Genomic DNA, 72,089 nt, shown 5'->3' with positions numbered 1-72,089 from the left:
GTTATATAAATTATAAAAAATAATATTCTTTTTATTAAGTAAGCACATATGTCACATTTGCACAAAAGTGACAAATCATCACATAATTGGGGTCAGGGACTATTTTCAAAAAACAAAAATTTTTGCAGGGACCAAAAACTATAAAAAAATTTTGCAGGGACTAAAACTAAAACTAAAACTGGCCTATTTTTGCAGAGACCAAAAAAACTATAAAAAAAATTTGCAGGGACTAAAACCAAAACTGGCCTATTTTTGCAGGGACCAAAAACCATAAAAAAATTTTGCAGGGACTAAAACCAAAACTGACCTATTTTGCAGGGACCAATACCATATTTTAGCCTATAAAAAAATATTGAAAGGGAGATTGTCGCTGGCCTCCCTCCAGTCAAATGTTCACGGTCCCTCCATTCTTAAATTGTAGAGTAAAGTTCAAACGAACTAAATTCAAAACTAGTTCAAATATTACGTACCAAAACACAAACAACTATTTGTTAAAACCTGAAACAAACGTGAAAATATTAATACCGAAACCCTTTAGTCATTCAATATAAAAGAAATAACATAAAATAATAAAAAAATTAGTCACCATAAAATTGGTCTTTGTCTTTGTAAGTCTTTCTTAAATTAGTCCACTACTCTATTAATTAATATTTTAAATTACACTCTGTCTTTGTCAAACATTTCTCAATTAAGTCATTGTCTTTATGTTTTTGTCACATGATGAGGGACCTAATTGAAAAACTTTTGATAAAAACAGGGATTAGTTTGAAATATTAATAGAATTGGGGACTAATTTAAGAATAACTTACAAAACAAGACCAATTGAATGATTTACTCAATAAAACATTATATAAGAAATAATTTATCATCGAATATTTGCTGAATTGTGCAAAATGCAGATTATGCATCATAAGAAATAATTCGTAGAATTCATAAAAACTCGATGTTCAACATTGAATGCATTTGGTGGTACCTCAAGTTAATTATGTTACTTGGCATGAAAAATTGAATACATTTGGATTTGGTACCTCAGATGCAATTCCTCTTACATCAAGTGCATCTGGTACTTTAATAAGGCGTCATTTGTTGTCGTATATATATGGAACCTGTTTAAAAATTCGTCATTTGATCTATATCTCAAAGTAAACTAAAGTACTAATTAATAGGTTAAAGAAGGCAAAATTTGCTGCATGATAAAGCTTTTAAAATCTATCACTTCATAAATTTATAAACTCAAGTCTTTTTTATAGATCAATATGCTTAAATCTTTAAAAGTAGTGTACACAATGGTACTCTTGAAGTTTGGTTGAACATGTACCCATCATTCAATTATAAAAGTCATGTTATATTTTTGCATTAATTTATTTGAAAATGAAACTAAATTTTAAATGAGTTTTGTCTACAAGGTACGATTATCAAACCAAATTTCAAAGTACATAAGAATTTGTCTAAAACATCTTATTCCTATAAATCGGTTTGTTAGACATGATCTTTTTAGTTACTTAGGGTTTGGATTTGTGTTTGTACCTGATTTCTTGCGTCAAGTTAGATTTCCAAGCTTATGTCTATTCGTGCATTTGAAGTCTTTTGGACGCCATTCCAAACGGGCAATTAGTCTATATTGATCGTAAGTCTGGGCCTTTTCTATTATAAAGAATATGATTTGATCTAAGTTTGACGTAGACTTGGTATAATCCTTGCTGAACCATATAGCTAATTAGTCTTTGAAAATCTAGCACCAAAATACGTTTTTTGATAACAAAACGCACATTATTAAAGTTTGATTTGGAGATGAAATCCAGGAGATTAAGCTGTTTAAATTAGCAAGCAAAGACCACATTGTACACATTGAAAATAATTATCATATACAAGTTTTAAACAAGAATGGTAGATTTATTTTATTTTTTTTTTGAAAGAAGAATGGTAGATTTATATGAGGGATGTCTTTTTCTCAATGCACTAAAAATTTTTATTTTATTTTATTTTTTGATGTGGTATGAGATTCATTCCTTTCCCTGGGCCTACATGCAAACCAAATTAGATTTCAACTTTTCAAAGTTAATTCGTATATAAAACTAACATGTAAAAATATTATTTCACATAAAGAAGTAAAGAACCTTAAGAAATCGAATAAGAATTTTTTTTAACATTATCTTCTTTTGTCTTTTTTTTTGTCATTATGTTTTTATTTTAACAATATCAAATTATTCAATTATTAATTTGCACATGGCCCTTTGAATGTTTGTCGATGTGGGATACTGATCAGTAACCAGAAGAATTTATCATTGGATACCAAAATGAGGATGAAGCAATAAATAATATAGATTGCAACAAGTAGTTTTAAAAAAAATATAAATTGGAAGGGATGCTCCAAATGCAAGAATCCAGAAGCAGTTGAGTTGTCTAATATTTTTATAACATTATTAAACATTGAGTTTTCCTTTATTTTATTTAATTTCAAAAAATTAAACTATAATGTTAGGGCCAAAAGAGCAATAATGTCCAATACAATATTGTAAAATCGGTTGGTCCCCACGCCTACAATAGTTTATACTCTAATCCTACACATGTAATAAATAATTGTATTGCTAGTTTTCACCTACTTTTGTTCCTTACTAATTCTACTATAACTAGCTTAAGGCCACCGAGCTGATACAAGCTTAATCACTTGGTAAATCTTTAATACTTGAGGTTAGTTGCAATTTTGAAATTCTTAATTTCTCTAGTATCAAAAGCAATACTTTCTTGACAAAAAAAAAGCAATAATTTCAACTTGGTGGAAAAAGCTTTGTCAGTATTATGTATTTTTTTTTAATGTTAACCTTAAACCTTAAACACTCAAAAATTGACCTCTATTAATCTGGAGTTTGACTATCCTCTAAGAAGGAAAAGCCGTATAAAAAATATGTATGAGACACAGTTGGAATACACTATTTATTTTTTTCTTTAATAATAAATAATAATAATAATAATTACCACAACTAATTAACTAAACCAAATGAGGTAATAACTTAGAAATCTAAGTAATTAACAATGGCTGGGATTTTGTCAAATTTATAACTTATAAGCACTATACTTGAACTGGCTATATCGTATATATATGATCTTATTCATTCTTTAAGCATTTGAATTTATAATAACGTAGCATGGTCCTTCTATTACTTATTGCATGATAAATTAAAAACACGTAGGTTTATGCTTATAATAGGATAGGACGGTAAAGGCTCACCCTCTCCTCATCTAAACCATTGCATTAAAAGTCACAAGTAGCTAGTCTATGCTTATATATATGGACCAAGTTGATCGATGCGTAAACAACCATTTATAGAAGAAAATTCGACACATGCATGAGTTGGTGCACTCCATGTAATAGTAGTCCTCAAATTAACCTATAGTAGTAGTTGTGGTTAGTTGAGTAGAAATTAAAAAAGGCAAATATTGTTTACTTGTGATGACAATATTTGTTTACACATGACACGTAAGGTTGTTGGAAATAGACCGAAAGGGTTATGACTAGGAGGAAATCGAATATATATAAATTTTCAAAGTTCAAAATAATAATTGTAATCACGTGGACTACTAATGGTATATATACATCTTGAGTTCCAAAATCCTTAAAAAATAAAAATGCATCTTGAGTTAGTCCCATGTATTTAACTTGAAAAATAAAATGGAGCAAACTCTCAGATCTCATTCCAATACCGCCAGACCAACGTAAATAGAGTAGATAATTTGGAGATTACTGGATTACTTAAATAGTTATTGATAATTTAAATTGACTTATGATCCATTGTGGGTAAGTATCGCTCATAGTTATTGTTAATTTAAACCGACTAATTAATTTATGCACTCATGATCACATTATAAAATACTTATATATAGATCTCCAATCAAATATCATTATTTAAATTTTTGTGTAAGTATTTTAAAATAACATATTATCACACATGATAAAATCTGATCAAGCGTATGTATACTTTCTTTTTACACCATCCTTTGCATGTAAATTAAACTCAAATAGTGTTATTGTTAATAAAAAAAGTAAGTAAGCCCCAACAAATGAACAAACTCATAAGAAAAGAAAAAATTTAAAAGTTTCTAGAAAAGACAACACAATTCCTATAAGTGAACATGATAAAAGAGGAAAAATCATGAATGACGTCAACAGTTCTATTCAGAATTAACATGGGTAAATCCTACATTTTTTTTTTAAGGAATGTGTAAATCCTACTTTTTTTTTTACCAAATGTGTAAATCCTACTTAGATGCGTATGTATGTGTAATACATCAAATTATACTAGTGATGCATTAGTCCGATAGATTTATAGATTTTTTTTATTCTAAAAATGTAATTTCGTTATAAATATTGGGTATATATTGTACCTAAAAATAGGATATCTCATTTTGAAAGTGGATTTGGATGAAATAAGAATTTTATCCCAAGAAAAGAAAGAGATGGTTAAATGATTGTCTATTTGCTTTGTGAGATTATCAACTCATTCATTAATTATATGAGTGTGATTGTAAGGTGGGGTGTCCTTGTCACTCAAGTAATCCCCAAACCTATCGTGTTTAGTTAGGGGTTTTCCTTTTAAGATGTACACATTTTTTATTTGTTTTCTCAGATTTTTCTATAATTGTGGAATTAATTCCTTTCAATAGTGAGTGAAACAGTGATGACTCTTTAATAATTGACCTATTTGAATCTTGTTCATTCTTTTCTTTTTCAACAAATTAATCGATTCGCTTACATATATCATGTGCAAATTTCTTGTGTAGGGTCCTTGTACAATAATATATTATTGTTGTTCAGCACTAGATAGATATGAGTGAACTTGTATAAAAAAAAAAAAAAATTAAGCATGAGTGAAAGAAACAACTCTACGACTTTTCAAATGAAAAAAAAAAAAAGAATAAGAAAATAACAGAGCTCATAAATTAATACTATGTATGTAAGAGTAGTACTTGTTAGAGTGGCACGAATCATTGTCTGAGAATAGGATCGTATAGATTGTTTTGTCATCAGGATGATGATGTTACTCCATAAAGCTTGACATTGCTGGGCTGGCTTTGCTTAGTTTGTTGCTCGCAACAGTATACTTGATGCGATTGTGAAACTTTTAGTAACAAAAAGAAAGAAAAAAAATCAATTTTTTGTCAAGGAAAAATTAATAATGTTTTTTAAACCTCTTTTTTTTTTTTTAATCATAAACAAGTAATGAATAAGGGTGAAAATATAACAAAAAAGGGAGAAAAAATAAGTTTGTTGCTTAGGACGGAACCCTTAGGTCAAATTACAAACGGATATGATGAATAAAGAAAACATCAACATAGTTTTGTTATAAGATGTTGAAACAACCAACCCGCAAAAAGGATGAAAAAAACGGTGGGTGCTTGTAGGTAGTGAGAGATATCTCGCATGCCAGTCAACAATCTGGTTTGTCCGACTAAAATGTAAGTGATAAATTTGTTTCAATCCCTACTCTTAAGGCAATTAATGAGAGAAACAATAACACAAGGATGAGTCGGTTGACGGGTATGGATTCTCTCCTGTGAAGTTTTCACTGGAGTATGTCCAGTGTACATCCACACCATTAATTTATTTTTAATTATTAAAACTGCATTGATTACAAGGAAAATATGGGGTTGAGATCTCACAGGACAAAAACTGCACTGGAGAGGATCCTCTCCCTCGGTTGACACCCCTTATGATGAGATCAACATACACTGCTAAGGTTGATTCAACCGTAACATATCTATAACCTTTATCCCAAGCAAATTGCAAAGAATAAACTCCTTCTCGTCATAAGAACTTAGCTGTTGTCTAAATTTTGTGAGAATCCTCCTTGCCAAACGTTAGACTCATCCCCGAAAGGTACCACCACCACCGGCCCGATGCTCGATAAGAAGAATATTTATTTTACACAAAATATCTTGGAGATAATAATTTCTATTTAAGAGAATAACAATTCACGACAAATGTTCTTTTATACACAAATATGAATTCTCTACCTCCACGAGACCCTACAATTGTAGTCATGGACATTAATCATTAGCTAAGGAACCCAAATTGATTTCATACAAGTAGAATTTATTTTGATGTGTTTAGACATCCTTCAATAGAATTCATTTTGCATATAGAATTAGTTTATGCTTATAGATTTGAAGACGATTTGATGAATCACAGTGTCACTGTAATTTTGTTGAGTTCCAAAAATATATAGTTTTGACTCATCATAGTTGTCAAACTCATCATAAATTTAACTGCTCTTAAGTTTAATTTTATGTTAGAATTTGAAGTTTTTGTCCCTAGATTGATTTCTCACATGATTTTTTTTATTCAATCCACTTTTACATTGTATGTTAGCATAAATTAATTTACATCCTAACTTCTTTGTTTCAATCAATTTTACAAAATTAATCCATCAAAATCAATAGTTTTATCACCCTAGAACAAAAGCACAAACACTCAACATGACAATCAAACACAATTTTGAATATGTTTGATGATTACACAACATGAGTTGTCTTCATCTATAATGGTGGAACTTTCAATTGCTAGAACTTTCAACTATAAGCAGTCCATTTCCACACATCAATGTCCTTTATATACACAGCGAGATAGAGTATTTACTCTTCAACCACATGCTTCATAAAATTCAGACATTATTACTCTAGTGATGATAGTTTATTTTTGCATGAAATTAAAATAAAAAAAAACCTAATATATACTCCCTCCGTCCCGGAATAACTGACCCATTTTCTAAAAAAAAGTGTCCCAAAATAACTGACTCATTTCAATTTTCAATACAACTTTCATCATTCCCAATACAATATAACACTAAATAATACTACTTTTATCATTCTCAATACAATATATTTCACTTTCCCCTTTATTTATACACTTTTCTTAATCTGTGTGAAAAACCAAAGTAGGTCAATTAAATTGGGACGGAGGGAGTAGCTTTTCTTGTGACTTCTCATGAAGTTGTACCTGTAAGGCCACTGTGACCTAAGGCAGAGGTATTGATCACTCGTTCTTTTTAGGAGAAGGATGGTGCATTGCATCAACGGTCCCCACTATGGTCCAATATTTTGGGTCCCACACCATGACCCCTGACAAAGACAGAGGTATCACGGACGGTCCTATCACCTTGCATAGGGAAACCCTCCAATAGGCCCACATTAAAAATGGGCCCCACATTAATATATTATACTCCCTCCGGTCACTATTATAAGCAAAAGTTGATTTTTTAGGTTCATTCAATAAATGATGTATGTGATCTATATATGGACTACATACATTATTTATTGAATGAATCTAAAAAATGAACTTTTGCTTATAATAGTGACCGGAGGGAGTACATCTCATCAGTGTCCGTGTTGTCTGTGACTCTGATCTCACCTTTGATTTAATCTCGAGCATGCTAAAAAAAGGATATTTTCTCTCATCACTGTAATTATGGCTTAATCATTCTACACCTGATAAAAGAATCTAATAAAGGTAAACCACTTTTCTCTGTTACTCTTCTTTATCATCATCTTTTTCTTATTGTTTTTTTTTTTTGTTTCTTTAACCTTGACTTCCTATCAAGCTGCATGCACTACTATATTAGTCAAGCACAACACAACCCTCCCTATTAGTATTATCTTAATAATTGAATTTGCAGTAATTTTAACGACGGAAATGATAAAGTTCCCGAAAAAATTATAAAGAATTTATCCCGATAAATGTAGCTAGTTGATACAAAAAAAAAATTGACACCACTACCTCCTTTATTCCACCAAATCCGGACTGTTGACCAATACATGCTATAAACATATGCCATCTTGAATTTTCACGACATATTCATTCGGGATCTTTAGCACTGCTCTTTTAACGAAATGACGATAAACCACCATAATTTTGTAATTGTTACGTGTATTATTTCAACAAAAACACAGTGTCATAATGATATTGTCAACCTCATCTTGATTTTAATATGCACTAAATTTAGAAGATGGATTCCCGACTAAGTTACACAACATAATTAATTAGAGATTAAGCGATTCAAATTATATCTTCAGTAATTTAACTTCAAATGAACTCAACAATTGATTTGATATCGGACCATTCAAATTACATATTGAATAAATATAATAATATATCATTGATTTGAGATCGGGCGATCGAGATACACTTAAATGAGTGGTAAAGTTATATATAGAATAGGGAATCTACTTCCACTATATCTAATAGTCCACCAGTACTAGTACTACTATATTCTAGCTCTCGAGATTTTAATCAGAATATTTTATTTTATTCACTTCTACATATGAAAAGGTATAGTAGTACTTCAATAGCCTTTTCAAAAAAAATAAACCAGCTTTTTAAGTGAATTAATAATTGGAGTTTGTGCTAAAAAAACTATTGTTATTACATTCTACAAAGACACAACACATTCAAATATCTGGTTTCACTAGGCAAAAACAAAAAGGAAAAACAAAGGCACAAACACAAGACACACTATTCCACAACATTGTGCGTGTGACTTGTGTCTGGTTTTGTATGTCGTGTATGACTATGAAAGAGAGAGAATATCAATGTATGTGCGTGTGAAATGTGCTTATGGTGGGTCCATCTAAATATTATATGGCTCACCTTCTTTGAAGATACAAGTAAATAATAAAATGAGAAAGAGACTACTCCAAAGACCAAAACAGCAAGAGAGAGCCAAGACATAGAAAAAAAGAGAATAGTAATAATGTTATATTATGGTTATATAGCTATCTATGCTTTTGGTTTTATCTTCGTGTAGAAAATGAAAATCAAACAAACAAGAAAGCATACATCACAAGTTTGAACTTCTTGCATTAGTTTATATAGTTTTCTTTTTCAGGCTTTAAATATTTTTGGTTTCATTCAAGTTTGGTTTATGGATTTTTCTTGTCTTTTGGCTGAACGATACACTCAAAGCCAAGTAGCCAACAACTCTCTCTTTAAAGAATTTTTGGTACCATCCAAAAGAATTTATGTTCACTTTCTTGGCTTTTGCTAATCTTAAACCATTGTTTTCTTCCTTGTACTGACTGAAACTAATAAAAACCTTTGAAAGTTAGTGGTTTTGTTCTTCTTCTCTTTCACTTTCTTGGCATTACTATATAGTTTCTTATCACTTTTTTCCGATATGCAAATGATTCCTGGTGACCCTTTTTCACTATCCACTTCACTTGGTGGGTTTAGTACTCAAGAGCAAAACACAAACCCTAACCCTAAACCTAATGCTCCTTCTGTCCCCAAGAAGAAGAGAAATCTTCCAGGAACACCAGGTATATTCATTCATGATTACATAAGTTTTGTTTCTTCCTTTATTTTTTCTATGATTTTGAATTTGTAACTTTTTCAAATATTTCAAATTGGTAATGGAAATTAATTTGACTATACAGATCCAGATGCCGAGGTTATTGCTCTCTCACCAAAGACACTCATGGCAACAAACAGATTCATCTGTGAAATATGCAACAAAGGGTTCCAAAGAGATCAAAACCTTCAACTACATAGAAGAGGTCACAACCTTCCATGGAAGCTAAGACAGAGATCCAACAAAGATGTTATTAAGAAGAAAGTTTACATCTGTCCAGAGAAGACTTGTGTCCACCATGACCCTTCAAGAGCACTTGGTGATCTCACAGGTATAAAAAAGCACTTTAGTAGAAAGCACGGTGAAAAGAAGTGGAAATGTGAAAAATGTTCCAAAAAATATGCAGTCCAATCTGATTGGAAAGCTCATACAAAAACATGTGGTACAAGAGAATACAAATGTGACTGTGGCACCCTCTTCTCAAGGTATAATATTTAATATACTCTCCTTTTATTCACCAATCTTTTGTTTCTGTGATAAATCAATAAATGCTTCTTTAATTTATTCATATTCATATTTGTGACATGTACGAGGTTTTTTCAATCATGTATGTTGTGTTAGGTTTTGAATTTAATGCTTTCTTTAATGGATTATATTTTTATGTGTCTGGTTTTAAGTTTTAATTAAGTTTTAATGTCTGTTTTTTTGTTGATATATTTTGAACAGAAAGGATAGTTTCATTACACACAGAGCTTTTTGTGATGCATTGGCAGAAGAGAGTGCAAGAGTAACTTCAGTTACAACAACAAATCTAAATTTTAAGAATGAAGAAGGTAGTGCTATGATGAATCCACATTCACATTCACATTCACATTCACAACATGGTTTATCACATGGAATACTTCAAAATATTGGTGGAATTCCACATCCACAATTTGGTTCACATGGATATCATCAAGTAGATTTCAATGGAATTGGAAACAACAACTCTATGATTATGGAGCAACAAAGGCCAAGTTTATCACTTTGGTTAAACCAAGGGAATCATGAAATGGGACAAAGTTCTAATTCCCTTTTTGGTTCTTCTGGTTTATCTGAGATAGTTCAAATGGGAAATGCTACTACTAATAATAATAATGCCTTGATTTGTTCTTCTTCATCATCAATGTTTGGTGTACCTGCTTCAAATTCAACATCTGCTGCAAATCTTTCTCTATCAAAGCCTGCTTCTTCCGGTTCTGTTACTGTTTCTGCTACACCAATGTCAGCTACTGCTCTTCTGCAAAAAGCAGCTCAAATGGGTTCAACTAGAAGCAATACTAGTAATGATAATAATAACAACCCTTCCATTTTTAGTTCTAGTTTTGGTGTAATGACATCACCTTCTTCTTCTACTAGTTCAGCTATGTTGGGAAATAGTAGTGCAGGTGCAGCTGCTAATTATAGCTCAAATAGTAGTTTTGATCAATTTTTTATGCATGGACCACAAAGTGATCAACAAGGAAAATTGAATATTATGCACCATGGTGGTTCTGGTTCTGGTTCTGGTTCAAACTCTATGGATCAAGTACAACATAGTAATTTGACAAGAGATTTTCTTGGTGTGAGTGGTGGAGGAAGAACTGGTCCACATCAGTTTCTACCTCAAGAGATAGCAAAATTTGCTTCTTCCATTCAATTCACAGGTAATCAGTGAAGTTGTGTTCACATTGAAGTTGAGGGTTTATTGGGAAATTCATTGAAGTTTTTGGTGTTTGGTGAGAACTTGTTTAGTGTAGTAGGAGTACTTCTTGTGAGGGATTAACAAACGGTTCAGAAAGGTTTGTGTGGGGACAGGGGGGTCCACACTGCATGTATTTGAAGGAATAGTGAACACAACCCAAGTCATGCATGTTTGTCCTAGTAAAATGGTTAATGTTGTTTTATCTTCTGTCTTAACCTTGTCATTGTTTATAATTTGTCTTCTGTTTTTTGAGACAAGTGAAGGGATCCATAATGAAAAATAATTGAAGATACACCGAGAATTCATGGTAAAAGATTAAAAGTAAAACAATGAAAAGTGAAAACTACGTATTACGTAGTATAATTATGATTTGTATGAAAGAATCTTCAATGCAGTCATCTTCAATCGTATAGTTCATTCCTAATATGAATTGTCTTATCAAATTTGAAATACTCATGTTACTATAATTTTGTAATTCGAACTTAAATCCTTAAAATATGTCATTATATTATCTATCAAAACTCATGCTTGAATTCTTTATAGGAATTGTACAAATGCAATGACCACATGTTGTTGGATCAAAATCCAAATAGGTGCAATTGAATATGAAGCATAAGCTCTTGCACCTTTGGCTACCAAATTAATAATTTTTTTTTTTATAGTCTACTCTATCTCTAATAAGAAACCAAGACAATTTTATATATGAAAAATTATTTAAGTGGCTGATCTTACTCAACGAATACTTTTTATATACATTGTTTGGAAATAAATTATGTGACAATTATGCTGCCCCACAGATTGTTAAGTATTTAGAAAATATATTTTAAAATTATTGTGTGAATATGCAACTTGGACATTGAAATTGTAAGTATTTGTTAAAATAATCCCCTCAATTTCGTGAATGGGCTAATAGATCCCTAAAATTATAACTTGTCATTCAAAATGACCCCTCCGTTAATTCTGACCATTAAAAGTTATGACATGATTGGTTAAATGAACATGTTATATTGCACATGATCTTACATTAACAATTGTAAATGTAGGATCGATGCATGCAAATTGGTCTTTAATAAGTTATCATGTAGGATCAACGTGCAATGTAAAAGACTACTTAAGTATTCGGCAAATTGAACTATGAGAGATTTAAATCTCAAAGGTAAAGAGATCTTTAGTCTTTGATAAAATGACATTGATATCATGTAGTATCAATGTGTTGGAGGTACATGCATATTCATTTAACTTAATCACATCATAGTGTTTAATGATAGAAAGTTACAAATGACTCTCATACTATATTGGGATGGATGTATACATTCATTTATCGTGCCTCGTCATAGTCTCTAATGATAAAAATATACATATGAACCACTTTAGTTGACATTTTACAATTTCTCATATGTTTTAACTAATGGTCATGTTAACAAATGTCTTAGAACATTGGTTAAAGAAGTTAAAAGCAGACATTTTGCATGGTAAACAACAACACTATTTGATTTCTAAAAAGTTGAAAATACAATTTTTCAACATAAAATTTCTATTCGTATCTTTAAACAATGCATGCATTTTTTAGCATTTTCTTTTAACAAATTCCTAAAAATCAAGAATTAATTTGATGACACTAACAATTTTGATGACTAATTTGCATATTCACACATAAATTATTATTACCTATTTTTTTTGGAAGGATAATCCAATTTGATTCCTTTGGATAAGCTTTTATATTTATGGTTGTTTGTGACCAGTTATATAAGATGAGCAGCACAGTAGTAGTAATGTAGCAAGAATCTAGGTGACAGAGTAGGTTTTGTGGTACACCCTGATTCCCTAGTAGTAGTAACTATAACAAAGTGAAAAACTCCAGCTACCAAGGGGTTAAACAGTGAAAATAGTTCCCTTCCAGCCGTTAGATTTGTCAAGAGGTAACTATATGGTCAAAGTTGTTAATTTGACTCCCCAATTAAATGGATCGAATAGCGATTGATATTTCATTGCATGATGACAGACAGACAGCTTCATGGTTTTGCTGTAACAGTAACTGTAAAGTGTGTCCTTGAATGCTTCTAATTTAAATTGGGGAATTAGTCACTTTAGTCCCTGAATGGGGAACGATTCGTCAATTTAGTCCCTGAATGCAGATAATATGCAAAACAGTCCCTGCATGGTCAATTTCAGGGACTAAAGTGACTAACGAAGTCTACATTCAGGGACTAAATTGACTAACGGAGTCTGCATTCAGGGACTAAATTGACTAACAAAGTCTACATTCAGGGACTATTTTGCAATTTATCTGCATTCAGGGACTAAATTGACGAATCGTTCCCCATTCAGGGACTAAAGTGACTAATTCCCCAATTTAAATTAGGTTGGATCAATGTCCCAAAACGATGCAAATCCATTTAGTACTACTCCCTCAACTCAATTCCAAGTTGTAAATGTAACCAAAAAAAAAAAAAAATTCCAAGTTGTAAATCTCATGTGGAACATAATTTTAACTTGGAAGAGAGACATGAGCAACAAAGTAGGTCATTGGCGCCCTCCTCATACATAATGAAAAATTCTTGGGTGGACACAAAAATTTGAACGCTCTATTTTGTCACACACACAAAAAAGTGAACATGATATAATCATTTGAAAATTAATGATTATTTAATTGTTGTTTTTTTCTATTTTTTCCTTTTTATGTGCGTGTGATCAAATAGAGGGTCCAAATCTCTGTGTCCACCCAAGAGTTTATCATACATAATACTCTTTTTTGTCTTAATTATATACTCCATCCGTTTCAAAATGAGTGTCGTTTTAGGTGTTTACACACATATTAAGAAATACAATGATTAAAAGAAAAAGAATGGTTATTTTACCAAATTATCCTTATTAACTATTGGTTAGTTTTAAAAGTAATATTTTGGAAGTAGTGAGTATTAATTGGAGGGTACAATTGAAAAGAAAAAGTTATTATTGCATTGGAAACTGAAAGTGACATTCATTTTGAAACAAATTTTTTTGGCTAAAGCGACACTCATTTTGAAATGGAGGGAGTAAAACATTTCATTTGTACCAAAAAAAAATATATAAAACATTTCATTTTTTAGGTTTATTGAACTATTAATGTATTTGGTATAAAAATGTTTTTTTGATTATAATTGAGATTTGAGTAAGTATAAAATAAAAGTGAAAAGAAGATGGAAGAGAACGAGATTAAAACCTTACTTGTTAATTAACTTTATTTTTTCTATATTTGGACTAAGTAAAGGAGATAAAATTAATTAATTTTATGAATTAAAGTTATACTGTATACCTTTTAAAATAACATTATTTTTAAATAATTTTCTTTGTACAAACAATTAGTATTTAATATACTAATTGTCAAAATAGATGAATCCAGTGGAATTCAACTAGTCATATCTCCACGATTATCAACTTTGATGGCAACTCTCTTGGTAACCCCATTAGAGCATGATATGGTGGCTTACCGAGCTTTCCTTTGGTAAATGAACTTTAGGATTATCAGGCCACTTGGGTTGGTTTGGTTGGCCTGGTGGTACTGACTTGAGATCTGAGAGTGCTCCTCCTCAAGATCGCATGTTTGATTATCTCTAATGTCAATTTAGATGGACTAATTTAGTTTCTTCAATTTTTTTTTTTGTTGATATCCTTCTGGTTGAAGTGTTTACATTCTCAGGGAGCCAACCCTATAAATATGCTACATTGATTCAAGATATCAAATATCTCCTCAACCTTGACGGGAGCAAATATAAGTACTCCTTTTGGTAGAATTTATTTATTAAAATTTTATTAAATTTAATAGAGTTAATCAACATATTTAATAATTAGTACTTCCCTCCGTCTCACCTTAGGTGTCATCTTTTCTATTTTTTTTCCTCAAATTATTTTAAGTATGTTGGAACTTTTTATACCTTTTATATATATACCCACATAAAATGAAGTTTTACTATATACACTCCCTTCTTACAATTTTTTTTAGACCCCCTAGAAGTCTGAACCCTAGCCTGTCGCACCCCCGACCTATGCTAGAGCCGGTCTGTTCGAGGACACTAATTAGTACTCCCTCCGTTTTAAAATGAGTGTCGCTTTAGCCAATTGCACACAGATTAAAGAATGGAATAAAGTAGTCAAATGTCATAGCAATTTTACCAAATTATCCTAATCAACTATTGGTTTGTTTTTCATTAAAGAAAAAATAATACTTTGGAAGTAGTGTAACATAGTATCAATTGAAGGGTACAATTGAAAAGAAAAAGTTATTATTGCATTGAAAACCGAAAGTGACATTCATTTTGAAACAATTTTTTTTGACTAAAACGACACTCATTTTGAAACAGAGGGAGCAGTAGTATATACATTCCGATTATCAACGGAGGTTGTCAAAAGCCATTGGGTATCGTACTTGAGAATAGGTTCTGTACAAAGGGAGCAACAACAGAATTCTTGAGAATGCACAAAAAGGGAGCTCATAAACCTAAAGAAAAACTTTTTTGAGAATGCACAAAAAGAGAACTCGAAAGCCTAAATAAAAGGCAAAATCCTTTTCATTGCCTAATTCAATTTTATCTTTTTATTTTTGTCATAACCAGCTTTTTGAGGGGGTTAGCAATCTCTTTGAAGTTTGAACTTCTTAGTCCCTAGTTCCACAATAATAATTTTCCCTGTATTCCATTTTCTTTGTTTTACAATCTCTTTTTGCTAACATGTGCTTCAAAAAGTATAAGTTGTGTTGGCAAGGACGGACTTTTTAGACGTCAAGAAATTGAATAGCAGTACATCATTTTCAATACTCCTTCCGTCTCTAAATAATAGTCGTTTAAGGTTTATGCACGATTATTAAAGAAATGATTAATTGAGTTGATTTTGATTGTAAAATTAGTATCATTTACTAAAACACCCTTATTAATTGTAGTTAGTGGAGTAGTTAAGTTGGATGAAATTTAATAAATAAGAGTATAATAATGGAAAAAAACAATAAATGCTGCATTGGTATTCTAAAATGACAATTACTCCATCCGGTCCTATTTACAAGAGACAGTTTACTTTTTAGATACATTAAATAATTTATGTATTTGGTTTAGATTCTTGACTAGATACATATTCAATGTATCTAAAAAGTCAACTTTCTCTTGTAAATAGGACCGGAGGGAGTATTTTGAGAAAAAGAAAAATGGGTAAAGAGACAATTATTGTGAGACGGAGGGAGTATAATTTTACCTATGATTATAATTTTAAGGACAACTAAAATTAACCACTTACGCATTTATCATCTATAATATATATGTATGTTGAAATTAAGTTCATTTCATCCTTCAAAACCAATTTATGCAGATCTCTTTTTTATAAACTCTTATCAAGAATCATGTCTTTCCAATATACCATCTCCAGACAAATTCAACATGGAAACAGTGGGGTTAGTTGTCCTATTTGGTTATTATATTGTTAACCAATACCTACATATTTATACAATATGACTACATTTATGATATTATCGTCCCCATGTAGTCTATTCATATCACTAGAACAAACTATAAATCCAATTAAAATGATAATGAATGTCCGAAGAGCATCACTTAAAAACCTAAAAAAAAAAAATGTAATTTTGTAAAAAAATATGTTGTAATCATTACATTGATAAAAATAACGTGTATTTTCAAGATAAATTTTTCTTTTATAGAATTCTTGACCCGATTTATTAAAATTTCTAGATTAGTTCATGCTCTCATGCTCAATACTACTCCCTCCATTCCTTTTTATTTGATGTTTTAGCTGATTACACACATATTAAGGAATCATTAAAGAATGAAAATAGTTGTAGATTTGGACTACAATACCCTTATTTTATTTTTTGGCTGCCATGATTACTCCTTGCTTTTTTCTTCTCAAAATTCCAAATCTTCTTAAATGAACGGTGGGAGTATACAATTCTAATTTCAATACATTTATTACTTACACTTCCAAAAAATGAACGTGGGAGTATACAATTTTTTCATCCAAAAAATAATGGTGGGAGTTTACAATTGAAAAAGTATAAGGTGACACTTTTAAAAAGTGAACGGTTTGTTGTTTCCCACAATTAATTGTGACAAGGGTAAAATTGGACAAACAATACCAACAATTCTAAAACATCAAATATTTTGAAATAAAACTTAAGAGCTAAAACATCAAATAAAAAGGAATGGAGGGAGTATTAGATTTGGTTCATACATTGTATTTTCAAGATAAATTTTCTTTTATAGAGCTCTTGACCACACTTATTAAAATTTCTAGATTCGTCCATGCCCCCACGCTCAACACTATTAGGCTTGGTGCGTGGATAAATGGTGGGTGACCCGAATCGATAAGTCATGATACCATGTTAAAATTGAATGTAACATATTCCTACAAAATCGCTTGTAAGGCAAGGAGTAGATACTCATTATAAACTATTATCAAGAGTCGTATCTTTATATTTAAATCATGTTGTGTCTCCCTATAGTTTCGGCGTAAAAACCTCCACAACATACGACCCTAATACCGGCAAAAGTGACTAACTTGGCTATCTATAGCCTCTAACTGTTCCCATTAAGTGTCCATAATTGGTTAAGAGGTGTGTTATTTGAACAACCATTTGTATGACAACTTATGAGACAACCATAGATTTACAAAGAAAGTAAATATTGACACGAAAACTAAAACAATAGAGAGATAAAAAGTTAAAACATAATGTAAATATAAGAGAAAATGTTATCCCAAGAATTATCGTAAAATGATTATACAAATATCATTTCTCATTAGTAAATTACTAAAAATTCTCTCAACATTCATTTTCAAATCACACATATACATTGGTGGAATATGTTCTCTACAAAATTTTGTTGGATTATGAAAGTTTCAATCACTTGCCTCATACATGAATAAAAAACCAAAAATTATCAATCCTCAATATGATACTGATCATGCCAAGGTTTTCAGAGATCTCATGGAATCAAAAATTCTTTTACTCGTGCGTCCTTTTTTTAAAATAAATAAATAAAGGGAAATGTTAACTAGTGCCCCCAGGGCACTGGTTAAGGACCTTAAATAGTAATTTTTTTTATAAAAGTTTGTGTAATCAGTTCATTGGAAATTGAAAACTTTTAAATTTTAAAAGAATAATTACTTTATTTAGCATGCTTAAAGAGTGCCCCGTGGGCACTCGTTAACAAGACCCATAAATAAATTACCATTTGTTCGGATTCTATAATCCGAACTATATTGTAGGTAGTTTCGAATTATTAAATCCAAAATAGAGTAAAATCAAACAAATGTGTCGTGATTGATATCAAATGTATATGTTGACCATCGTACGATCCCCGCAAAAAAACTACCAAGCAATTTCAGGGATCGTATGAGCGCTCAACAATGACAATGATATCATAAAACACCCCTATCTAAAAAATTAGAAAGAAAATGAAAGAATGGATGATAAGTGAAGGAGGAATGAATATGTTGAAGCATGCAAGACTCTTTATAATTTGATATATCCTAGGCTATAACTACAGTCAAAAGAAATGTTTACAATGCGTAAACCGACAAAAAATGCATTAAACACACCACAAACTGTCCAAACCTTTTGTGTAATGCCACCATCCACAGTCTGGGACGGTTCAGATTATATGTGGGGGGGGGGGGGGGGTGGGGGGGGGGGGGGGGTGTTCATCGTGAATAAAACAGGAAAAATGTAAACGACATAATTCAAGAGCGTAAAACAACAAAAATAAGAGAAGTGATAATGAAAGGGGAGGTATTCCAAGTGTTTGTTTTTGAGTTAGATCTTGTTGCCTTGCCAACTGACAGTAATACTTATCCATATTAATGATATTATAAAATTAATTCAGTGTATTCCTAAATCTATATCCAATGATGTTAATATAGAAGTATTATGAAACTGTGTTCAATTAATAGATTTTGTTGAATTAATAAATTTTATTGTCAATTTTAAATTATGCCATTCTAATAATTTGAATCAAATATGCACAAAGCTGGGCAAAATACGATTCATATTTTATAATTCGAAAAACGTCAAATCGTTTCAGATTATAAAATCCGAATGAGTAAAGGAGACCCACATGCCCGATTCTCCTTCCCCGCACAATTTCTGGGACGGGCCTCGTCCTCAGGGACTACACCTTTCAAAAGGAGAAACATAGAAAACAAATAGAATAAAAAAAAAGGCCATCATTAATGCAAACAAGGCAATAGCCTTGGTTAGAGCAAAGCCCAAGATTGCATATCCGAATAACTGTTTTATCAAAACGAAGGGAACACGGGAAAGAAGAAGGGTGAGAAAAGAAAGCAAAATACGATTCATATTTTATAATTCGAAAAACGTCAAATCGTTTCAGATTATAAAATCCGAATGAGTAAAGGAGACCCACATGTCCGATTCTCCTTCCCCGCACAATTTCTGGGACGGGCCTCGTCCTCAGGGACTACACCTTTCAAAAGGAGAAACATAGAAAACAAATAGAATAAAAAAAAAGGCCATCATTAATGCAAACAAGGCAATAGCCTTGGTTAGAGCAAAGCCCAATATTGCATATCCGAATAACTGTTTTATCAAAACGAAGGGAACACGGGAAAGAAGAAGGGTGAGAAAAGAAATTGTCTTGATATTTTTTGTATCATATAATTGGTCTTCATTTCTAGACAAACATAGTGAAAAATTTAAGATTGTTTTTTCCCACCGTAAACCTTCTCGTGCACCCTATTTTAGATTATAAAATCCAAAAAACGGAGGACTTTTTTATAACTGTTTTATGTTTTTCGAATTATATAATCTAAAATCCATAGAGTGCATAAGAAATCAGTAAGTGGTAGAAAAAAAACTACATAACCATTTTATATTTAGTAAAAAAAATCATCCCCGTGAACTCAACTCAGTTGGTAGAGATATTGCATATTATATGCAGGGACAGGGGTTCGAACCCTGGACACTCCACTTCATTACATTTAAAATGTGTGAGCTTTAACCAATTGGCTACTTGATAAAGATAAAAATAAAAAAAAAAAATCTGAGAAAGAGACTAAAACTTTATGATTTAAAAATTGGAGAACCAATTTCATAAACATGTAGACTTTGTTGATGACTGTGTACCTTTCCTAAACTATTGTATGATGCTCACCTATCCTTACTCTATACGAGAATCATGATTTATGTTTATTCAATAGTTGTATTTTATAACTATTGGCGAACTAAAGATTTAGCTAAGGTATCTAATAAAAATAAAAAAAAATCTGAGAAAGAGACTAAAACTTTATGATTTAAAAATCGGAGAACCAATTTCATAAACATGTAGACTTTGTTGATGACTGTGTACCTTTCCTAAACTATTGTATGATGCTCACCTATCCTTACTCTATACGAGAATCATGATTTATGTTTATTCAATAGTTGTATTTTATAACTATTGGCGAACTAAAGATTTAGCTAAGGTATCTACTGAAAGTCATCAAACTGTGGGTTTCTTTACTGCTCCATAGAGCGTGAAGTACATTTTTTTTTGTGATTTTTAGCCATTAAACTAAAATAAATTACGTAGAATAAAGATAAAGACAAAAAGGGCAAGGGATGAAATTGGATAAATTGATTGAGTTTGATTGAGTGTGTGTCAAATGTATTGTAAAATATGGGTATTTATAAGCAAGACTATCCCTCCTGGCCTAACGACATGGCCTAGAGTGCTTAGCTCAATTGTTTGTACATGTATGCGCAAGTTTTCCCACGTTGAGGGGATGCATGGGAAATTTATGTAAACAAATGTAAAATAAAGATAAATGTAGAAATGTAAATGGATAAAATTGCATAAAAAGTTTAAGTTTGATTGATCGTGTGTATCAAATGAATTGCACATGTTGATTATTTATAGGCAAAACTATTTTTACTAGACAAAACGAATGACCTACAGTGTTTAGCATTGCTCGACCATTTGTGTGGCCAATGCTTAACTTACTTCGCCGCATGATCCGTTGACAAAGTACAATGTGTGCAACCTCCATTGAAATGTGTCATTACCCATCACCCCTTACAATTAGTGGTGTTATAAACATTGAGCATTAGTTGAGTACCTCATTGTCGAATTCCACCAAGCTTTGTCTAAGTCTGATATCTTCAAGACACATGTACTCTACATTAGACTCGAGAAAGAATTGACTAACCCTTGTTCGACTACAATAAAACCCCCTTTATCTTTCATTGGTTGAGAGGAAACTCATTTATTCTTAAGGCAAATTCTATGGTACACTCAAAAATTTGAGTGTATTGGTACACCAATTCATTAAATTAATAGTTAAATATGTTATTTTTTGAAGAGAAAAATTGTTTTCTTTCACCTATAATTATAATAATTAAATATTATTTATCAAAAACGTCGACGAAATACAATTTAATTTTACTGAATTTTTAGTACTCATAATGAGAACTAGTAACATACCCGTGCATCCGCACGGGTACTGGTTGGTCGTGGATGATTTTTTGTAGTTAGAACTTGACAATATGCATTTGTTAACATTTTAAATTTAGACCATTTAAAGGTTAATTATTATTAACTTTGAAAAGTATAGAAAATAGATTAAAAAAAGTTGTATTAAAAAACCAATTGTTTAAAAAATGAAAAAAAAAATGTATATAAAAGTTTAAACAATAATGTTATATTCTTTCAAAAAAAAAATGTTATATGTCCCTGTGAGGTTAGCTCAGTTGGTAAGGTCCAGGGTTCGAATCCCAGACACCACCAAAAAAACAATAATGATATCAACTTATATAAATTTTCTCCAAAAAACAATATCGACTTATTAGATTATGTTTGCCAAATTTAAAATAAGGGAGATAAGGAAATTTGTATAATAATTAATTATAAATTTTAAGAAGTGGCAACTTGTAATGTTCATAACAATTGTTTCTTTTGTCAAAAAAAAAACAATTATTTCTAAATTTTTATCACCGGAGACTTAGCTCGTGTATAATAATTATTTTAAAGTTTTTATCAATGTCAACATGTCCCGTGTATAATAATCCGGGGTTCGAATCCCGGACACCACCAAAAAAACAATAATGATATCAACTTATATAATTTTTCTCCAAAAAACAATATCGACTTATTAGATTTAGGAATATGTTTGCCAAATTTAAAATAAGGTAGATAAGGAAATTTGTATAATAATTAATTATAAATTTTAAGAAGTGGCAACTTGTAATGTTTATAACAATTATTTCTTTTGTCAAAAAAAAACAATTATTTCCATATTTTTATCACCGGAGACTTAGCTCGTGTATAATAATTATTTTAAATTTTTTATCAATGTCAACATGTCATGTGTATAATAATCCGGGGTTCGAATCCCGGACACCACCAAAAAAACAATAATGATATCAACTTATATAATTTTTCTCCAAAAAACAATATCGACTTATTAGATTTTGGAATATGTTTGCCAATTTTAAAATAAGGGAGATAAGGAAATTTGTATAATAATTAATTATAAATTTTAAGAAGTGGCAACCTGTAATGTTTATAACAATTATTTCCAAATTTTTATCACCGGAGACTTAGCTCATGTATAATAATTATTTTAAATTTTTTATCAATGTCAACATGTCCCATGTATAATAATCTAGGGTTCGAATCCCGGACACCACCAAAAAAACAATAATGATATCAACTTATATAATTTTTCTCCAAAAAACAATATCGACTTATTAGATTTTGGAATATGTTTGTCAAATTTAAAATAAGGGAGATAAGGATCGAATCCCGGACACCACCAAAAAAACAATAATGATATCAACTTATATAATTTTTCTCCAAAAAACAATATCGACTTATTAGATTTTGGAATATGTTTGCCAAATTTAAAATAAGGGAGATAAGGAAATTTGTATAATAATTAATTATAAATTTTAAGAAGTGGCAACTTGTAATGTTTATAACAATTATTTTTTTGTCAAAAAAAAAACAATTATTTCCAAATTTTTATCGCCGGAGACTTAGCTCGTGTATAATAATTATTTTCAACTTTTTATCAATGTCAACATGTCCCGTGTATAATTATCCGGGGTTCGAATCCCGGACACCACCAAAAAAACAATAATGATATCAACTTATATAATTTTTCTCCAAAAACCAATATCGACTTATTAGATTTTGGAATATGTTTGCCAAATTTAAAATAAGGGAGATAATGAAATTTGTATAATAATTAATTATAAATTTTAAGAAGTGGCAACTTGTAATGTTTATAACAATTATTTCTTTTGTCAAAAAAAAAAATTTATTTCCAAATTTTTATCACCGGAGACTTAGCTCGTGTATAATAATTATTTTAAATTTTTTGTCAATGTCAACATGTCCCGTGTATAATAATCCGGGGTTCAAATCCCGGACACCACCAAAAAAATAATAATGATATCAACTTATATAATTTTTCTCCAAAAAAATATCGACTTATTAGATTTGGAATATGTTTGCCAAATTTAAAATATGGGAGATAATGAAATTTGTATAATAATTAATTATAAATTTTAAGAAGTGGCAACTTTTTTTTTTTTTGAATAAAGAAAGTGGCAACTTGTAATGTTTATAACAATTATTTCCAAATTTTTATCACCGGAGACTTAGCTCGTGTGGTTTTTTTTTTTTGAGGGATTATACACACGTGTGGTTTCTTTTTTGACAATTTTTTGAATAAGTGGGGTGTCCGGGGTTCACACGTGTGGTTGTGAACTAAAAAAACACAATTGTAAAAAATAAAATTACTTAATTTATACACATGTTCGATAATTATTTGATATCTTTAAAGAATTAGGCAATATGATAGTCTAAATAGTTTAAACATTTTAGCATGAACAATATTTTTAAATGACAGCTTGTCATGTAGATCAAGATTAGTTTGGTCAATGACAACTTATCTTTTTTTTTTCCTTCTTAAAAATGTTTTTGGATCTATGTTTCTTCTTCATCATCTTCTTAATTTAAAGAACAATAATGTTATTTTTTTTGTACAATTTGTTAAATATATTATCAATATATTTAAAGAAGTAGGTTGAGACCTTAATATGTGTCTTTCTAAGTGTCTTTCTAGTGTTTCATTGAGACCTTATTCCTTGTCTAGTCCATACCCGAAGATTATCGATTTCCTGAGAAAATTTGAGTTTCTTGTGTTGCTAATAGTTTATTACCGTTCATTGCAGATACTATGGTTGACTCTGAACTTTATTTCAACAAAATTCTGATCGACCCTCTCGTTTTGTCTCTCATCTTGCTTAGACATTATGGTTTAAAATCACCATTCTTTTTTGGTGGTAATGACACGAATTTAAGTTCGGTTAATGCTATTGTAAGTTCTCCTCTTTCCTTTTCTCTCTTTTGTACCTACCATGTGTTTTTTGGTCTGAAGTTTAATTGAAATCTAAAACAAAGTTCCTTCGACACATTATACCACAAAAATATAATTATCACCACTCAATTTTTTGGTAAGAAATCACAACTCAGATTATACCAAAAAAATTAATTTTCACCACTTTATTTTTTGTCAGAAATTAAAACTCTTTTATTCATTTAATATATGGAAATGATAAAAAGAAAGTTTGGTCATCGCACATCAGATTTCTCAACTACTCTCACGGGATGTATGTCATAACATTTAACCACACATCAATAACAAATCAACTATTAATTTATTATTTATTCAGTACTAATTCAACACTGATTTGATTTCTCGTGTACCATATACCTAGTTTGTTGGTTTCTTTGAAATAAATAAGTTGATCTCTTAAGACCTTTTATTGCAAATTCAGTGGCCTTTATCATCCATGGTATGAGTAATTTCATGGGCGAAAATTCAAATGACATATAGAACTTTTAATAATATTTCAAAATACCCTCGACTTTTGTCAAAAGTTTATCAATTAAGTAACTCGTTGTGTGACAAAACACAAAGATAAAGATTTAATTGAGAAAATTTTGATAAAAATTATTTTTGAAATATTAATAAAATCCTGAGAATGACTTACAAAGACATAAATTAAATTGGAAATTTATTCTTTATTTAGAGGTCAATAAGTTAGATCCAAATATGGTTTTTGATAGAACACTATGACGTCATTTGATCTATGTAGCCGACCCCACTTAGTGGAATAAAATTTAGTTGTTGTTGTATTCATTATTTAATTGTCCCATTAAAAAATATTAATTAATTATAAATTTGTTTTAATGCTAGTTTAAAAATTTTGTTCCACACAACACGTGCCTACCACCCCACTTCAAATCTCTACACATTCTATTCACTTTCTCAAATCCTCACACGTCTCTCTCTAGTTTTTAATTTTTTTTATTTAATTTTATTTAATAAATTTTTTATTTTTAACATATCAGATCTTTTTCTTCTCCATTTCATTTCAATCGTCCCTCCCACTCTCTCTCCCCATCCGTATCTTTTTCTCCTCCACCATGAACCACCGTCAACGCAACTTCTGACCAGATCTACATCTTTCCGGCGACCTTTAGTAATTTTTTTTTACATATTATTCATCACCTCATTCTCCTCTATCTTTCTATCAAATTAGATTTTCAAAAGGAAATAGCTTGAGAATTTCTCATTTTTAAAAATGAGGTTTCCGGCCAACATTTGGATGCACCACCACCACAACTATACTAATCTCTCCATTCTTTATAAAACACCCTTTTTTATTTCACCGATTTTGCTGCCACCGTGAGCCTCCAATGTAAAAAATCAAACTGATACTTTACTTACTCTTAACATCCACAACAAAACCCACAAAAATTAAGGACGGAGCAACTGTTTTTGGAGACAACAGCAATAGCTTCATCAAACATGCAACAAATTCAGAAGATGAAATTTGATGCGATTTTCTTGTATCTTCAAGAGATGTAAGAATATTATTTTGTAGATTTATGAATCTGTTTTAGGATTTTATTTAGATCTATTACTACTGGTATTCTTTTGTTAATACTTTTACCGAATCTTTGATAAAGAACCTTTTATATTGCAAATTCCTTGAAATGAAAACTATTGTTTAAGAACTAAGTAGGTTTGTTTACATGATAGAAAAAACAGATTTTTTTTTAATTTCATGTGTAAACTGTATTTAATATTTTTTTTCTATCATTTAATTGATTTATGTGGATAGTAAAAACAGATTTTAACTTATTAATGAAAAAATAAATGATTCATTTTAAATTTTGTTATTTATTATTATGTTTATATTTTTTTTCTTTCAAATGAGTATGTATGTATACCCAGATTTCATTTGGTATTTTTTTTTTCAAATAAAAAATAATAATTTTAACAAATATTTTACAGAAAATAATAATTATAATTTTTACTTCATTTTGTTTCTATGTTTAAAATCACCATTGTTTGTACTGGTGATGACATAGATTTATATCTCTGATAATGTTATTGTAAGTTCAAAAGCCTTTCCTTCTTCATCTCTCTTTTGCAAACACATTGTGTTTTTTGGTCTGACATTGAATTGAAATTGCATACAAATCAACTATTTATTTCTATTTTTCTACCAAACCAAATTCATCTCCCTCATCAATGACAAATCAAATATTTATTTATCAACTCATTCCATTCCATGTTTCTATCAATTCAAATTCTCAAAAAAAAAAAAATAGTTAACTTGTAAATTTTGTTTTCAAGCCATTGTGGTCTATTTGTATGCACCACAACTAAACTCTTTTCTTATATATCTCTGTTTTTCATAACAATTATAATCACACAAAAAACATATCATATTGAAACTCTCATAATCAAACTATTTCCTCATCATTTACTTAGGAATGTCTTTCTTTGTAGTTTTCTGGAGGGACAACAACATCATTCGAGTTTCCTGGACAAATAACATTTGTTATGAGATATGCAAATATAATATCAACAAAAAGGTAAAGTAACCATTTTCCTCATCATTTATTTATTCTTGTAGTTTGTTCTCTTTTATGTTCAATTTAGTTTCTAAATTCTTTTCAAATATTTTTGTAGAATTTTGAAAATGAAGTTGAAGAAAAATAGAAGCTTATTTTACTTCTACCTAAGAAAAAAAATATGGTGGTATTATTTTTTTTGAAGTTGAAATACTTTCATTCTATACTAACAGAATCAGTACAGAGCAAGTGAAAAATTTGGTATGGTAGTTTGTTAAAGATGATATGAAAAAAATAGAAAAATAATGGAGAATGCATATGTGTAGATAAAGAATTGGTGTTATTGTCTTTTACTTACCTTTGTCCTTGTCGGTTCATCACCACATATATACTACATCTATTGAAGAAAAAACACATTGAAAAATTTAGATAAAAGATTATCGTTTATGTAGTATATGTGTGGTGATGAACCTAAGAAAAAAAACATGGTTGTTTGTTAAAGATGATATGAACAACATTAAAAAAAAAAAAAAAGAATGATGAATGCATGTGTAGATAAAAAATTGGTGTTATTTGTACTTTACTTATCCTTGTCCTTGTGTATTGAAGAAGAAAAAGAATTGAAAAAGTTACATAAAAGATGATTTGTAAGTAGTATGTGTGGGGTGACGAACCTAAGCAAAAGAAAAAAAACATGGTAGTTTGTTAAAGATGATATGAACAGAATCAAAACAATATAAAATCACACAAGAATATACTAATCAAACTCTTCTCGGTTTTCCTTTATCTTGTATTTAAGCATCCCTTTTTTTGCAGTTTGTTAAAGTGATAAGAACATCATTCAACTTTCCTGCAAAATTTAATATTTTTCAATCTTATTAGCAACATAAAAGACACTGATACATAATGTCCACAAAATCAAACTCTCATAATCAAACTATTTTCGAACTCTCTCCCGTTGTTTCCTCATCATTTATTTAGGCATGTCTTTTTTTGTAGTTTCTTGGAGGGACAACATCATTCGGGTTTCCTGCAAAAAAAAAACATTTGTTGCAGAAGAACTTCATTTGAAGATGAAATGTGCAAATAATGAATATGAAAATAAAGGTACGGTAACTCTCTTCCCCATCATTTATTTATGCTTGTTGTTTGTTAATCAATTGATCTGGATTTCTTTTTCCTTACAAATGAAATTATAATGTATTTTACCGAAGTATAGATGTTATTTTGTGTTGGAGTGTTTATAGTTGAAGAAAAATAAAAGCTTGTTTTACATGTAAGGAAGAATGAAAATATATATAAGATTATCCTTTATGAATAATATGTGTGCTGATGAACCTAAGCAAGAAAAAGTAAGAAATAACATGGTAGTAGTATGTTAAAGATGATATGAACTAAAAAAATAATAATGAAGAATGCATGTGTAGGTCAAAAAATCGGTTATTGTCTTTTACTTACCTGTTTCCTTCTTCTTGAGTTGGAGTGTTTACTTGCATCTTTTTTCCTTCTAGATTCTCTTCAAATCTTTTTGTACAATTTTGATATTGAAGTTGAAGAAAAACAAAAGCTTCTTTTACATGTAAGGAAGAAGGAAAATATGTATAAGATTGTCATTTATGTGTAATATGTGTGCTAATGAACCTAAGCAAGAAAATGTAAGAAATAACATGGTAGTATGTTAAAGATGATATGAACAAAATAAAAAATAATAATGAAGAATGCATATGTGTAGGCAAAAAAATTGATGTTATTGTCTTTTACTTACCCGTTTCCTTCTTCTTTGTTGTGCAGAGATGTATATCTTTCAAGCTATCTGCAAAAAAAAATTATTAGATATTGAAGTTTACAATTACAAAAGAGGGAGGAAAATGAAAGCAAAAAGGAAGGAGTCAAATGCAATTTGAAATGAAAGAGATGCAGAGAGAGAAAGAAACTGAAAAAGAGATAAATAGTGTGAAGAAAGATTGAAATTTGTGGGAAACTTATGTTTGAGCAAAATAAATTTGAATTTCAAATTTGAGAGCCAAAATAAATTTGACAGCCAAGGATTATTCCAATCTGTAAATATTGGTAACCGTGCAAACTTGTAACCACATATCCTCTCAAAGTGGATTTGTTTTGTAAAAGGCAAATATTTAGTTACTTCTCAAGGAAAAGGTGTTGTAAAAGGCAAACAAACTGAATTGCTGCAAACAGAAATGATTTGGTTGCAAAAAGCAAATTTAGGACAACATTTACCCTCAAATTGGACACGTGTCAAACATTAATTAAAGGTCAAAATTGAGTTTTCACCAGCATAGGAGATTCTTATATTAAGAGAGGATTTTGATTATTTTTTACAATAAAATGTAAAAAAAATTAGTATGATTTTCATAAACAATGAAATGATGTTTTTTCTTATGAAATGATATTTTCTAAAATACAAATATCAACAAATAGCTCTTTATTTCATAAAAATGATAGTTAATTTATAGATTTTTATAGTAAGAGTACCGGTACACCTTAATTTGCAGGTGTACCGTAGAAGTTCCCTATTCTTAAACCTCCTATACGTCGATTTTAACTAACATGATAAATAATTTTAGGTGTAAACAATAACAAATATGATAAGAAAAGAAGTGCTAAAAACACTCTTTTTTCAACACTCTCTCTTTTATTGCATAAAATCAATAAGAGTCCAACACTTTGAAAATAGGTCCCACATAAAGTGGTAGAACCCATATTAATTTTAACCAATAAAAGAGTGAATATTAGAGTCTATCTCTAACATTTCTCTATTGAAGTAACACTAACAACTTCAAATAGGAGTGGAGGCAAGGGGTTTGAGGGGGTTCAACTGAACCCCCTGAATTTAAAATTATGCAAATATACTTGATATGTTCTTATCAGAATGATTACATCTAGCAAGCAGCAACAATGATGATGAGAGTTTTTCTCAAAAAAACAAAAAATAAAAAAACAACGATGATGAGAGTTGGAGGTACTTGCATGCACTCATACGCTCAAGTTAGTAGGAGAGCAAAATGTGATAGGTTAAGGAATGAATAATGTGTACCTAGTGAGGCGAAGGACACCTCTTATAGGTGTGGACGCAGAGCCCTGATGGAATAATGATGGGGAAGCTGATACAATTGGCGCCCATCAATGGGTTAACGGTGCTGTTAGGACCTGTGGGATGGTTACATGGTCAAAGGATATGAAGGTCATCGTTGATGTGTTTTGAAGGAGATTAAGGTCCACAGGTTTGGACTTGGTGCGTTTGGTAAGTGTCAAACATTACCCTTCGAAAGAGTAGGTTTTGGCTATTACCTTTTCCACCTTACCAATTTCTCACATGCTCTATGTTTTTTACGAAAATGTCCATGAAATTTTTGGATTATATAATCCAAAATCTGATAGACATTTTTGTAAAACTAAAAATAGAGCTTTCGAGAAATGGATAGGATGAGAAAGGTAATAGCCAAAACCTACTCCTTCAATACTTACCATATCTATTTGAACCGCTATGCTAGGATTCTGGACTTCAACAGTTGCAACTTTAGATATTACATTTACATCTCTATTCTTGGACTTCTAAAAGACCGTTGAGATGATCGATACTTACTCAAATAAATGTTAATTTGAGAGATATTAGTTAAGTCACCCTCATATTTGTGTCTCGTAATGAATGTGTCTTACTGCGATGCTGTACTTTATTATATCATTAACCATATTCTGCTCTTCTTCAGTTAAACGTCCAACATGTGCATGATCAGTGACTCAACAATATGATGGTTGTGAATTCCACAAACAATTCTAACTATGAATCCTTGACCATCCTTTCGTGACCCAACCATTCTGGTATACAAAAAAAATCTGTTTCTGATGAGAGATTTCAGAAATCACACATGATAAGTTTCTGTTCCTAAACATACAATGACATACAAGAAAGTAATGTACTCAAATTTGCCTATACAATATGAACTTTATGCTACTCAGACACCTTAATGATGCCAGCATTCAAGAAAATATGAATATGTATTCTGTCAGCTCATTTGCCTAGGAGAGTTGCCCACATTACTCTCAGTATGTTGAGAATCAATTTGAACTTGATGAGTGGCTGTAGATGATTGATTGGGCAGAACCACATCCTCGGAACCACCATTCTGTTGATTCAACTGAGCAAGCCATCTTCTCCTCCATTTCAAGATCTCTATAAGAATACATGTTCCACACATTACAACTCCAAATCCAGCAAATGTAGCTAGTAGGATTGCCAAAACAGCTCCCATTTTAGTCTGTCATAGTGCCATTTCAAATAAACGTATTAATATATTAACACACTTCATATTATATTAGAAAGATTTTGATCAAGCAAGTTCTTTATCCACAATTATTCTACTTTTTTTTTCCTTAACCCTCTTTCCTAGAGGAAGGAGACCCTGGTAATTCGGAGTTTAGCTGGGAGGTAAGTAAAGTCTGTCTAATCAACGTTCAGCTCATCGACCAAGGATTTATTGCTCTTATAAAAAATACTCAATAACTATATAGTTTCCAGATAGAATTTCTTACCAATTTGAAGAAAAGATGTCCACAAAGAACCACCAAACCAAACTGTATGGTTCCATAAATCCAAACATGATTTCTCCTCACTAAGAATAATTTAAAGGAATTAATGTGAATTGTACAATACCATAAGAAAGTAATTCAACTTGTGGAATTAGAAAAGGCCTCACTCACCCATGGTTGTAGCTGTCATGCTTGCAAGAAGGCCAAGTATACAAGAAAACGGAAGGGACATGGCAATAGCACTAGATCCCATATCTGAAACCTGTCCATCAATAACAAGGAGAATTTCATATTGGCTATGGAAAATATTGTCTTAGAGTCTATTAAGCATCGACACAAACATAGACACGTCGATACGACACTCACTGAGACGTCAACGCACTGACAAGTGCTAGACACAAATGAGAAGTGTAGGTGATACATAGGTTAGAGTAGTAAAACTTACAAGAAGCTGCTCAAGAAAACAAAAGTAAGCCAGCATGTTGACAATGACAAGAATGGGGGCATCCTGCCAAACCCTGTAAAATTTTGCATTAGTTTGTTGTGCCTTGTTGGTAGAACCCTTATCGAAAAGTTCATCAATGAAACAAGATAGAAAATGAGGAAATAGGAAAATTGTTCATCGAAATTGTAAGTTTCTGTCAAAATAGCTTCTGATTTTTTAAAATTGGTAAATATATTCTTAAAATTGTAATATTTCATTCAAAATAGTCCTTATATTAACTTATACCATCAGGGACTGTGACGTGCAATGTTAACTGAAGATGCGACCCCTCCACATTGATTCAAATCAATATGCTCACAGCCTCACACGAGGGACTAATTTTCCTATGAAATTTAATTCTCTTATGGATTAGTTTGTCATTAATTAGTCCATGCATAATTGCATTTCATGGGGAAATTAATCCCTAGAGAGCGTGTGTAGATGTGTGATCAGCATTTAACGTGACATGTCACTCATAGCCTCTAACAATAGAATTTAACGAATGGATAATTTTGAATGGCAAATTTCAATTTCGAGGATGTATCTTTTTCTTAAAAACGAAGGATTTTGATTGCTGGTTTCGATTTCGAAGACCAATTTTTCTATTCACTCAATATAAAATACTGAACCATAAAATCTTCGTTGAAATACCAAACAAAAGAATGTAATTAAAGCACATCAATGAATTTCCCTAACCTGTATTGAGAAGTTTCATCTAAGTGACCTCTGCTCAATTGTAAATTAGCTTGGTGAAGTCTTAAAAGAGTGACAGGTAAGTTCTGAACTTCTTGCTTGCACACATCACATGTCCTATTCCCTTTAATGCCAAACCATTTAACTGCACATTCTTTGTGTGCTAGTGAAAGCTCACCTTTGCAGCTGCACTCCAATTTAAAATTATCAGCACCTTCTCCCAATTCAGCCATGCAAATTCTACATACAGCTTCTTCTTCAGGAATATCTTCCCCTCCATCCTCAGTTTCAACTGAACCATAGTTGTACAAGTTGGTTACTTAATCAAGAAGTCTAGACAAATAACTGAAATCTTCAAATTTGGAGATTAACAACTCAAATATGTGACAGTAATTTACAATAGTTTTGTCCATAATTCAAGTCATTATGATTTATGATTTAAGACTATAGTCAGTCTATAATATGTACCAAAAAGAAAAATATAGCCTATAATATTACCATTTTCACCAGTTGGAGATGCCGCAGATATTGTGGTGGTAATTTTCTCATTAAATTGTGGTATGGTTCGAAATATACGAAACATGCCACCTACAGGAGTATCATCATCGGTAAATGCAGGAACAGACCGGGAACGATGAATTGGCAATTGCAGTTCTTTCTCCTGTAAAATGAGGGATGTTTGAATTAAATACAAGTAAGAGTCCCACATTTTGGTTTTATACAATGATTTTAGAACTTGATCACTATATGCTGACAACGTAAAAAGTTTTACACGGACGTTCAACCATATCTCATCATATAGATATTACTATAACACGATTTGATAAAACGGTAAAATCTGATTAGACAATGTGTAAAATGGTTTATACTGTCGGTGCATATTTGTTAAACCGATGATTTTAACCATTAATGATAACTACAATGTAACATATTGCAAATGCTGCTATAATACTTACACTACCCATTGGTGGAAAACCTTTCCCTCCATGTACATACACTGGATTTGAACGAGGAACCGGTGATACAGGCAAGGAAGATGTTTTCCTTCCTCTCGATTTCATTCGAGACAATGTCCTCGAAAGAAAAGGCTTTTTCGACGGCAATGTGGACGAGCCTTCAAGTGCAAGGAAAGCAGCTTTTTCAATCTCAGAAGTTGTGTTCTTAAATTTAAAACTGAGTTTAGGAATAAAGGTTTTTTTAAGAGTGGATCTATTTTTAGAACTAGAGGGACTTGGAGAATCATTGCTTTCAATGAAATAACCAGGACTTGTACAAGGGGAACATATCACTCTTCTTGGAGATGGAGTTAGAGGTATGTTTATTCTCAAAAAATCTTCTTTTGTTTCTTCATGTGTTTTTATTGGTGTCTCTATACCAAGGTTTTGCCTTGTTCTTTGTTGTCCACTTGGGAGTTCCTCAGTTATTTCAGATGATGCCACACCCTATACACAAAAGAAATGTAGAACAAAAGTTAATCTTAAAATTAGAGAGGAAGAAAATTCACTACGATAGCTGCAAAGTAAATTGATCTTTATTTTAGTACACAAACATTTCAAGATAATTTCCGATAACAAAAGATAAAATAAAGTCCAACTGCTTTCATATAAGCTATAAACTGTTTTTCTAAGTTATCTTGGAGAGCTTATGAAAATAAGTTGAAAATAGTTTATCGACATATCATAAGGTGCATCTATGAGCTCTATCAAACAGTCTCACAAGTCCTTATGCCACTAAGTGTCTATTTGGTACAACGTTTGCGAGACGGAGTTTGATGGAAATTACGACAAAAAATCACGTTAGCGAAGAAGCTAGTATTTAGAGCTTCTGAAAATCACGACAAAACACGTCGCGAAACGTGCAAACGTGCTTTTTTGTGTTGCAAACGGAAAACAAAACATACTCTAAATAAGTTCAAATAAGTCATTCTAAACACTCCCTTAATCAATTGTACTTATTTTCAATGAAATTCTATATTGTTTGCGGTTTTCATCCTTTTTGCAGCAATTTTTATATGATGTACTTTTGACTGCAAAAAGAGATGTGCAAAGTAGTTGAGAATAAAGGTAATGTTAGTTTTTAATGCGACAGTAATAAAGTTTGTGCAACTTCACATAGGGGTGGTGTGTGAGGCAAACTCAGCCAAATCACCCATTATTTCAGCATTGACTAAAAAATTGTACTAGAAGCTTTCACAATCACAAATGGACCCCAATCATCTATAGTCACAAGCACTATATTGTTATACCCTAATTTTGGACCTAAAAATACCAACTCAATTCTTCTTTTCTTGCATTATAAGTCATTTGATATGTCTCTGATCAATTGCATCTTTCTCTGCATTTTATTTCAATGTTATTTGCAAAATTCACATAAAAGGGTATTTTAGTCATTTCCTGCATTCAATTCATTTTAATCTTTGAAAATTGTTTGAGTCTTTTAAATTGGTTTGTATAAGCCCTTGTTTCAATCTCATGTCAAAATTCATTTCAAAAATATCAGTTAAGTCATTTTTTTAGTCAGTATAGCCCCTAAGGGGCATTTTAGTCATTTCCTATGTCAAAAGTTCTTTCAGTCTTTTAAAGATTTGTTTGAGTCCTTTCAAGTAGTTTGAATAAGTCTCTGTTTCATTCTATGTCAAAACCCGTTTTAAAAATTGCATTTGAAGTCATTTTTGAGTCAGTTTTGCCCCTAGGGGCATTTTAGTCTTTTCAAGTGTCAAAACTCTGTTCAAATCTTAAAAATTGGCTCTGAGTCTTTTAATTTTGCTTATATAAGTCTTTGTTTCATTCCCTGTTAAAAATTCATTTTAAAATTTCATCTGAGTCATTTTTAGTCGTTTTAGTCCCTAGGGGCGTTTTGGTCATTTCACATAATATTTCTGATTCGTTTTAATCTGCTTTGTTGTTTTTAATCGTCTCATTTTACGTTAATTTTCAATTTACTTTTCCAATTCAATTTTTGTTTTAATTTTCATTTTAGTCCGCGCACTTTTGTTATTTACATTTTAATCCTTTTTAGTTTGTTAGAGTCCAAGTGCCACGTGTCCAAATGCTATTGGTCCTTAAGAGTTTGTTACAAGTCTAGTGCCACATGTCTCTATCCTATTGGTCCAAGGTCAATGACTTAGCCTATATAAGTCAAACCATGGTCAATTTTTCATTTTCAATCATTCTTTACAATTTACACAAAAAAAATCACAAAAAACTCTTTTCTCTTTTCCTCCTTCTTCTTCATTCACGTGACCATCACCACCACTCCTCCTCCACAACTAACTTTCTCCACCCTAACTAACCACCCTAACTACCTCTAATTAATTCTAACCACCACTTCCACCACCCTAACAACCTTCTCTCTCCACCACAACAACCTTCAACCATCATCATCTTCCTCCATAACCACCCAATCTTCATCATTCAAATTCCAAAACCACCACAAACCTTCATAACCAATCCCTTCATCATCGATCCATCATCTTCTTCTCCTTTTTCTTCAACAATTCTTCATCCAATCCTTTCAATAACTTCATTCCCTTATTCAATCTTCAAAATCGGTTCACTTCAATTCATCAACAACACACTACATTTTCAATCACAAAATCCAAGCCATTTCGATCATGAATCAAATTCATCGCCATTGAAGCACCATTAACCAAGCTAGCTGGACCGTACAAAGCAAGAGGGGATCGAATTCAGATCGTAAACAGAGGAGAGAGATAGAACTGAAGCTTCAAGTTGCGAACCGCAACGGTCTCCGGTAACGAACTCGAATCGTACGTAGCACCTTCAAGGCTGTTCGTGAAGCTGCTCGTGAGGCTGTACGCGACACTTTCGAGGCCTGTACGTGAATGCAAGAGGTAACACGGTTTCTCCTTCTCTTCATCCAATCTGCGCTGCTGCCATTGTTCTTGTGTGAATTTGAGTTCATAAAAGTGATTTTAATCTCTTCCATATTTCTTCTTTGATTGGATCTGCACTGTGTTCTTCATTATTGTGTGAATCCGAATACATGTTGGGAGAAAGTGAGTTTTTGGTGTAATCATTTTAGGAAGAACTTGTGAACAAATTGAACAAAGAAGAAGAAAGGGGTGTTTTTACGTGAAAGTTGAGGAAGAAAAGGGTATTGACCCACTGAACCGGTTCGACCCGCTGGGTTAACCCATAACCCGGGCCCATCTCACTTTTCTTGTGTTTTAAAGAAATCACTACAGTTTTGTTGTTCACACCCCCCTTGTGTCTGCTGCTTTTGTTAATTTTCGCTATTTGCACCCCTGTCCATTTGATCTTTTCATGAAAAATCCTAAAGATTTTTTCTATGTATTCTTGATTTTTCTTCTTAACATTTTGGTGACATTTTTTGTGCTAAAATTTGAGAAAGATATTTGAAGCATTTTTTTCTTATTTTTGTTAGAATTAGTAATTTTCTTGCACTTTTTAGCTTAAAAATCCTTTAAAAATTCCTAAAAAAAATTCCTATGTGTTCTTAATCATTTTCTTGATATTTTTGTGATATTGTCATATGTTGAATCTTGGTTAAAAAATGTGTGGTATTTTCTTGTCAATTGTTTGTTATTTTTGTTAAAAAGTTGTGAAATCTTATGTGTTTTTGTGTTTAAAAATTCTCTAAAAATTCTAAAAAATTTCATACACATTTCTTGATAATTTTGTGGTGTTCTTGTGATAATTTTGCATAATAAAAATTGAAAAAATAATGTGGTTAATTTTCTTACTATTTTGTGATATTTTGTGCTAAAAATTGATGAAAATTTGCTTGATTCCAATTCCAATCCTTGATAAATGTTTGTGGTTCATGATGGATGATTTTGTGAGGTTTTTACTACTGTTTGAATGTGTTTTTTACTGGACATGTGCATGTGATGATTGGTTGCTTGCTTGGCAAGTTTTTGTTTTGTGAATAAATGGTGCAAATAGGTCTAAATTCACATAAAAAATGCAAAGTTTACAATGACACTTGGATCCTCATTTTAAAACCTAGATTTTTATGCCTTGAAAGTATGTTGAATTGTGAGGATCCTAGGTCATACTCAAGCCTTGCATTGGTGATGAGATTTTAGGCCTATTTCACATCGTTTTTGCTTGTTTTTTATGTTAATTTTCATTACTTTTGTTATGATAGCTTTGACTTGCTTTATATCTTGTGCTACTAACCATTTGTTCATTGTCTCATACATCATGAGCATTCCCATATCTCATCTCTTTCTCCACTTTAATTTCTTGCACTTTAAGTTTCAATTTCATGCAAAGATTAGAATGTAAAGATTTAGGAGTTTTTGTAATGTTTTACTTTTATGCAATTTTAATTTCTTGGCAAAGAGGCCATAGAATGTATCTAGGGTATGATGTAAAGGACAATGGACTCTAATGATGTACACCGACACAAGCACCGACACATGCACACACACCACTTTAGATATATAGTTAGAATATGCATGTTTAGATGTATGTTTAGGATTGTATGTTTAGATGTATGTTTAGGCTTTAGACTTAGAAAAAACCAATTTTCCAAAAAAATATGAACAAACTTCACTCAAACCATTTTCCAAATAAACCTTGGGATCCAACATCCCATTGTATTTTCTTTTCCATTTTCTTAATCAAATTTCAATGAAAAATAACCATACTTAGACCACATTTTGCAAATGACTAATTCAACCCCACTTTTTACAATCTCATGCCCTTGAGGCCTCTTTCTATTCTTCAAACCCCATTTTTCAAACTTAAAATCAATCAACAAAAACAAAAACATTTTTTTGAGAGAGAACTACGGTGGATTTGATCCCTTAAACGGGTACGTAGGCAAGGAACAAAATTCCTTCAATTCAATTAAAATAAAAATTCAAACACATTCTTCTCCCTCCAATTCTTCACATAGAACATTCTTAGGTGTAAATAACATTTCAAAATAGCATTTAAAAATAAAGCGCGCGCGTAGAAATTAAAGACGGTTCCTATAGGTTACTATAGTCGTTATGGGTGCCTAACACCTTCCCGTAGCGAAAACAACTCCCGGACCTCGATTCTCAAAGGGTTTTGCTTACTTTTTCCCTTCCCAAGAAAAAATAAGATATCACCGGTTTAAAAGGTTCAAACGTAATCAATGTTTGACACCCGAAAACTAAGATAAAACAGCTGGCGACTTCACTGGGGAGATTCGAGAGTTACGCCTAGTTTTTATTTCCACGCTTGCGCTTGTATTTTTACTTGTTTCTTTTACTTGCTTTCCTATGTGAATAAATGTTTAATTTCTTGCAAACGTGTGGGGTGAGAATATCAAAAGTCCTGCACCCGGGCTGAGTGAACTTAGGATTTAGGAGGGATATAATCGACAATTCATTCCGGGGGTTGCCTCGTGTTTTGAATTACGCGATCAATCCCACATAGCTGAGGCATTTTAGGGGTGATGTTGTCGGCGCGAGTTGTCGCGTTTAGGCACTTTGCTTCTAATTGTTCTATGACGCTATGAACCATAGATAACCAAACCCATCCATGGCCATTTTCTAGGACGTAGTGCGGAGGCTAAACCGGGTGTTGTCTCGAGTTTTAGTCGTCACGCGATACTACACTCAGGTTAGACCTTCCACGTATAATCATGGAGCGAGTGTTGTCTCGTGACACCATGAGATACGTCGGAGAGGTTGCAACTTGGGAACCTTTTTAGAACCCGGTTACTATTTCCTAAAGCCCTAGTTTCACCGGACACCGTGTCCACCCATGACTCCTCGACTTTGAACTTCAAACCCACCATGTTTTCTCCGAACTTGAACATAATCATGCATTCATGCATACATGCATACATGCATAAACTTTTTCCCATGCATTTATCGGAGGACTTAGACAAGTCATCTTTTGAACATCACGGATGTGAACGCCAAGTGATACCATCTCAACTAAACTTTTAGTTTCGCTCAAGATTTCCAAATAAAACTGTGTTTCTCCGTGATGTTCACAACCACTTTGACAAGTCTTCTGACAAAAAAAAAAGAGTCTTTTTGCATTTGCATATCATGCATCATATGCATCATTCATCGGTCACAAATGGCTTCCCGTGCTCATTGTCTCCTGGTTCTTCTGCCGCAGTCTGAAAAGTGGTTCGAACTCGCAAGATTCACCAACCAGATAGAGTTCATCAAACAAGATTGTACAAGAGAAGAAACATGGCTAACCTTGAGGAAGAGAATGCCAGCCCCTCGGGCCAGCCCATTAAAGAGTCTAATCTGGATAAGGTTCTGAGGCTTATTAAAAAGAGTGACTATAAGATTGTTAACCAGCTGCTACAAACCCCATCAAAAATATCCATCCTGTCTCTGCTCATGAGCTCAGAGGCTCATAGGAAGGTGCTAATGAAGATACTGGAGCAAGCTTATGTTGACCACGAAGTCTCTGTGGATCAGTTTGATGGGATAGTGAGTAATATTACCGCCTGCAACAATTTGGGATTTGGCGATGATGAACTCCCCGAAGCAGGGAAACATCATAATTTGGCTCTACATATCTCGGTGCACTGTGGGTCTGATATGATATCCAACGTTTTGGTGGACACTGGATCGTCTCTGAATGTAATGCCTGAATCCACACTAAGGCAGTTGAGCCATCACGGAATTTCTCTGAGGGGTAGCAGCTATCTGGTTAAAGCTTTTGATGGATCTCGCAAGGATGTTCTCGGGGAAGTGGACCTGCCAATCACCGTTGGTCCTGAGACATTTCAAATAACTTTCCAAGTCATGGATATCAATGCCTCTTACAGCTGTCTCCTCGGAAGACCGTGGATCCACGACGCTGGAGCGGTAACTTCCACTTTGCATCAGAAGCTCAAGTTCTTGAGGAATGGTAAGATTGTCACTGTGCATGGTGAGGAAGCATATCTAGTTAGCCAGGTATCATCGTTCTCTTGTGTTGAAGCAGGGTCCGCTGAAGGGACGTCGTTTCAAGGATTGACTGTTGAGGGTGCAGAGCCCCGGAGGGCTGGTGCTAGCATGGCTTCACTCAAGGACGCCCAGAAGGCTGTTCAAGCAGGGCAAGCTGCTGGCTGGGGCAAAGTGATTCAGATCCTGGAAAACAAGCGTAAAGAGGGCCTTGGATTCTCCCCAACCTCTGGTGTTTCAACAGGAACTTTCTACAGTGCTGGGTTCATTAATGCTATTGCTGAAGATGCTGCTGAAAGTAGTTACGTGCCCACCTTTGTTATACCAGGAGGCACTGTGAGAAATTGGGAAGCCATTGATGTTCCTTTAGTCATGCATGCTTCCATGTAATGTGTTTTGTTGCTCATGTCTTTTGTTTTCAAAATAACAATCCTTTCGCTCTGCCCAAGGCGAAAGTGATATCATTGTAAGGGCGTGTTTGTTTCGGCATTGCCGTTATCAATAAAAGTTGTCGTTTTTCTCACGACTCTTTGTTTTTTACTTTTTAGTGCCTTTTTCTTGGAAATAATGGTAATGCCAGAAAAAACCAAAACGTTTGTTATTTTCTTATTAATTTTAAAAATCTGCATAGAAAAACATTTTTCTAAAAATCATCCCAATCATATTATGCAGATTGAACCATAATAAACCCGTTGAACACAGTGACCCTATGGTTCCTCCAAATTTTGAATTCCCTGTATATGAAGCTGAAGATGAGGATGATGATTATGAAGAGGTACCTTATGAGATCACTCGACTGCTTGAGCAAGAAAGAAGAGCCATTCAGCCTCACCAGGAAGAGATTGAGCTTATCAACCTGGGTACTGAAGAGAACAAGCGAGAGATCAAGATTGGTGCTGCACTTGAGCCAGAGGTGAAAAAGAAGATCATCCAGCTTCTCCATGATTATCCAGATGTCTTTGCATGGTCCTATGAAGATATGCCGGGCTTAGATCCCAAGATTGTGGAACATCGGATACCGACAAGACCTGAATGTCCTCCTGTCAAACAGAAATTGAGAAGGTCTCGTCCAGACATGGCTCTTAAGATCAAGGCTGAGGTGCAGAAGCAAATTGATGCGGGTTTCCTCATGACAGCTGAATACCCTGAGTGGATTGCCAACATCGTACCAGTACCAAAGAAAGATGGGAAAGTTCGAATGTGTGTTGATTACAGAGATCTGAATAAAGCTAGTCCAAAAGATAACTTCCCATTGCCTCATATTGACGTGCTTGTTGACAGTACTGCTCAATCTAAAGTGTTCTCTTTCATGGATGGTTTCTCTGGTTATAATAAGATACGAATGTCTCCTGAAGATAGAGAAAAGACGTCCTTCATCACTCCATGGGGAATGTTCTGTTATAAAGTAATGCCGTTTGGCTTGATAAATGCTGGTGCTACCTCTCAAAGAGGTATGACAACTCTGTTTCATGATATGATTCACAAAGAAATTGAAGTATATGTTGATGATATGATTGTGAAGTCAAGTGATGAAGAGCAACATGTCGTGTATTTGAAAAAGATGTTTGAAAGATTGAGAAAGTACAAGCTGCGGTTGAATCCCAACAAGTGCACATTTGGTGTACGATCTGGAAAGTTGCTAGGCTTCATTGTCAGTCAGAGAGGCATTGAAGTTGACCCTGACAAAGTCCGAGCCATCAGAGAGATGTCGGCCCCTCAAACTGAGAAGCAAGTCAGAGGTTTCCTCGGACGTCTAAACTATATTTCAAGATTCATATCTCACATGACTACTACCTGTGGACCAATTTTCAAATTGCTCAGAAAGAATCAGTCTGTTGTATGGAATGATGAATGTCAGGAAGCTTTTGATAGCATTAAAGAATACCTGTTGGAGCCACCTATCCTTGTCCCGCCAGTGGAAGGAAGGCCTTTGATTATGTATCTGTCAGTGTTAGATGATTCAGTGGGTTGTGTTCTCGGTCAACAAGATGAGACTGGTAAGAAAGAGCATGCTATCTACTATCTGAGCAAGAAGTTCACCGACTGTGAGACTCGGTATACAATGCTTGAAAAGACCTGTTGTGCCTTAGCCTGGGCTGCCAAACGCCTGCGTCATTATATGGTGAATCATACGACTTGGTTGATATCCCGAATGGATCCAATCAAGTACATTTTTGAAAGGCCTGCTGTTACTGGAAAGATTGCACGTTGGCAAATGTTGTTGTCTGAATATGATATTGTGTACAAAGCTCAGAAAGCAATCAAAGGAAGCGTCCCTGCTGAGCATCTTGCTTGTCAACCTCTTGATGATTACCAGCCAATTAAGTTTGATTTCCCTGATGAAGAGATTATGTATCTGAAAGCAAAAGACTGTGAAGAGCCACTGATCAATGAAGGGCCGGATCCCAATAGCAAGTGGGGATTGGTGTTTGATGGTGCTGTCAATGCTTATGGTAAAGGAATTGGAGCCATCATTGTAACTCCGCAGGGGCACCACATTCCTTTCACTGCTCGAATAACTTTTGAATGCACAAACGACATAGCTGAATATGAAGCATGCATCTTGGGTATCGAAGAAGCCCTTGATCTGAGAATTAAACACCTTGACATCTATGGAGATTCTGCACTTGTCATCAATCAGATAAAAGGTGAATGGGAGACTCATCATGAGAAGCTGATCCCTTACCGTGACTATGCAAGACGTCTATTGACATACTTTACCAAGGTTGAGCTGCACCACATCCCTCGGGATGAAAATCAAATGGCTGACGCTCTTGCTACTCTGTCTTCCATGTTTCGTGTCAATCACTGGAATGATGTGCCCGTAATCAAAGTACAACGTCTTGATAGACCCGCTCATGTGTTTACCATTGAAAATATGCCAGGTCAGGCTGATGAAGTTGTGAATGACAAAAAGCCTTGGTACTACAACATCAAGCAATTCTTGCAAAAGCGTGAATATCCATCCGGTGCTTCCAACATGGATAAAAAGACTTTGAGACGATGGGCTAGCAAATTCCTTCTGGACGGAGAAATCCTATACAAGAGGAACTATGACATGGTCTTATTGAGATGTGTTGACAAACAAGAAGCTGAGAAGTTAATGCATGATGTACATGACGGTACTTTTGGGACCCACGCTTCGGGTCACACCATGTCAAGAAAACTGTTAAGAGCCGGCTATTATTGGATAACTATGGAGCGTGACTGCAACAAACATGCTAAAAGATGCCACAAGTGTCAAATTTATGCTGACAAGATCCATGTGCCTCCACATGCTCTCAATGTTATCTCTTCCCCATGGCCTTTCTCTATGTGGGGCATTGACATGATCGGAAGAATTGAACCAAAAGCTTCCAATGGACATCGTTTCATTCTAGTGGCAATTGACTATTTCACCAAGTGGGTTGAAGCTGCTTCCTATGCAAATGTGACCAGGCAAGTGGTTGTCAAGTTTATCAAGAATAACATCATCTGTCGATATGGTGTTCCCAACAAGATCATCACTGACAATGGTTCTAATCTGAACAATAGCATGGTACAAGCTCTATGTGAAGAATTCAAGATTGAGCATCGCAACTCTTCTCCTTATAGACCTCAGATGAATGGTGCAGTTGAGGCCGCTAACAAGAACATCAAAAAGATTGTTCAAAAGATGGTCACTACTTACAAAGACTGGCATGAAATGCTACCTTTTGCCTTGCATGGTTATCGTACTACAGTGCGCAGTTCAACCGGGGCAACTCCTTTCTCTCTTGTGTATGGCATGGAAGCAGTTCTCCCTCTAGAAGTGGAGATTCCATCTCTTCGAGTAATCATGGAAGCAAAATTAACTGAGGCTGAATGGCGTCAAAGTCGGTATGACCAGTTGAATCTGATTGAAGAGAAACGTATGGATGCTATGACTCATGGACAATTGTATCAAGTACGAATGAAGAATGCTTTTGACAAGAAAGTCTGACCTCGAGAATTCAAGGAAGGCGAACTTGTATTGAAAAGAAGGATAAGTCAGCAACCCGACCCAAGGGGCAAGTGGACACCTAACTACGAAGGTCCTTATGTTGTCAAGAAGGCTTTCTCTGGTGGTGCTTTGATTCTTACACATATGGATGGTGTTGAACTCCCAAATCCTGTTAATGCCGATATAGTCAAGAAATACTTTGTCTAAAAAGAAAAGAACAGCGTGGTAGGTCGAAAACCCGAAAGGGCGGCCTAGGCAAAAATGCGCTTCCCGGTGGATCGAAAACCCGAAAGGGCGATCCAGGCAAAAGTTAGGGACAAAAAAACAAATATATGAAAAAGCTCGCTGAGGTTGTACGCAACTCAGGCAAGAATGAGCGCCTCGATGAGCCGAAAACCCGAAAGGGCGGTTCATGCAAAAATGAGGTTGACAATAAAAGACAAGTAACTATATCTGGCAAATCACCATCACCCCTTGGGACATCTGCAACTGTCAATGATCATCTTCATCAGAAGCTTCTGTACTTGTGAATTCAAAATTTCTATGAAACGTAGCGGTCATCGTGTTCAATGTATCACCAACCAATAAAATTACCATTTTCCAAGCTTTGTAAATCCGTGAAGTCATGCCTTTGGCTGACTCTCACTCTTCTACATCAATTTGAGCCTTTCTATTGTTTGAAATTCTATTTTCTTTCTACTTTCAATGCTTTATACAAAAATATTTTCTGTCTATTTGATAATGTCAATGTCTGAAACAAACATCTTTGAAAATTGAAAAATCTTTTTCTGTCTATTTTGAAAGCAAACCTGAGCAACAGGGTACATTTCAATGAAGCATGCATGAATGAATGAATATCAATGTCTATTTCAATACATGTTATAAACAGGTTACTCCCCAGGATGATCTGTGGTCAATGGCAAGAATGAAAAAACAGAATGAAAATGAAAAAAATGAAAACAAAAGCTCGCTAAGTTGAAAACCCGAAAGGGCGGCTTAGGCAAAAATGAGCACCCCGCTGATTGACAACCTATGAAGGCAATTCAGGCAAGAATGGGGCAATGAAAAGAATCTTTACTCCCCGGTGAATCGAAAACCCGAAAGGGCGGTTCAGGCAAAAGTGGGGTTTGAAAATGAAAAATGAAAAGAATGAAATATTGAAAAAGCATTGACCACAGATGCGAACATCCAAAGTTTACCCAGCACTGACACGCCTAGCAACGGCGACCTGTATCCAAGAACCTTCCAAGGTTTCCTCCTTTACAAATTTTATTGCCCTCAGCCATGGTTTTGATACGTCTCTCAACGACGGTCTCTCCAAAGAGGTTTTCCCCTGTGAATATGTCGCAGCACGAGCCACTACGTGCCCAATCTTCCAATGTCTTGTCTGCCTTTGTGAAACTTCTTGTCAAGTTACAAGCCAATCATGCATTTCAAGCATTCATACATGCATAATCATGCATTTTATGTGCTCATACATCCAATAATCTTGCTATACCATACATACATGTTGCATATCCAACTGTCAACTGTCAAATTCAATGTCAATTTCAATTTCAATTTCAAATGTCAAATGCAAATGTCAAATGTCAAATGTCAAATGTCAATGTCAAATGTCAAATGTCAATGTCAATGCCAATGTCAAATGTCAATGTTAAATGCCAATGTTAAATGTCAATGTCAATTTCAATGTCAATGTCAATGTCAATGTCAATGCCAATGTCAAATGTCAAATGCAAATGTCAAATGTCAATGTCAAATGTCAATGTCAAATATCCAATGTCAAATGTCAATGTCAATGCCAATGTCAAATGTCAATGTTAAATGTCAATGACAAATGTCAATATCCAATACCAATGTTAAATGTCAAATGTCAAATGTCAATGTCAAATGTCAATGTCAAATGTCAATATCCAATGCCAATGTCAATGTCAATGTCAATGTCAATGTCAATTTCAATTGCCAAGTCAATGTCAATGTCAATGTCAATGTCAATGTCAATTTCAATTGTCAAGCCAATGTCAATGTCAATGTCAATTTCAACTCAATTCAAATCAATGTCAATTTACTCTTGGGCCAACAAAAATGGTCATGTCTATTTTCAAATCAGGTCAATGACGATTTACCCTCAATTGGTATCTTGTTAAACCAGACTCTCAATTTGTATCTTGTTACTGGTCAAGTGCCAGGTTCGATCCAAAAAAGAACCACTTGTACCTGCTTATATACCTATGCTTCCGGACAAACGGCAAGTTCGATTTGAAGAACAGTTTGTACCCAGCTTATGCTTTGTTATCGGTCAAACGGCAAGTTCGATCTAAAAGAACAGTTTGCACCTTCCCACATGATGTGGCGATAATCCGACAAGCAAGTTCGATCCAAAGAACAGCTTGTATCAACCCTTTTGTCTATAGCTCCAGCCAAACAGCCAGTTCGATCCGAAGAACAGTTTGTGTCTGTCTATCTGTTTGTATTTTCAATCAAGTGTCAAGTTCGATCCAAAGAACAACTTGTATCTGCCTATATGTCTATGTTTCCGATCAAGTGTCAAGTTCGATCCAAAGAACAGCTTGTATCTGCCTATATGTCTATGTTTCCGGTCAAGTGCCAAGTTCGATCCCAAGAACAGCTTGTACCCATCTCTTGTTTGTATCTCTCGGTCAAGTGGCAAGTTCGATCCAAAGAACAGCTTGTACCTGTCTATTTGTTGCCCGTTCTTTCTACCTTGATGTCTATAAATCCCTTGGTGGTGTGACACAGTCCGTAGATTCCGGTTCGATTGTCTTGCATTCATAAATGAGATGTTGCATGGCATTCGTGTTTTTTTTTTGAAAATCTGAAAGTGTATTTTTATGTCCAAAAGCAGTGCAAATGTTAATATTTAAGTATCTTCGTCCCGTCAACTCAAAAACTTCGTCTCTTGACTCTCCGGACAAAGAAACTTAAATAGGGGCAGCTGTTATACCCTAATTTTGGACCTAAAAATACCAACTCAATTCTTCTTTTCTTGCATTATAAGTCATTTGATATGTCTCTGATCAATTGCATCTTTCTCTGCATTTTATTTCAATGTTATTTGCAAAATTCACATAAAAGGGTATTTTAGTCATTTCCTGCATTCAATTCATTTTAATCTTTGAAAATTGTTTGAGTCTTTTAAATTGGTTTGTATAAGCCCTTGTTTCAATCTCATGTCAAAATTCATTTCAAAAATATCAGTTAAGTCATTTTTTTAGTCAGTATAGCCCCTAAGGGGCATTTTAGTCATTTCCTATGTCAAAAGTTCTTTCAGTCTTTTAAAGATTTGTTTGAGTCCTTTCAAGTAGTTTGAATAAGTCTCTGTTTCATTCTATGTCAAAACCCGTTTTAAAAATTGCATTTGAAGTCATTTTTGAGTCAGTTTTGCCCCTAGGGGCATTTTAGTCTTTTCAAGTGTCAAAGCTCTGTTCAAATCTTAAAAATTGGCTCTGAGTCTTTTAATTTTGCTTATATAAGTCTTTGTTTCATTCCCTGTTAAAAATTCATTTTAAAATTTCATCTGAGTCATTTTTAGTCGTTTTAGTCCCTAGGGGCGTTTTGGTCATTTCACATAATATTTCTGATTCGTTTTAATCTGCTTTGTTGTTTTTAATCGTCTCATTTTACGTTAATTTTCAATTTACTTTTCCAATTCAATTTTTGTTTTAATTTTCATTTTAGTCCGCGCACTTTTGTTATTTACATTTTAATCCTTTTTAGTTTGTTAGAGTCCAAGTGCCACGTGTCCAAATGCTATTGGTCCTTAAGAGTTTGTTACAAGTCTAGTGCCACATGTCTCTATCCTATTGGTCCAAGGTCAATGACTTAGCCTATATAAGTCAAACCATGGTCAATTTTTCATTTTCAATCATTCTTTACAATTTACACAAAAAAAATCACAAAAAACTCTTTTCTCTTTTCCTCCTTCTTCTTCATTCACGTGACCATCACCACCACTCCTCCTCCACAACTAACTTTCTCCACCCTAACTAACCACCCTAACTACCTCTAATTAATTCTAACCACCACTTCCACCACCCTAACAACCTTCTCTCTCCACCACAACAACCTTCAACCATCATCATCTTCCTCCATAACCACCCAATCTTCATCATTCAAATTCCAAAACCACCACAAACCTTCATAACCAATCCCTTCATCATCGATCCATCATCTTCTTCTCCTTTTTCTTCAACAATTCTTCATCCAATCCTTTCAATAACTTCATTCCCTTATTCAATCTTCAAAATCGGTTCACTTCAATTCATCAACAACACACTACATTTTCAATCACAAAATCCAAGCCATTTCGATCATGAATCAAATTCATCGCCATTGAAGCACCATTAACCAAGCTAGCTGGACCGTACAAAGCAAGAGGGGATCGAATTCAGATCGTAAACAGAGGAGAGAGATAGAACTGAAGCTTCAAGTTGCGAACCGCAACGGTCTCCGGTAACGAACTCGAATCGTACGTAGCACCTTCAAGGCTGTTCGTGAAGCTGCTCGTGAGGCTGTACGCGACACTTTCGAGGCCTGTACGTGAATGCAAGAGGTAACACGGTTTCTCCTTCTCTTCATCCAATCTGCGCTGCTGCCATTGTTCTTGTGTGAATTTGAGTTCATAAAAGTGATTTTAATCTCTTCCATATTTCTTCTTTGATTGGATCTGCACTGTGTTCTTCATTATTGTGTGAATCCGAATACATGTTGGGAGAAAGTGAGTTTTTGGTGTAATCATTTTAGGAAGAACTTGTGAACAAATTGAACAAAGAAGAAGAAAGGGGTGTTTTTACGTGAAAGTTGAGGAAGAAAAGGGTATTGACCCACTGAACCGGTTCGACCCGCTGGGTTAACCCATAACCCGGGCCCATCTCACTTTTCTTGTGTTTTAAAGAAATCACTACAGTTTTGTTGTTCACACCCCCCTTGTGTCTGCTGCTTTTGTTAATTTTCGCTATTTGCACCCCTGTCCATTTGATCTTTTCATGAAAAATCCTAAAGATTTTTTCTATGTATTCTTGATTTTTCTTCTTAACATTTTGGTGACATTTTTTGTGCTAAAATTTGAGAAAGATATTTGAAGCATTTTTTTCTTATTTTTGTTAGAATTAGTAATTTTCTTGCACTTTTTAGCTTAAAAATCCTTTAAAAATTCCTAAAAAAAATTCCTATGTGTTCTTAATCATTTTCTTGATATTTTTGTGATATTGTCATATGTTGAATCTTGGTTAAAAAATGTGTGGTATTTTCTTGTCAATTGTTTGTTATTTTTGTTAAAAAGTTGTGAAATCTTATGTGTTTTTGTGTTTAAAAATTCTCTAAAAATTCTAAAAAATTTCATACACATTTCTTGATAATTTTGTGGTGTTCTTGTGATAATTTTGCATAATAAAAATTGAAAAAATAATGTGGTTAATTTTCTTACTATTTTGTGATATTTTGTGCTAAAAATTGATGAAAATTTGCTTGATTCCAATTCCAATCCTTGATAAATGTTTGTGGTTCATGATGGATGATTTTGTGAGGTTTTTACTACTGTTTGAATGTGTTTTTTACTGGACATGTGCATGTGATGATTGGTTGCTTGCTTGGCAAGTTTTTGTTTTGTGAATAAATGGTGCAAATAGGTCTAAATTCACATAAAAAATGCAAAGTTTACAATGACACTTGGATCCTCATTTTAAAACCTAGATTTTTATGCCTTGAAAGTATGTTGAATTGTGAGGATCCTAGGTCATACTCAAGCCTTGCATTGGTGATGAGATTTTAGGCCTATTTCACATCGTTTTTGCTTGTTTTTTATGTTAATTTTCATTACTTTTGTTATGATAGCTTTGACTTGCTTTATATCTTGTGCTACTAACCATTTGTTCATTGTCTCATACATCATGAGCATTCCCATATCTCATCTCTTTCTCCACTTTAATTTCTTGCACTTTAAGTTTCAATTTCATGCAAAGATTAGAATGTAAAGATTTAGGAGTTTTTGTAATGTTTTACTTTTATGCAATTTTAATTTCTTGGCAAAGAGGCCATAGAATGTATCTAGGGTATGATGTAAAGGACAATGGACTCTAATGATGTACACCGACACAAGCACCGACACATGCACACACACCACTTTAGATATATAGTTAGAATATGCATGTTTAGATGTATGTTTAGGATTGTATGTTTAGATGTATGTTTAGGCTTTAGACTTAGAAAAAACCAATTTTCCAAAAAAATATGAACAAACTTCACTCAAACCATTTTCCAAATAAACCTTGGGATCCAACATCCCATTGTATTTTCTTTTCCATTTTCTTAATCAAATTTCAATGAAAAATAACCATACTTAGACCACATTTTGCAAATGACTAATTCAACCCCACTTTTTACAATCTCATGCCCTTGAGGCCTCTTTCTATTCTTCAAACCCCATTTTTCAAACTTAAAATCAATCAACAAAAACAAAAACATTTTTTTGAGAGAGAACTACGGTGGATTTGATCCCTTAAACGGGTACGTAGGCAAGGAACAAAATTCCTTCAATTCAATTAAAATAAAAATTCAAACACATTCTTCTCCCTCCAATTCTTCACATAGAACATTCTTAGGTGTAAATAACATTTCAAAATAGCATTTAAAAATAAAGCGCGCGCGTAGAAATTAAAGACGGTTCCTATAGGTTACTATAGTCGTTATGGGTGCCTAACACCTTCCCGTAGCGAAAACAACTCCCGGACCTCGATTCTCAAAGGGTTTTGCTTACTTTTTCCCTTCCCAAGAAAAAATAAGATATCACCGGTTTAAAAGGTTCAAACGTAATCAATGTTTGACACCCGAAAACTAAGATAAAACATATATCACTAAAAATCTTTAGAAGATATTATGAATTGCTTATGAGCACTTGAAGCATATTATTACTGATTAGAAAATTTATATGGTGAGAAATGAGAATCACCACCAAAAAAAAATTAATAGTATTTTCAGAACAATTGCCACTCAACAATAGTATATAAATTTCAAGAAAAATCAAATGAATTTTGAAAATAGATATTTTAGGGTCAAACAATTTTGAGTCTCAATTGCTTATAAATCCAAAGTATCTTCTTATTTTTTTTTCTGGGCAATTTTCAACCTATACTAGAACATAAATTCATATATAAATACAAGTGATCATGTATGGGCATGTTTATTATGTAACAAAATATGTAGAAGACTTACAAAGAGAAAATTAGAAGAAGTGCACACAAAAATATATACATACAAGTGATAGCACAAAGTAAGAAAAAGAACAGAAGAATCTAAAGAACCTTTTGAATTGAGATATCATCTCTATTTTCAATGGTGCTAGCTCCTTGGTTGTTATTATTATTCATGGAAGCTTCGGTTGCCATGGTCAATGGGGAACCCACCAAACCAAAGAGAAAAGGCAAGAAAAGTATTTGATGAATTGAGAAAAATAATTATTTTGCAAAAAAGGAAGGTGAGATATTTCCTTGATCATGGAAGCTGGAAATTTGCTGGAAGGAATCAGAAAAGGTATATAGTAAGGTGTGGAGAAGAGAGACACCATTGAAACAAGTTGTGTTTGTGGTATAATAGCATGAAGCAGACATGTTTCATATTTTCTTAAATAAATACAAAATACAAGTCATGCTTAAAAGTATAATATATATTTGTGCACTTGGGTGGCTAAAACATCACTTCTATTTTTTAATTTTATTGTATTTTTTTTTTATTTTTTCATGAACCACCCTATCAATACTTTTTTTATATCAACCAATCACAAGTTAATTTATGTTTTGTATGACTTTTAAGTTAAATTTGTTTCTCCTAAAAAAATTAAGTTAGATTAAAATGTAATTGTTATCATGATTCAATGGTTATGATTGACTGACAATATAAAAAATATTTGAAATATCAGTGTATTTTAATTAAAAAAATTAATTGGAGGGAAAAGTCAAAGTAGGAAATAAGTAGAGAATTCTCTCTTGATGTATATTTCACTAATTTTATATTTATTATAAAATTAGCAAGCAAGGTCACCTTTTATTTTACAAGAAGGTCACTGTCTTTTTATTTCCTGTGGTCACTATCTCTTATTTGTTTTTTGTTATACTCTACAATTACGTGCTAACCTCCAAAACTAGTGTTGTTTTTAAAAGAAAACGGTAGTATGATGTTTGTATTGTATGCTACAAAAATTAAATGTTTAATTAGTCAAAGTATAATTATTCTATATTTCGGAAAGCATATGAAGCCAAATTCAGACGGTCCTAACTTCAGCTGGTACCCAAACATGTACTTTGTTATTATCACTATCGACGGCTCTTCCATTTAATTACGGTTAATATTTTAAGGGTTAAATATGTTTTTGTCACTATAAGATTGAGAACTTTTAAGTTTAGTCTTTATTTAATTTTAATAGTTTTTTTAGTTCATACAAAAACAAATTATATGTAAGTCTCTGCTAAAACAAAATTTGTTTAATCATCCTTAAACTCTTAAATTTTTGAACGATTTTTCGGAGACACGTTTAGAACATTATAAAAAGTTCATTAACTAAAATTTAGAATTTTTTAACATGATATAAATTAAATATAAATTTTTAAAATGATAAAAGTAACAAAAATCTGAATATAGAAATTAAATTTTGAGTTAATTTTTTTCGAAGGAAATTTTAATAATGTTCTTAACATGTCTACACAAAATTCTTCTGAAACTTAAAAGTTTAAGCATAATTAAATAAATTTGAGTTTAGAAAAGGACTAAAATTGAGTGCATAATTTTTTTATAAGGATTAAAAAACTATTAAAATTACATAAGTACTAAACTTTAAAGATCCCAATTTTATAGAGATCAAAACATATTTGTCCAATATTTTAATGATAATTTTTTTTAGAAGATTTAATGTTGCTTAAAGTATTCTTAAAAAAAAATGAGCCTTAAAGTATTTATTTACTACTCCATATTTTTTTTTTCTTTTTCGCTTTTATTGATATGTTTTAAAAACAATTCAACACATAACATTTTTCAACTATATTAATTTTTAAACTATATTAATAAAAATAACAAGTTCACAATAAAAATAACATTTTTCAACACATAACACTTTTTTTTTTATTTATTTCAAGCTTGTGAACTTGACACTTTGTAAATATTGTGAACTTGTTTTTCCTTCAAAAAACAAGTTCACAATATTTACAAAGTGTCAAGTTCACAAGCTTGAAATAAAAAAAAAAATGTTATTCAAACCAAATCACTGCTACTAAAAGAACAACTGTTTTTAGACTGGGATTTCTGGTAGAATCAAGTTCATATTATAGCACACTAAAATTTCAGATTAATTTGAGACACATTTAAAATGATTAAATTTGATAGGAATTTTCGTCCCAAAAATCGTCATATTTCATCAAATAAATTCATACACATTAGGTTTTTTTTAAGGAAATTCACACATATTAGGTGTAAAATAATATTGCTACGATTTTCAAATATATCGTGATGCAAGATATGTTTAAAAATTAATTTTAAATCTCAATCTCAACTAATTTTAGACTAAATTCAATTTGAATTCTATTAGAGTAATCAGAGTGATCCGTAACTATCTATAAGGAGGGTATATTCAAAAGTCTTTATACATGAAAATATGAATCATGGAATGTGTTACCAGAGCAACCGCATCTGTTCTTGTCGATGGATGTCCAACAAGTAAGTTCCATTTTGAACGAGGTCTTCGTCAACATGACCCCCTTTCGCTGTTTCTCTTCTTAATTGCGGCGAAAGGGCTCAATCTTTAGTCAGTGTTGATCTTTTCTCAAGTTACATAGTGGGTCGAACTAATATTGTTTGTATTTCTCACCTGTAATTTGTTGATGACATTCTATTAGTAGGAAATAAAAGTTGGACAAAAATTCGATCTTTAAAGGTCGTGCTCCTGCTTTTTGAGGTGACTTCATGACTCAGGGTCAATTTTCATAAAAGCGTGATTGTTGATGTTAATATGTCGGACTCCTGGTTGAACGAGACTTCTATGGTCCTGAATTGCAAAATTGGCTATGTCCCTTTCTTTTACTTGGGGCCTCCTATTGGTGGTGACTACCAGAAACTGAATTTTTGGAAACCTCAAATCGAGCAAATTCATTCTAGATTGTTTAGGTGGAAGAGTCGCAATTTATCTTTGGATGACCGTTTAGTTCTTCTGACGTTTGTTCTGTCATCTCTTCCGGTCTACTTTCTTTCATTCTTCAAACAGGAGGAGGAGGAGGGGAGCGAGAAATCTAGGAAAATATCTTAGATTAATTGAGACACTATTTGTCTCAAACAGGAGGACTAGGGAGTTTAATTTGTCTCTTCTAGGCAAATGTTGTTGGAGGCTGAGGGAGGAAAAATTTTCTTGTGGTATAAAGTCTTAGTTGTAAGGTATGATGAGGAAGGTGGAACTATAGGCGATGTAGGGATATTAGCTTCAGTGTAATGGAATAATTTGACTAGCATTAGAATGGGTGATGGAGTGAGGGTGGGTAGTTGGTTTAATGATCACTTACGACGTGATGTAGAGGATGGAGTAGGCACTTTATTTTGGTGGGATTCTTGGTTAGAGGGAGAAATTTTAAAGAATAGATTCAGTCGTCTTTTTTATCTTTCTAATAACAAATTGACGACTGTGGCAGACATGTTTTTGTTAGCTTGGGGGACGGAGGCTAGGCCGACCCAAGGCATAGGACGGGGTGCGGAGGCCAAGGGCCCATGCTCACAGGGGGCCCAATTTTTATTTTTTTTTTATAAAGGGGGGCGTATGTAGCAATACTTGGTTTAAATGCGGTGTATATAGCAATAAGCACAAAGAGGGCCCAAACATTTACCATATTTCAACCCATTAGTTGTTTCACCCTTTTTTGTACAACCCAACATCATTTCATTTTCACACCCCCAACCCAGAACTTTCATTTTCACCCCAACATTTCATTAGGTAAAATGCAAAACTTAGAAGTAAAACGTAAATCACAGAAGTAACCCGTAAAACACAAAATATCTGCTCCTTCTCAGTGACCAAATTTGTTTTTTATTTATTTTGAGGATGCTTTTTGGGACGATAAATTTGGTCTTGTGTGATTTTTTTATAAGTAACATATCATATTCTATTGACAAATGATAAAAGATTTTCATGTTATTGGGTATGAGGGTGGTTTATTTTATAATATTATGGATTTATGGTAACGAATGATAATAAAGCTGTTTGAGAAATTTTAGAGGTAGTAGATCAATTGAATTATCAAAGCAGATCATGAAACTTATATAAAGCTAGATATGTCTATTATTGTTTTGATAAGCTTTGTTGGATTAGGTTGGGCCCACCCTTTTTTGTCATTCTTTTTATTAATATTATATAGGACGAGAAGCATTTGACACACGATGTTTTAGAGTGTTAAAATTTCAAAACTTCGTATTATGGTGACTGCCATGATAATGTATATCTCATTCGACGTTTATAAAAAAAATGATCTATTATATAAGGGGTCATTTTCTCAAACTTGGTCTAAAGGCCATAAAACGGGCCTGGAGGGAGTTGAGGCTTGGAAATGACGTAGGAGATTATTTGCATGGGAGGAAGAATTGGAGAGTGATCGATGTATGCTATTATTACCATTTGTTTTGCAGTCTGCGGTGAATGGCAGATGGATTTGGCAATTTCATGCCACTTTAAGGTACAAAGTTTCTAGTGCTTACAATTATTTGACATCAAGGGATCGACCTTTGAACAATGATCACACTACAATCATTTGGTACAAGGAAGTTCCTTTAAAAGTCAGTATCTTTGTTTGGCGTCTATTACGTATAAGTAGAAGGGTTTTCAACCAAATTTGGTTTCTAGCCCGGGTGGTTGCGGTTCTCAAGTGGATATTGACCATCTTTTTGACTTGCGACTTTTATAGACAGATTTGGTATGAAATTTATAATTGGTTAGATTTGGTTTCAGTTGAGTCTGCTCTCGTCAAGGATGACATCATTCTATTTTGTTCGCCGAGTGGATTCTAAAAACACATTTGGTATGAAATTTCTCAATTTTCCCCTATATTTCTATCCCCTCAAGTCTTTCCTTCGCCCCCCTCAAAACTCCCAAACAAACCCTAATGTATAGCATAGAGTTCTAAATATTTTTAGAATATTTTTAGTTTGATCAGCTGCTATATTTTAGGAGAGGTTGTTGAGCGAAACATCGACATCTACAAGGAACTTATGATCATATGCCACACACACAAACCTAGGACACCCCCACACACAGTATCATTGTTGTGTTCTGCCCTATCTCATATATTTGCTTAAATATCTCACTTCTCTTACCATTTTATATTTCCTTAGATTCAATTCACTATATTTTCTAAAATTCAGCTACAATCTTTTTCTTATATCTCTCCCTGTATAAACAACTCAAAAAGTTTCCATGGATTCCAATTCAAAGTGCTCAAGATTTCAAATCCCTCTCGGATCAATGGCAAGAAGTATGTTTTTCAAAGCATTACTTCTTGCCTCTGCTATTTCCATCGTTTCTCTTCTTCACTCACTACCTACCATGGATTTAGCTCCCAAAACCTATGATCATGACTGCATCATCGAATTCGAAGAAGATTCAAACCTCACTTTAACACCAGGTTCTTATTTGTTCCAGAGTAGAGTCTTAAACAGTTTTTGGGGTTCTTTTGATTCATTGAGTTGCAAAAAAGAAATCAACTTGGTTTCAAGTGTTGTCAAAGAACTAAAAGGTGAACGGTTATTGAATTTTGAAGCAGAAACTCTTTGTATTGGTGAAACTTCAAACATAGCTGTTTCCACACTGAAGAAACTTGGTTTCTCTAATGCGATTAACCATCGTGTTTTCTCATTCAACAAGAAGAATTTTGTTTACTCGCTTGATCATCACCACGATGAATCGTTCGACTTTGTTTTGTCTAAGGATTTGGGAAAAGTTGCTGTCCCTGCATTGGTTGTCCTTGAAGTTGAACGTATTCTTAAACCTAATGGAATTGGTGCTTTGCTTTTGGATTTTGATAGTGATAGAGTTTATTTCGACAACGACGACAACATTAACATGATAAGATATGCTTCACCGATTTCAGCGTTGCTGCGAAATTCATCTATTGTTCATGTTAGTCTTGTCAATAATCATGGCCTTGTTGTTTTCAAGAAAAAATCAGAATCAATATCTGAAACTGAAAGTGAAAACAGAAGCTCTTTGTTCTATCATCAAGGTCTTCCAGAAGATTGTAAAAGTGTTAACTTTGCTAAGCAATTCATGAATCTAATCGAGCCGCCACTAGTGAAGGAAACACCATATGAGGAAAAAATCACTTATTTGCCGAAGTTTAAGGATGTTTCTTCAAGTAAGAAGAATTTGGTTTATGTTAATATTGGTGAAGATGAGGTTGGTGATTGGTTTCCACAATCTTATCCAATTGATAAGAAAGACTTCAATGTTTATTTTGTTCATTACAACACGTCTATTATGTTGTCGCACGTGAAAGGACCGCGTGTTACATTTGTTTATCATCCAAAATTGAATGAGAATTTTGAGGATGAAACTAAGGTTAATGTGGGCGATGCAGATGTGGAAGAGGACAAAGAGTTTGATTTGGTTGCTTGGTTTAAAGAAACTGTGGAGAATGCTGATTTTGTTATGGTTAAGATGAATATTGCAGGAAAAGTTGAAATGAAATTTCTTTCAGATATATATGAAAAAGGGCTTATATGCTTTGTTGATGAATTGTTTCTTAGCTGCTCAGATAGTGGAGATGGTGAAAGAGAGAGGTGCATGGATATTTACAAGGGTCTTAAAAGCAATGGTGTCTTTGTTCATCAATGGTGGAATACTCATGAATTGAATCAAGTGTCTCATGCGTGAGAAATTGTATCTGGTTTTTGTGTTTGAAGCATTGTTTACAGGACAAATTTCTAGTAGAATGGAATCTTTTTGTTTTCTATTTTGGAAAATAGGATTTTAATGCTATTGCCATGACTATGCAACATCTTCATGGTTTGTAATTTGAGTGAGTAATTGTAAAAAACTTTCTTACCTTCATGAATTCTTTTTATGCTGGTTTGATGTTTGGTTAATTATTTTGTTGGAAAAAACGTTATTGGGTGCAATGAAGAGTAAATTGAAGGAACTTAGTCAACATTTGAATGTGTACTCGAATTGTCTTTCTCGCGTTTCAATGCTACTTTAGACGTGAAAACCATGAAGCTACAAATCATAACTTATGGTTAGATACGCGTTAGAAGCAACATGACCGTGGTCCCAAACACACTATAAATTTATGAATGGAACTTGAATTGTTGCCATGTTTGATCCATCAAAAGGTTGTAACATCCTAGTTAATTGTTGTTCTTTAATTCTATTTTGGTTATTGATAATCGATCCGTACATAACAAAGATGGTTTGCACATGATTATTGTTGGAGTGTGGGTTGAAACGTTGAATGTGAATTTGAGATCTGGTCGTACACATTTATAGTAATTTTTACCAATTTTTATTTGCAAAGAATGGTGGATCCTCAGCATGCTTTGAACATCAATCATTGGTGGTCGGGTTTAGGACACAGGCCAACGCATGGGAAGTAATTTAAGGATGGCTTTACCAATTGAATAATAAAACTAGTGCGGACATACCCTAATAAATTCTTTAAGGACATTAAAGTGGATCTATAAATCATCATTTAAACAAATATTTTTGTGAGTTGTTTTGGATAAAACTTTGCATAAAAGTATGTGAAGGGTGAGGAGTTGTCGAACATAAAAGCAATTCCTTATGTGGCATGTCATACACCTATTATAAGCAATGAGCATAAGCAATGAGCATAAGCAATGTTTTCTAACTGCATACGAAATCAAACCTAATCGTCCTTAAGGCTCTGGTTCAACTACTTCAATATTTGGTATCATGGTTGAACATGAACATTGTGATTTTGTTGTAACAATAAAGTTTGTCCAAATGAGTTTAAGTCAGTTTGCAACAACATACCATAATATATATGAAATCGGGGTTTGTTCTAGATTCAACTAGACTATTTACTAAAAAAAAAGTATAGTTCTGCAAAATTATGATGGTCTAATGTAATTTTGTCAAACTCACCTCAATAATAAATAAACATTAAATCAATTGAATCGAAACCAAATAATTGAACTCTATAGTTATGTTTCACGATTCAACATAATGTTGAACTGTTTGGTTCAATTCCGTTTTTTATTATAAAAGTCAATTTATTAAGGTAAAATTGCTATAATAATACAATAGTCATTGAAAACTCACACACACTAATGAAAGGGTTGATGTTCGAACTTGAATCACGACACCAACCTTAATAATTCGATATTTTTGTTAAGAGCAATGATATTTGTACATCCATTTCATGACAACTTTAGTGACAACCTTGTTTTTCTCTCTTCTTATTGGTCAAAAACAATGGAGAAAGAAAAAGGAAGAGAGAGGATGAGACCATCATGTGAGTATGAGAGAGAAAGTTGTACAAAAGTTGTCACAAATTGGTTGTACAAATATCATTTCTCTTTTGTTAATTGAGCTAGCACTTGTAGACCTACAAAATTCATACTTGCTCTTACAAGTAAATGATTTTGCGAGCTTCATATCTATAAATCACAATTTGGATTGCATCCAATCAAGATCAAATCATCTACTCCCTCCGTTTCAAAATGAGTGTCGCTTTAGCTAAAAAAAATTGTTTCGAAATGAATGTCACTTTCAGTTTCCAATGCAATAATAACTTTTTCTTTTCAATTGTACCCTTCAATTAATACTATGTTACACTACTTCCAAAGTATTATTCTTTCTTTAATAAAAAACAAACCAATAGTTGATTAGGATAATTTGGTAAAATTGCTATGACATTTGACTACTTTATTCCATTCCTTAATCTGTGTGCAATTGGCTAAAGCGACACTCATTTTGAAACGGATGGAGTATATTTTAAGTAGTTTGTTTGAATAGTAAGTATAAACTTGTTTTACTTTAAATATAGGTCGTCTAATCTTGATCGAACAACTAGATCTCTCCCGACTGCATGCAATCTGGATCCACAAGGTGGTAGCATATTGATCTAGTGACACATTACATTCACCTGGAAAAGCAACCCCAAAGTTATGCTACATATTGATCTAGTGACACATATTCACCTGAGAAAGCAACCCCAAAGTTATGCTACCTCATTCAACTCTACATCAAACAATCGATTAAACGCGGTAACTTACCTATAAAGTTTGGTGGTGTTTACTTAAGACCTTAGAGTATACTCCTACTCAAGGTTTCACGTTCGATTCTCCTCATTGTCAATTTGAGTGGCTAGTTTAGCTTCTTAACAAAAAAGGTTTACCTATAAAGTCCCCTTGATTCTAGCAAACCATGCATATTGACTCCTTGGAAGGGGTTTACTATCTACGCAAAAATGATTAAATTTAGAATAAACCATCATTTTGAGTATGGCAAGTTGGAACCCCAAATTTACGAAACATAAAATTGCTCCTTCGAATTGTCCAACGTCAATCAAAATACTTAATTTACGAACATACAACACCTCAAAGAAGAGTTTGAATATACACGAACTCTTGTTGACGCTCCCCTAACCCTCCGGTCCATTCTATGGAAATGGAATTCTTATTGGAGTTCTTGCAAGTCCTTTGAAGAGAACATTTTGGTTAACATTAGACAATTTGCCTTTCAAGATAACATTTTGGCTAACACTAGACAGTTTGAGGAAGTAATTTGATAGTTTTCATATAATTGAGGTATCAAATTGACAGACATTTACAATATCAGAACTCAAAATCGTTGTTGACTCATAAATTTACTCATATTCAGTTAGTCAGATTGATAAAGTTTAGAGTCAAAAGTTGTTGAATTTTCACTACTGGGAATTTTGTGCAACAGGCCTAAAGCTTGAAGGATTTTTGTGCAATTCATCCCAAAATGAAGTAAAAAAATTAATAAATAAAAAGGATGGCACCAAAGGAGAAGGTGAGAAACACATTGAATTACATTGAATCCATTTAGAAATTAGATGTGAAATCAAACAAGCATGGAGGAGGAGGCATTTGCTTATAAAGTCAGGTGCAATGACAGCCGATCCATGTTAAACAAAATGTAATGCATAAATTCCAATTTCTATATTTTTTTTGGATTATTAGAAAAAACATGAAATTAGGTAAGTGAAAAGCATTAATTATATAACATTTGGACTGTACAGGAAGTTTGTTGTCAGTAACACTATCTTCTTCACTCTTCAGGCTCAGGCTCAGGCCCAACTTTGATCTCCAAAAGCCTTTCTACTGGTTGTCTGCAGATTGGACATCTATTTGTCTGTAACCTTAAAACGTTCGCACATCCGCTACACATGCACTGCAACAAAGAAAGGAATCGAGTCAAAGTATATCAAAGACTCTAATGACTAATGAAGGACATGTTTGGATTGACTTATTTAAGTTTGTTTACTAGCATTAGCACTTATGAGACTATTTGGGAGAGTTTATGGAAACAATTTATGACATGTTCATAAGTTGTTTTCAGCTTGTTTTCATAAAAAACTTCAAGATAGTTTATGAAAACAACTTATAGCTTAGGCCCTGTTTTGATAAACAACTTAATTAAAGGCATATAGCATAAGCACTTGTCATATAGGTGATTATGTATAAGCTATTTGTATAACAAAAGATAAAATAAAGTCAAATTATTTTCATATAAGCTACTAGTTGTTTTCATAAGCTATCTGGAGAGCTTATTGAAATAAGCTGAAAAAGCTTATAAACATGCCATGGGCTATTTCCATAAGCTATCCCAAACAGTTTCACAAGTGTTTGTGTCAATAGATAAGCTCAAACAAGCCAATCCAAAACAATTTGACTTTATTTCATATTTTGTTGTAGGAATAGCTTACTAAGCGCTTATACTATAAGCTTGAAACTAAGCTGCTTATCCAAACAGGACATAAATAGCTTTCAGCAATTAAGTTGAGCAAAAAAAGTAATCAGTTAGCTGAGATTGATCGGTGACAAAATAACTTTTGGGCTAAGATGATAAGAAATGACAAGAAATTTCAATCATTGACGAAATTTGGCAGCGCCAAACATGGATATCATTTAACAATTCCCAGTGATTTAGCATTACTAGTACTAGTGATATCAACAGCAAAGTTGCTAATGTCAGCGTCATTCCAACAATCTATAAAAGAAAAATTAAATTACAAAGGGAAACGGAAAATACCATGTGGCGACAGGGAAGGACAGTTGTGTCGCGAGGTTCTGACAAGCAGATAACACACTCTTTTCCAGGGTCATTCCCATCCAAGTCACTCTCAACTGAAGTTCCAATACCATATATCTCCTGCAGCTCATACCTCATTCCATTCACCCACAATATCTGCTTAGCTACCTTTAACCGGAATTCTCCTTTATCCTTCTCAAACACTGCTTGAGTTATCTGAGAGTTTGTGTTTGTTTTATTTCCAGATGTTGGCGTTTCATTTGATCCGTCCACGTCGCTTGAAGATGCATCTGCTTTAACTGCTACAGGATAGATGTCCATGTCGGCCACTTTCAATAACTCAGATTCCTCAAACATTGAAAAATTGATACCAGTTCCAGCTGGCTGTCTAAACTTCTGGCCAAGACCTTGCTGGAAATTTATAGTAACTGGTGCAAGAATATTTTCCTTTGTTGACGTAAGGACGCAGCCGTCGCCTTCTTTTGCAAAGAAAAGTACGGTGATGCTGTTATGAAGATAAAGGGAAACAAACATTTAGATCAAACAAATAAAACAACTATAGCACAATGGAATTTTCATTTAACAAGAAAAAGTATAGAATACATAATCTAAAATGAACTTGCATTAAGGCACCTCTAAGGAACTAGGTGTTTTAACGCCTTGAGGTAAGAAGCACCAAAATGTGCATGCCTTCCTAAGGAAAGTCATCAATACAAGAAAAGAAAAAAAATAGACCAGAGTTTGACTATTTTGCATTGTTTTTAAACTATTCAACCATAATATTCAAAATATTAATAAAAGATTATGATATTCATTTCACAAATCTCCAAGTCCAAAAGTGTGAAAAACGGAACAATCAGCTATTACATTTGGACTCCATAACACTCCATGCAAAATAAATTAAGTAATCTCGCTACCCCCTAAAAAGTAAAAGAATTTAAAAAAAAAAAAAAACACTCTCAATAACCTCAAGGGACATTCTCTCAAAATAGATTCCAGCTTGGTGTTACATTCTCTAGCGTGTGATCAATTTGAAGTCCAAAATATATTTAACAAACAGAAAGAAATAAAATAAAATAAAATAAAAAGGAACACAACAGAGTGTTTATAAGCAATGTTGATTATGAAATAAAGATAATTGACATGCTAACAATCTTTAGCAGCAACAAAATCTGCATTTCAATCAAGCTCCCGATATCGTCAAAGGAAAACAAACCCTAGCAACACATAGATAATACATGCTCAGTAAATCACAAAATAAACACAAGCAACTCTATATTTCATTCGAAAAATGCTATTTGCAAACCTTTGTCATATCAGCTTCCTAAGCTAGCTAAAATAATTAATGCCTATAAGTAAATAGTTAACCAAACTATTCTACAATTGCAATGGCATTAGAAATCTCTCATTAATCATTACACAAAAATTTAAGTAAGTAACTTCACCCATTTACTTATTTGAATCCAAAAAATCAAATTTAGCTTAAATCATGTGTACATTAAACAAGCTCATTAACACTAACAACAATTCATCAAAAAAAGCAATGACAAGATCCAACAACAATCTCACCAAAACCATGCATAAGTCACATAATTACCATTCACATTTCACACGATGCAACCACGATAACAACACTCAAGCCTTATCCCACTAAGTGAGGTCAGCTACATGGATCAAACACCGCTATAATGTTCTATCATATACCTATCCAACTCATTGTACCTCTAATCAAATGATGCAACATTAACCACAAATTTATTGTTCAACCCATTTTCACATGAACGTATACAGATATAAATCATGTTACATTCAACTCACTTTTAGTTAGAATCAATTTTTCAAAATCAATTTACTAACATAATACATCAAGATCAAGTAAGAAAAAAACACTATTACCTTCCAGAAACAGTAGCATCAAACGTAAACGTAACAAGAAAAAACCCAGGATTTTCCTCATCAGGTTCAATCATCAGTGTCTCCTTCTTGATATTTACATCATTCTTTATAGTAACCGACTTCTGATGCTCCACATACGGCGCCGGCGCCGGCGCCTGTTGCTGATACCTCCAAGATATTGGGTCAATCGCCTGACGATGATGGTGATCATACGGCGCCGGCAAAGGCATCGGAGCAGTTCCCGGCGGCGGAGGATAGTAATTAGGATAATTCTGATACGGAGGAGCAGCAGCAGGGTAAACGAATCGGTTACCAGCAGCATCCGGTGGCGGTGGTGGCGGAGGAGTTACCGGAGGATGAACTCGTCGGCCACTTCCACCACCACCATGTCTCCGACGATTGTTAGAACCGCTACTTCCTATATTACCCATGAAAACTGAAAAATATTACCAGAACGCCATTGAGTGTGTTTTTTCTTAATAAAAAGGTTTTGTTGCGGTGATTTGAAGGGTGTGTGAGCGAGTGAGTTAAAGGAAAATGATGGAGAAAATTAATGGAAATAATGGAATATAAGAATAGATATAGAAATGAAAGATTCTTGTGATTAATGTTGGATGGATGATGGAAGGTATAATGGGGATTGCGTAAAGCTCCACTTAGTAAGAAGCACAACACAATATTGATGAGAGATATGAGATGTGAAGGTTTTGCTAAAGTGCTTTACTTTATTTTTATTTTTATTTTCATTTTATAGAAAACACTTTATTTTTTGCTTTGTTTGGTTTGTCATTTTCCTAAATTTTTCAAATTATATAATAAAGTTTGCGTCAATGATTATTACAAATTAAAGAAATGTTAAAAATTTGAAACAAAAAAATGTTAAAAATAAAATAAAGAAATTAGAGAAAAGTTTTAAGCATTAAGTGAGTTTTGTTTTAAGAGTTTTAGCATAATATAAGTAATTTTAAAAATAAATCATTTTGTTGTTATTTCTAGATAGCAAATGTATAGTAGACTTGTAAACTTACTCTTTCTGGCTGCTCTAGAGCAATGTTTGTTTGAGTTTATTTTTGTTCCATCTTTTCAAACAATCTCTTTATTATTGATTGTTATATTTGGTTCAAGAATCAAGCTATGTTTAAGAGATGAACCTTTTTAAAGTTACTTGTTGGGAGATTAAGAGTAATAAGAACGAAGAGATTTTTCTAAAGTGTTAAAAAAGATATTTGAGTTTTTATTAATAGTATTTTCTCTTATGGTAAATTGTACTAACCTTTTAGATTTAAATTGTCTACTGCAACTGCTCCACGAAGTTTCATGCAGTACGTTATCTCGATCATAGAAAGAAATATGATCTAACAATTTAGATTTATGCAGTTAGTTTTACACAATATTGATCCCAACCGTTAATTTTTGATCAAATGGTTCGTAACCGTTACTGCATTAACCCAATTACAATGTAGAATCTAGTTCCTAATCTTTCTTGGGGTATTATTAAACAACACTAACACCCCTCTAGTTTCCATTTAACAACGTTGATTCCCAGTTAGCCAAATCCTTCACTTTCACTCACCCTTTCAAGAAATGGTTGGGTTGATATTTGGTCTAGATGCAATTCTGCCTCGATAATCTTCAAGTTTGTGGAAAACATTGGCAATTTTACTTCGAGTATATTTGATTTTAAAAAGTGTTAAACAACATATGTGCGCACACACATTTGCAAACACACAAATCAAATGTACTTATGCAATATTTTTTATCTACAAGAGTAGAGCTCCATATACTTTAAAATTTACAACATTCACACACAATACACACCAACCACTAGCACCAAGCATTCGTGATATTCTTATATGTATTTGTTATGAACTTTTCGAATGGGGAAAACCCCATACCACGTCCGTCAATCCAATGCCACATTTGTTGGCTTATATAAGCACAACACTAAAACCTAACAAGACATGCCTCATTCTAATCCTAACATTCACCTCGAACACATACTTACTTGAACATAGTGTTTCCAGATATGTCACTCATAGTGTTTGCAGATTCACCTCCCTCCCACGATCCAACACCGCCCATCATCTCCACCTCCTCGGATTCCAATTTCCACATCCATTAGCGGAGACCATTACCGTCATCTCCACCTCCTCAGATTTTGACTTCCGTATCCACCATCATTGTGAGTTCATTTACCTTCTACGAGTAAACTTAGATATTTTATACATGTATGAAAATTAGTTGTTTAACTTGAAAGTAGTCTTTGTCACATAAAAAACCTTGAAAGGAGTCATGTTTAGATCCCAGAATCCAATAATTGTCATTTTTTACACGCTATTCATCTATTAGTCATTTACAACCTAACTCAATTATTGTGATACAAGTAATTAAAGGATTTCACGGTTTTCAGCATTGTATGCGGCCGGAAAAAATAATAATCTAAACAAAGCATATTGCTTTTTTGACGATAAAACAAAGCATAATATTGTCGTTATCTGTCATTTCTTATTATATTTAATTTACTTTAATATCTATATTTCTAGTGTTCATAATGCATATGCTTAGATTTTCTTGGCTGCCAAACTAAACCCGAACCCAATTTAGTCGGTATTCCAAATTCATATCTATCTTCTTTGTATATACTAGCATCAAGACACACGTCATTATGCTTTTATTAGTAAGAACGATAAAATAGTGAAAAATAATTAGTTGATGGTAGAATTGAAAGAAAAAGTGTTACACCAAAATACAATACAATAATCCTTAATACGTATAAGGTTAAAATAAGATTTTTGCATAGTGTCCAACATTATTTTTATTGTTGTGAATTGTTCCCAACAATACAATTTTTATTGTTGCTTTTATCATTAATTTTTTAATTGATAATTTAAATAATATTATATAAAAGATAAAATGGTTTAAATGAGTTGTAAAAATTGAAGAAAAAAATGGAGCCCAAAAATGTATTCCCTTTTATATTGTTATTGTTCGAATACTTAGACCATCTACAGTAAAGTTCTTCCACTTAGGTGCTTAAATAGGTATCACATGTACACATATCATTTATTTTATAATTTTTTTTAATATTACAATTAATAAGCATTCAATCTCTCCAACATAACACCACTATTTTTTCTTAGGGTGTGTTTGGATTGAGAGTTTAGGAGGAGAAGGGAGGGGAGGATTCACTTTTAATTTTTAAATTACGAACAACATAAAATATTTTTTTAAAATAAATTAAGTGTTTTTGAAGTATTTTATAATCATTTATCAAGTTTTTAATTCAATTTTCTAAAAATCATTTTATAATATCCGTAATTTAAAAAAGAAAAGTAAGTCATCCCCTCCCTTCCCCTCCATCCAAACACGCCCTTACTAAATGATTTCATCAATAGTTTTATATCATTACATTTCATCAATTAATTTTTTTAATATTAAAATAAAATAATAATTGAAGAGAGAATGCATGTTAGACCTGAATATTATACGAGAGAGTGTTTATAAAAGTATTCATCTCTATAAACACTATTTTTTTATAAAAGTAATGCTTCTTATAGCGAAAATTTAAATAGCAAAGGCATCATGAACATTTTATACATATAAATGAGTAGCTGCAACTGCAACTGTCTTTTTCATACAACCACTCATGTTTTCCACCAAATGAGAATCTGATTGTTGTTGGATTTCCAAACTATTGTATTTGGATTTCCAAATTCTATTTTCTACCGAAGTTGTTACTAGGTTGAGTCACGACCAGGTCGCTCTCTTTAAGACGTTTCGTGGCACTACCTAAAATTGTGCAAGGTAGACTATCAACCACGCCGCCTCCAGGATAAAACAAGCCCAGCTACAACTGTGCGGTTAACTACTGCACTGTAGAAAACCGTTCGAGAATTACACCTTCAAATATGGTACTAAGACCACTCTTTAATACTGAAACCACTTTAATATGGTATTGTTACCACTCTATTATGGTGCTAAGACCACTCAAATATGGTGTTTCCACCATTCTAACCCTTAAGTTCTCCAAACTATCAATATGGTACTATGACCACTCAAATATGGTGTTACCACCATTTCTCCTCAAATAGAAAAATATTGTTATAATATTTATATACCGTTAAGATCATTCTTGATTCCGACGGGACATTATTATTCCAAATAGGGACTATGATCTTAAAAGTACTCTTTATTCCAAAGGGACATATTACCGAAGGGACTATGAACTTAAGACTATTCTTAATTTCGAAGGGACATTAAACCGAAAAGGGACTATGGTCTTAAGAACACTCTTAATTCCGAAGGGACAGAAAGGAGTAGAAAAAGGAGAATGACTTGTTAAACAAGTCGAAGGAGGGAGAAGAGATGAAAGACTCGTCAACACAAGTCAAGAAAGGGAGAAGAGAGAAAGAGTTCCCGACAACTCAATGAAACTCTTTGGTGTGTGGAATGCACTGTGTGAGCTCTCTATTTATAGAGAAAATTCACAACTAATAAGTGAGAAACTTTGGGAACAAGTAATATGAGAAACTTTGGGAACAAGTAACATATTACTTTGTGATTAAGTAATTCACATATTAGATCTAGTACAAAAATATCTTAATTGAGTACTAAAATATATTAAATTTAGTACAAAAATATATTATATTATGTACCAAAATATTTTAGTAAAACTTGGGGACTAAGAAAACACTTTCTAATAATGATTAAATTAATTATTTAATTTATCATTTCCAAATAATAAAAATATATATCAATATATATTTTTTCTCTAGTGCTTATGTACCCCCATTAATTAGAGGTACACCCCCACTATATAAACACTACTAATGTGTGTGTTCCATCCGATGTGGGACCTCCACTTTTTTTCAATTCACACAACACTAGTTCTACCCAACATGGGAATTTGTGTTTAGTCTTTTTTACTCAATTTCCACACATGTTCCAACAATCCCCCACTTGAATTTAAAAAATGGTTTCAGAAATAACGTCAAAGACGTTTCCATAAGATTTGCTAGTAAACAAAGGTGTCGCCTACAACTTGAACCTCTGCATAGCGAGTAAAATTCTGATTAACAAGAGTTGCTTACAGCATTGAACTCTATCTCAGACATAGAACCCACACACAAACCTTTTCATAAGGTGTATTCTAAAAGCCCGTGCGTTTATGGCCTTGCACGTGTATCCCGGTTTAACGAACGCTCTAGGTATTCTGCCCCGAATTCCATAGGAACCGGCCCTTAGTTCCACATTCGTATAGGTGAGTCTATCAAGAGTACTCCTGTAGCTATGTACTCCACTCCAAATAGAGTATAGATCTCATTAAGAGTTTCTATTATCTCATCCTTCTATCGCTGCAGGAATCATGCTTTCTTACTTTTATCATAGCATGTTCTATCACTTGTGACTTGTTATTACCCATTGAACCTATTTCTTGGGATCTCCAGTCATGTAGGTCGGGTTACCATCACTTGTGACCTTTGGGCATTAGTCCCATCCTATTGGATGTGTTTAGGACTTTCTTTTTAGTAATTCCTTTCGTCAAAGGATTAACTAATTCTTTATCAGTACGTACATGATCTACTTTAACCGTTCCTTTTGAGAGTAGCTAGCTCTCTATTTCTCTATGTGTTCGTGCCTTAATAATCGCCTCTTACCATTATGGTAACGATTCTCAATTTTGTAATAGCTGCAGACTATCACAATAAATTAACACTTCTGGAACCGGTTTTATCCACTAAGGGATCTCAATTAGCAAGTATCTTATCAACTTGCTTCTTCACTAGTTTTCTCTAGTGTTCTCATCTCAGATTCATTCCACAGTGGACTGAGTCAATATCATTTGTTTTAACAAACAACTCCTCTAGTGATGCTCAATATGCAAACACTAGTCGCTAAATATTCATCTGAAAGATGTTCTATTTTATATCTTGTACCATTTAAGTACAATAGGTTACTCCTAGTGAAGTAATCTTAGAGTCATAGTCTTCTTAAGGCACCTCATGACTCTTTCAATAGCATGTCAATGCTTCTCATCCGTCTACTAGTAAACTTGCACAAGAGTTTCACGACATCGGCATTGTCGGATCTAATACATTCAGTGGCATACCTAAGTACAGCCAATGATGCTCGCATATTCTATTTTTCTAACTCCATCTCAAATGTTCTTACACTTGGATCATAATATATGATTGCAAGTTTACGGCGAAATAATAATATTTCCTTAAGAACTTCTCAACTTTGTGAGATTTATCAAAAAAGTTCTTTTTTTCGATCTAGTAATCTTGAAACCAAGAATTACTTCAACTTTGTCTAGGTCTTTCTTATCAATGTTATTGATAAACAATGATTTCACATAATTCATAACATGAATCTTTAAATCAAATATGAGCAAGTCGTCTTCATAGAGACATATGATCGTGCAAATATTATTTGTCACTTTCATTCACTTTTTACTCATTCGATAGCATTAGAATGTCAAATTTTTCATGCCATTACTCAGGAGTTTATTTTAGACCATACAAATAATTATCTAACTTACAGACCATGTTTTCTTGTCCATGAATCGCAAAACTTTCAGGTTGTTTCATATAGATTTCTTCTTCTAGTTCACCATAAAAAGAGGCAACTTTCACATCCATTTGGAGTACTATCGAGTTATGACCGGCGGCTAAAGGGACTAGTACTCTTATGGATATGATTTTCGTGATTGGTGAATGAATGTCGAAGAAGTCTATATTTTTCTCTTTGTCTAAAACCTTTGACTACAAGGGGAGCCTTGTATTTATCAACCGTCAAGTTTTAGTTCTTTTTCCCAAAATCCAAATACAACCGATTGGTTTTGCAACTATGAGACAAGTCAACCAAGTGTCATGTTTTGTTAGACTCTAGAATATTCATTTCATCGTTTATTGCTTCTTGCCATAATTCAGCATCCATTGAGGATATAACTTCTTTAAGGCTTAATGAATCTTCTTCCAATGTATAAACCAAGTTCATACTCTTTAGCAATTTTAGCTTTCTTACCTCCTCGAGGTTCTATAACATCTCGCACGATGTTTTCATAACTATTTCTGATTACTGGAATGTGATCAGATATAGTGCCCCCACTAGTTCTTAATATACAAGGGGAATTTAGTTTACCCCCACTAGTGCCCCCACTATTCTTTAATTTACAGGGGTACTTACTTCATAGACAGGGGTACTTACTTCATAGAAATCAACATCTTTTAATTCTATGATCACTTTAACATTTAGGTCATAAAACCTATATGCTTCGTTATTTATAACATACCCAATGAATACACATTCATAGGCTCTACTAGTGAGTTCAACTCTCGGGGTCCAGAATCCAAATATAGTTCAGACAATCCCAA

The 72,089-nt window shown here is 33.0% G+C and overlaps 4 protein-coding genes and 2 long non-coding RNA genes across 6 annotated transcripts; 3 read left to right on the top strand and 3 right to left on the bottom strand.

Annotated features, from left to right (window-relative positions):
- The first annotated feature begins 8,696 nt into the window (after positions 1-8,696).
- Positions 8,697-11,356, top strand: LOC146956065 (zinc finger protein JACKDAW-like). Its single transcript, XM_085726150.1, has 3 exons — positions 8,697-9,309; positions 9,427-9,826; positions 10,068-11,356. Exons 1-3 carry the CDS (start codon positions 9,168-9,170, stop codon positions 11,035-11,037), a joined length of 1,512 nt encoding a protein of 503 aa, XP_085582276.1. The 5' UTR covers positions 8,697-9,167; the 3' UTR covers positions 11,038-11,356.
- Positions 11,357-25,231: 13,875 nt separating this feature from the next.
- On the top strand, positions 25,232-29,220 carry LOC146956063 (uncharacterized). Its single transcript, XR_015018855.1, has 4 exons — positions 25,232-25,976; positions 26,911-26,996; positions 27,975-28,082; positions 28,767-29,220. It is a non-coding gene; the product is annotated as an uncharacterized LOC146956063 (long non-coding RNA).
- Positions 26,651-28,880, bottom strand: LOC146956064 (uncharacterized). Its single transcript, XR_015018853.1, has 4 exons — positions 28,741-28,880; positions 28,434-28,545; positions 27,560-28,005; positions 26,651-26,944 (listed from the first exon to the last, which is right to left on the bottom strand). It is a non-coding gene; the product is annotated as an uncharacterized LOC146956064 (long non-coding RNA).
- Positions 29,221-30,743: 1,523 nt separating the features above from the next.
- LOC146956062 (uncharacterized) lies at positions 30,744-52,154 on the bottom strand. The gene is made up of 8 exons (XM_085726128.1): positions 51,860-52,154; positions 33,657-34,142; positions 33,199-33,361; positions 32,704-32,992; positions 31,969-32,041; positions 31,695-31,785; positions 31,527-31,606; positions 30,744-31,252 (listed from the first exon to the last, which is right to left on the bottom strand). The coding sequence occupies exons 1-8, from the start codon at positions 51,941-51,943 to the stop codon at positions 31,001-31,003; spliced, it is 1,518 nt and encodes a 505-aa protein (XP_085582254.1). The 5' UTR covers positions 51,944-52,154; the 3' UTR covers positions 30,744-31,000.
- Positions 52,155-56,739: 4,585 nt separating this feature from the next.
- On the top strand, positions 56,740-58,661 carry LOC146956061 (uncharacterized). The gene has a single exon (XM_085726111.1). It carries the CDS (start codon positions 56,995-56,997, stop codon positions 58,447-58,449), a length of 1,455 nt encoding a protein of 484 aa, XP_085582237.1. The 5' UTR covers positions 56,740-56,994; the 3' UTR covers positions 58,450-58,661.
- Positions 58,662-61,576: 2,915 nt separating this feature from the next.
- On the bottom strand, positions 61,577-65,413 carry LOC146956060 (putative E3 ubiquitin-protein ligase LOG2). The gene is made up of 3 exons (XM_085726117.1): positions 64,714-65,413; positions 62,818-63,322; positions 61,577-61,956 (listed from the first exon to the last, which is right to left on the bottom strand). The coding sequence occupies exons 1-3, from the start codon at positions 65,142-65,144 to the stop codon at positions 61,834-61,836; spliced, it is 1,059 nt and encodes a 352-aa protein (XP_085582243.1). The 5' UTR covers positions 65,145-65,413; the 3' UTR covers positions 61,577-61,833.
- Between the last annotated feature and the right edge of the window lie 6,676 nt (positions 65,414-72,089).

This window comes from Medicago sativa, chromosome 1 (genome assembly GCF_051527215.1).
Source record: "Medicago sativa cultivar Bolivia chromosome 1, Bolivia_mono, whole genome shotgun sequence".
In the NCBI taxonomy this organism is placed as follows: domain Eukaryota; kingdom Viridiplantae; phylum Streptophyta; class Magnoliopsida; order Fabales; family Fabaceae; genus Medicago; species Medicago sativa.
The sequence above is the reverse complement of the archived record's forward strand: the minus strand, read 5'-3'. Positions and strand labels throughout refer to the sequence as shown.

Bases quoted from the DNA above. Each gene is read 5' to 3' on its own strand.
- LOC146956062 (XM_085726128.1), bottom strand. From the start codon at position 51,943: ATGGCAACCGAAGCTTCCATGAATAATAATAACAACCAAGGAGCTAGC. The intron at 31,786-31,968 runs GTAAGTTTTACT...ATTGATGGACAG, and splicing joins GTTTTCTTGAGCAGCTTCTT to GTTTCAGATATGGGATCTAG. The intron at 31,607-31,694 runs GTGAGTGAGGCC...AATTATTCTTAG, and splicing joins CATGACAGCTACAACCATGG to TGAGGAGAAATCATGTTTGG.
- LOC146956060 (XM_085726117.1), bottom strand. From the start codon at position 65,144: ATGGGTAATATAGGAAGTAGCGGTTCTAACAATCGTCGGAGACATGGT. The intron at 63,323-64,713 runs GTAATAGTGTTT...TCTTCATAACAG, and splicing joins GATGCTACTGTTTCTGGAAG to CATCACCGTACTTTTCTTTG. The intron at 61,957-62,817 runs GTATTTTCCGTT...TCTTTGTTGCAG, and splicing joins TCCTTCCCTGTCGCCACATG to TGCATGTGTAGCGGATGTGC.
- LOC146956061 (XM_085726111.1), top strand. From the start codon at position 56,995: ATGGATTCCAATTCAAAGTGCTCAAGATTTCAAATCCCTCTCGGATCA.
- LOC146956065 (XM_085726150.1), top strand. From the start codon at position 9,168: ATGCAAATGATTCCTGGTGACCCTTTTTCACTATCCACTTCACTTGGT. The intron at 9,310-9,426 runs GTATATTCATTC...TTGACTATACAG, and splicing joins AAATCTTCCAGGAACACCAG to ATCCAGATGCCGAGGTTATT. The intron at 9,827-10,067 runs GTATAATATTTA...TATTTTGAACAG, and splicing joins TGTGGCACCCTCTTCTCAAG to AAAGGATAGTTTCATTACAC.